The sequence below is a fragment of the Zonotrichia leucophrys genome, chromosome 14, assembly GCF_028769735.1.
Source record: "Zonotrichia leucophrys gambelii isolate GWCS_2022_RI chromosome 14, RI_Zleu_2.0, whole genome shotgun sequence".
NCBI lineage: Eukaryota > Metazoa > Chordata > Aves > Passeriformes > Passerellidae > Zonotrichia > Zonotrichia leucophrys.
Window position 1 is genome coordinate 13,353,391 of NC_088184.1, and position 66,389 is coordinate 13,419,779.

Genomic DNA, 66,389 nt, shown 5'->3' on the forward strand with positions numbered 1-66,389 from the left:
TTCCCAACCTCACAGGGAAAAATTTCTCTCAATATCCCATCTAACCGTGCCCTCTCTCAGAAAAGACATTCTCTTTTCATGTCCCTCCATCCCTTGTCCAAAGTCCCTTTCCAGCTCTCTTGGAGCTCTTTTAGATCCTGGAAAGACAGAAAATCCCTGGATTTTCTCTTCTCCAGGCTGAACATCCCCAGCTCTCCCAGCCTGGCTCCAGAGCAGCCCTGTCCCCTGCAGTGACATCTTTCCCTGTATCAGGTGTAGGGGATACAGTATGAAGGTGGTATAGAATGTAATCTTATCCCCCAAAGAGTTGCAGCTGAACCAATTACTAAAAATTAGGAGCAGACCCAATGTTAACAGGCCACACCTGTAGCCAACAAGAACAGTGGTATAAAAGAGTGGATTGGTAGGATTGGGAGTCAGTTGGCTACTGCAAGGACCAGGAAGAGTTAGTGTGTAGAGGAGCTGCCTTTGAGCACCATCGAGATGGCATGAAGCTCTGGTGTTATGGAATCCTTGCACTATAATGATAAGAGAGCTCTTGATACATAAGATGACAATCAGGGACACTGTGGCCAGCAGGCCAATGGCAGTGATCGTTCCCCTGTATGTGGCATTGGTGACACCACACCTTGGGTGCTGAGTTCAGTTTTGGTCTCTCATTTCAAAAAAGGCATTGAGGTGCTAGAGTGTGTCCAGAGGAGGGCAAAAGGCTCATGAAAGGTCTAGAAAACCTTATAAACCATGGCTGAGGAAATGGGTTTGGTTGGTCTCACTGAGACTCAATGTGGGTTTATTTGCTCTCATATTTGTGCCTTTTGTCTCCATTATACCAGAATAGATTCTCTGGGATGTATCCTGTAGGATGGGTTATGAGTGTTGCTGTTTGGGACTCAATCTCATGTATGTGTCCAGCACCTCTGTATTTTGGGAATCATCTACTGGGAACAATTAATAACCACACCTTTATTATTTTTCTCCTCAGAGAAACAACAGGGCAGGGGAAAATACCTTCTTTTCTCCCCCATTTCCTTTACTTGTAGTAGATCTGAAAGGAGCGTGTACTGAGGCGGGATCCAGCCTCTTCTACAGAGGCAGTGAGAGGACTGAAGGAAATGGCCTTAAGTTGAGTCACTGGAGAACGAGGTTAGACGTTATAATTTATTTTTTTCACTGTTTGGGTGGTCAGACATTGGAACACCTCCCCCAGCTAAGCGGCGGACTCACCACCCCTGGAGGCGTTTAAGAGTCGCTTGCCCGATGCGGTTTAGGGCACACAGTGGCGGGGGTGCATTGCCAGCCGGGCTTTATGACCTTAAATTTCTCTCCTTACCTTGTCAATTCCTCAGCTGCGGCCACCCCGCCCTGAGGGGCCGCGCAGGCGCCGCTCCGCCCTTTGTGTGGGGAGGGCTGGCGGCGCAGGCGCCCCGCGCGTTTCCTGCCGCCCGTGTCAGAGCCGGGCCCGCTCGGCCTCTCCCGCCGCCGGAGCGGAGTCGCGTTGACTGCCCAGAGTCCGCGAGTCCCGCTCCGCCCCCGCCGCCTCAGGTGAGTCCCGGCCGCGGCAGCGATGGGCGCCGGCCGGGGGGGGAGCCTGCGGACCCGCCGGCGTGAGGGGAGCGCGGGGGGGAGGCACCGCAGCATCGCTGCCCCGAGGGGCTGCGGGCGCCGTGCTGAGGGTGAGGCGGTGGGCACCGCTCGCCGCTTCGCCCTGAGGGGCCGGGGAGAGGCGAGGCCGAGGGGCTGTCCCCCCTTTCCCCCGCTGTGCCCCCCACATTCCCCGCTGTGCCCACACGGCCCCCGCCGTGCCCGGCGCTGGCAGGGCCCAGCTCACAATCCGTGCCCATCCCGGCGGCTTTATCTGCTTGATATCTGATTGCTAACGGTGGCTGGTGTCGGGAAGTGCCCGATATGAGCCGCCCACCCCCCTGGAGATCCGCGCTGAGTGCCTTGGGAGGCAGTGACAGTGCTGGGAGGCTGTCCTGCAGCGCAGGTGCTTGGCTTCCAGGTGTTTGCAAGTGGTGTGGGTGCCCCGAGATGGGGAAAGGATTAAAAAGATCCATTTCTCGCTGTCACACGCACACATTCTATCTCCACTTCTGGCTGGCTGCTTGTCCAGGAATGGCCAAGTACCATTCACCACATATTTCTCACCCCAGAAGAGGTGACAGCAGCTGAGTGCTGTACATCCCAGCCTCCATCCTTTCAGGCCTTGTACTGAAAGAATTGCTCTACAAAGGTGCAAGATTTCCCTTTTTTTTCCTCCATTTAAAAATATTTTATTGAAACTCAAAGTCAGTTGCTTTCCATTTGAAATAAAACTCAGAGAGAGCTGCATTAAGTACTTGGTAAGAAAGTCATACCATTATTTTCCCCATGTGAGATTTTGAGTTTGGATGACAGGAAGGCATTGAGGTTATTAATTTGTGGAGAATCATAAAGCCTGCAGCATTTTCCCAAGAGAAATATGAGCTGAATTTTGTCTGTCTATTAGTAAGGAATAAATATAACTGGAAAACTTTTTTAAAGATTTATCTTCCCAAAGAGCATAGCACTGTATCTATCAGGAGACAGAAATAGCACTGCTTTTTGAGGTTATCATCACTGTTGTGTTTTATGGGTTTGTAACCAAACCAAAACGGAAAAGTCTCTTGTAACCAGTTATGGAGCTCAAGTAATTCAATCAATGGGAAGGGATGGATCATACACCTTTGGGTAGGTTTTGGGAGCAGGTGAGTAAAAATACCTGAACTAGGAGTTAGGGTGGGACCATATTTTATATGTAATGCCAAACTGTGAATAAAATACTACAGTTGTGTTAGAAAGTGTTTCAAAATAGCTGCATTCCTTGGGGAGATGAGACTGGATATTTTTATATTTTATTTGGGAAAGAGTAGCAAAGGCTGAGCATTCCTTGTTGGTGGAACAGCTCTTGAACTTTTCCTGTATATGGAAATCTGCTGCTACTGAATGTTGGCAGGAGCTAAAGCAAGATCCTGGAAAAAGCACTTTGCAGTTGTGTTTTGCTTCCACACGTGAAATCTCAAATGATGGATGCCCAAGGGCAGAGGTAACCCAGATTATAGCAACATTTTCAGATTAACAAAAAATAATTAATTATTTTGCCTAGGACTGTGTGTATTTAATACCTCATTTGATTGGTGGGATGTGATTATTATAAGAACCATAAAAATCATGCTGGTTAAAATGATGAGCTGGACTAAAAGCTCAGATTGTTAAAGTTGTATTTCAAGTACATTTGAAATTCACCCATAATTTGCATATTTTTAGAATAACAGTGCTTGATTTCCTTAAATAAAATAAAAAGTTTCTCCAGTTACTTGCATTTGTGAAAAACTGTCTCACCTCTGCTCTGAGATCCAGCACTTTGAAAGTATTTGTTAAACTGATGGTGTGATAGTAACTCCTGAGCTCCCTAAGAGCACACTCATCCTTCTTTCAGTCCCAAGTTTCTGTTGGATTGCCATTCATTTCCTGTTTGCTTCCAAATTCCTACCTTGTCCTGAAGGCTCCACCCTCTGCCAACATGGCCATACTTGGGTATGTTGTAATTCCAGGCTGAAATGGGTGTGGATGTCTTGGAATGACATCACGGAGAGGGTTCTTTTAGGAGGGATATGTGGGGGTAAAAATGCACTGATCCATCAGGCAGTGATAAATGAGTGTGAAAATCACTGTAATATACCCAAGGAATTGACAATCCAAGTTGGATGTATTGAGCTGAGCACATTTTTATTATTACAGGTGACCTTGAGTTTTTATTCCATCCATTTGTGCTGCTCTGGTTAATACAGGACACAGAATACTATTTTTTAATACCTAAAATATTTTGGTGTCTAAAATATTTTCATTTTAAAAATATTCTATGTCCTGAATTAACCAAAGGCAGCATAAATGGATGGAAGATAATACAATAAAAACATTTTAAACAGCTTTGTGTCTGTGGATGGATGTGCCTCCAATTGCAGAACTTCAGCACTGTCTCTTGTAACAGCCATCACTTAAAAAAGTAGGTATTTAGCCATTTTTAAACCAAATACTCAAAAACTATAATGATTCAGCTTGTTTTAATGTTTGGAGTTTCATGGGGCAGAAGCCTGATTATTGAGCAGTTCACTGCTATAATTAACTTGAAGAAATTACTAATTAGTTAATTACTAATCTCAGTAATTTTTCCCTGGGAAACATATAAATGGTTTTATCAAATAATATATCAGCAGATCAGTTACACATCAGTTTGACTTCTTGAAAATAAAAAATTATTGTAGTGCTGCCTGTGAGCCTGGATACAAGTCAAGCTTTAGAATCAGTTCACTGACCTTTGTCCTAGATATTTATTTTTTGAATTGTTCTATTTCCATAGTAAAATTAATAGGTTTGTTAGATTTCTTGAGGACCTGCTCTCTTGTCTGTGAGGATACACAAAGCAGCAAATGTATCTGGCTTTTAGGGCAATTGCAATTAGCTAATGTAAGCAGGACAATGCAAATTCATCATCCTACTGAAAATATCTGGGATGTGACACAGGCAGCTCTTGAGCATTCTTATCCTATTTATTAGCTTGTGATCTGTAAATTAATTGTAGCACTGCACTGAAAGATGCTTGGTAAATATTGAAGGTAAACTTGGTGTTATTAATTCTCTCATTTTGAAGCGTTTTGTTTTCAATTTTACACCTTTCAGCCTTGTCACTTTTTACAACATAGGAACCTCTTTAACTCGGAATGTCTCTGCATCAGTTCCTGCTGGAGCCAATCACCTGCCATGCCTGGAACAGAGACCGTACTCGTAAGTAATGAGCTCATTTGCATTTTTAATTTCTCATTTTTCAATTGCTGTTTTCTTTCTACTGTCAGTTTTTGATCTGGTGATGTTCTGGGTCACGTTTATGGAAGGTGTGATCAGATACATAGTTCTACATGTTAAATGTTCTACTTCTGGTCCAAAAAGCACAAATCTTCCAAATCTGAATTTTTCTAAGCTTATTGCTGGAACTCTGGCATAGGAGGTAATTGAGTCTTCCTGGTGTTCCACAAAGCTTTGCCTCTTGGCCAAGTTTTCCAAATAATGTGGATTGTTGTGTTCCAAATGTGTTGTCTTCCTGTGCAGAGTACTCATAACCGTGATATGTGTAGCAATATCAAGCTACCAGAGGGCAGGGTTAGGTGGGATTTTGGGAAGAAATTCTTCCCACAAATTCCCAGGGAAGCTGTGCCTGGCAGTGCTCATCCCAGCTTGGATGGTGCTTGGAGCAACTTGGGACAGTGGAAGGTGTCCCTGTTTATGGCAGGGGTTGGAACTGGATGATCTTAAAGATGCCTTCCAACCCAAACCATTCCATGGTGCTTTGTCCATAATTATTGGAGATTTTCCAGGGATTTTGGCCCTTCATTAACAAAGCCCATTAATGCTCTCAAATTTGTAAATAGAGGTTTTAGATGGGGAAAATCTTTCCAAATATGGCATTTGCTAGTAAAAAGCCTTCTCTACAATTGGATTGTTTTATTTCCTCTTTCAAGAGATTGCCATTAGCCCTAATAACCATGAAGTGCACATCTACAAGAAGAGTGGGAACCAGTGGGTGAAGGCTCATGAGCTGAAGGAACACAATGGACACATTACAGGTGAGAATGTGCTGAGCCACACATGAAGTTTGCCAACCCCTCCTGCTTTCCCCAGTTGAGATTCTGAACAGAAAATCTGCAAGTGTTGAGTAAATAGATCTTTTTATAGGTTGGCATTCCCACTTAGAGCCTTGCAGCAGTTTTCTGAACTGCATGCAGTGAATGTTAGGAAGAAAAGCCCTATCTCATTTCCAGACATTTCAGTGGAGTTACTGAGCCAGTTTTTCTTATCTATGGCTTATTTTTCATCCCTAATGACATAATGAGAACACATTTTCAGTCTGCTGAAGTAATCTGCTTGTGTCACAGTGATGCATGCTGTTCCCTTCCGAGTGCTAGTACTAAAATTTCATCAAGTATACAACTGTAGAATTGCTTTGTGGCTTCCAACAACAATAAATACCCTTTTTTAAGAACTGTATGTACATATGAAGTGGTCAGTCCTGGACTTAGACCATCAGTGAGCACATTTATTGCAGGCTCTGTACATCCACAATGAGTCACAAGGTGTTATTTTTAAAAATGTGATTATTCTGTGGCAGTCTTTCATGTTACTGGGTTGGGGTTTTTTTTTCCATGGTGATATTTTTAAAAGGGCTTTGTGCTCTTAAGGAAGTGAAAGTAATTAATACAAGCACATGCCCAAAGCAGCAAATTCTCTTCTCAGCTTACTAATGGGCAGAAGTATCAGTCCAACAGCATTTTGCAGGAACTTTATTCAATTTTTCCAAGTCTTGTTGTCCAAGAGTGCAACTATCCTGCTTCTTTGTGAAGAGTCACTTGGGCTGCATTTGCAAATTGTGTTCCTCCAACACATTCTGCTTGTACCTGTTAGTGTTGGAAGCCAAATATTCATGACTTGGGAGAAGAGCTCTCCCTGCTTTCCTGCACAATGTGAGCCTTTGGAATCTGAAACACTCTGTTGGTTGTGAAGAGTGGAGTAAAGCTGTGGTTACACACAGGAGAGCCACTGAGCAAACTGCTTGTAACCCCTGGCAGGAGTGAGTCAGCTGCTGTCACTGCAGCTCCTGATCACAGGGGACAAGGTCCTTCTGTGGCTCAGGTTTGTGCTGAGCTGCCTCTGCTCACTCACAGGAAGAGCTTGTTCATTGCTGAGCTAAAAATCTGAGCTTGGCCTAAATCAGAACAGCGCCAGGGCTGGTGAGAGGAGGTGGTGGGCAGGAGAAGGAAGGAGAGACAGGATGGTCCCTCTCTCAAAGGCAGTGCTAGAACTCCTGTAACTGCAGTTTCAGACTACCAAGCTCTTCACTTCTCAAGCATAAACCTATTTTGAAGTAAACAATGTTTGAATTATGTGATAACATTAGTGCAAATTCTTTCCACAGCTTTTATCCCACTTTCAGTTTGTGAGCTTAAGAGATATTTTTAATACTGAATGTAGTAATGGAAAACCACTGATACATAATTTGTGGCAGGAGAGTTGAGGACTGCATCCCAAAGGATGCTAGAGAAAAGATGAAAAATAATGTTCCCATAAGACTTTCCAGCTGGGAGCATCCTTCATTGCCTAGGAGGGGAAAGAAGCAATGGCAGCTTTATCAAAGGTTCTGTTTTATTGTTTGAATTTATTTTTTTCTTGGTAAACCTTTCTTGTGGCACAGCTTAAATAGGCATGGAAAAAATGTAAGCATTGTGTCAGTGCGTAAAGATAGATAACAGCTAACCAAAAATCCCTGTTATCTAAACTTTAGATCATGGCTGCAGTCTGGCAGCAAGCACAGAATGTTGTTGGAGGTTGTGCAGTTTTAGAATTGCTGAGTTTCAGCTGTTGAGAGGGATCTTGCACAAGTCAGAGCTTTGGAGGGTGCTGGTGGACAGGCCTTGGCCGGCCTGCAGAGCTCCACCTGTTGGTCAGCCCTCGGAGCTTCCTCAGCCAGCACATCCCTGGGATCTGGGAATTTGGCATCTGCAGTTTTGATGAAAGCTAGAGGGAGAAACAAGTATCCCTAACAGCTTGGAATAGCTCCTGGAGAATAAGAGATGAAGGGGAATGACATAACAGTAATAACTGTGTCAGCGATCAGCTCATCAGGAACTGCAGTGACAGGGCAAGGAGAAATGGCTTCAGACTGAAAGAGGGGAGATTTAGGTTAGATATGGCAAAATTCTTCCCTGTGAGGGTGGTGAGGCCCTGGCTCAGATTGTCTGGAGAAGCTGAGGCTGCCCCTGAATCCCTGGGAGTGTCCAAGGCCAGGTTGGATGGGGCTTGGAGCAACCTGGGATGGTGAATGGGTGTGGGATCTCAGGATCTGAGTCCTGGGATGCCGGGCCTCCGAGACCACCCTTGGGGGGCCCGGGAGTCCTGGAATGTTGCCAGAAGTGTCTGGTGGCTGGACTTTGATCCTACACAGGAGACGACACCTTTATGAAGATAAGAGGACTTCACCGGGGTGAATGGCGAAAAGATTAGCTAATTAGAGGGTGAGACACAGGGTTTAGGATTTCTGTACAGGGGGGTTCAGAGGAGTAAGATGGAGGAATTGGGGTGTGTCCTGCCCTCCTTCTTCCTCTTCTCCTCCATCTTCTTTGGCCACGGTGGCACCTTTGGATTGGTTATTACTGAGAGTGCACCCAGCAATGAGAATAAATGGTATTGGGGAAAAATGATAAATATTGTACACGTAACAATGGGTATAAAGATACGTGGCGGTCCGGGGGACGGCACAGTGTGCTCATGGCTGACTGCTGAGCAGATCTCTGTTCGGCTGAAAGAACATCTTTTAGATAAACAATTAATAAACATAAAAACCGAAAGAAGAACTGAAGCCTCTTCTCGTCCTTCGATACGCGGGCTGCCCCAAGGCCACCTCGGGCCTTTTCAGGCCCCTCGAACAGCCGAGATAACCGGACAAATGGGCATTGGAACTGGACAACCTTTAAGGTCCTTTCCACCCCAAACCATTCTGGGATTCTGTGACAGAGAACTGTGAGGTGATCTCTGTTTTGCCTTAATATAAAGTGGAAAATGAATTCCTGTGCCCCCTTCACTGGCAGGCATTGACTGGGCTCCCAAGAGCGACCGCATCGTGACGTGCGGCGCCGACCGCAACGCGTACGTGTGGAGCCAGAAGGACGGCGTGTGGAAACCCACCCTGGTCATCCTCAGGATCAACCGCGCCGCCACCTTCGTCAAGTGGTCCCCCCTGGAGAACAAGTTTGCTGTGGGCAGCGGAGCTCGACTCATATCCGTGTGCTACTTTGAGTCTGAAAATGACTGGTGAGCTGGTTTTGTGTCTTTAGGGTCGGCATGGGAAAGCTGAAGTTGTTTAATGCTGTTAGGATTTTACTAATTCCTGAAATATTCAGGAAATGTTGAGGGATCAGTTCTTTTGTGGACTTCAATGTTTGGGGAATAAGGTTCTCTCTCTTCACTCTGCTGTAGCACCTAAAGGCCTTTGCCTATTTTCAGCCAGCACAAGTTGGCGTGGATGTGTTCTGCCTGACTGCCATAAACATATGTTGCTTTTCTGAAAGTGCAAGAATTTCTGCAGAGTAAAGATTTCATTACTACAACTCTATGGTTGAAAAAAGAGAAATATTTTCTTCTCCCTCTTCATGCCAGAATGAATGAAGAAACCTTCACTGGAGTCTTTCTTCTGTATCTGTTATTTTGGGCCATTTCTTGTCATTCTGTCACATCTCCAGGGTGATCTGTTAGATGTTTGAGCTTGTCATGACCTGTTCTGCATTTTGTCACGTACTTTTACCACAGTTTATAGATTTCACATAGGAATATCACAAAGATATTTCCACCATTAACATTTTTCTCATTTTAGCCTCTAAACTTAAAGCTTCTGGTCTTCTTGTGTTGGAGCTACATTTGTTGTATCATCTGTAGCTGAAATCAGTGTGTGGGGTATCTCTTCCTTTGGGCTGCATAAACAGGACAAAAACACAGGTGTCCTCTGTGCAATCTGCCATGTGGAGATGAAAAAACAATGGCACCATCTGCAAAATACATTTTAAAGATTTTTTTTGGACTTTTATGCTTTCCAGCATATTCACTTATCAATATTTTTTCTCTGCCTCACTTGTCTGCAAAAGAATCAAGACTCTGTAAGCTAAAGAAATATAATTTGTAAATTGTGAGCCTTAAAACTTGTCTGTCTGATGGAAGTAAAATCAAAGAAAAAGCACCATCATCTCAAAGGCCATCAAGTGAATAATAGATTTCATTACTGGTTTGTAAATAGTTCAGATAAACCAAATCTGCTGAGACATATTTAGGCCACTATTGATGAATTCAGCAGCAGGACCACTTTGCACTGCAGATAATTGAGATGAATGCACTGCTTGGGTCATTGGCAGTCCCCCCATTTTCTTGTTGTGTTTTATAGTTATTGTATTTTTAAACAGTAGAAAAGTCAATAGGCAAGAGATGTGACTATAAAATTTGTTGGTAGGACTGGAGAAGGACTTGTGCTTGGTGATCCATGAAAATAGTGCTGCTTAGCTCAGAGTCACAGTCCCAGCTGACCTTGTGTTCACTGGGGGAGGAGACCTGGCAATTCCTGGGCAAAATTCACACCCAGGAGTTCCATCTGATGCATCATAAAAATCAGCTTGAAGGGGAATAAGACTTAGCTGAGGAGATACATATTTAATGAGTTTGTTCATAATATTTGAAAGTTTAATTGAGCTAATCATAAAGTTCACAGATTGCACAAGAGAATGTCAAAGATTTGGACATTAAGTTTTATCCAAAACTGATGTGTTTAGTCATTGACAGGGAGGAATCTTTTTGAGGAGTGCTTCATGGATTTGTGGGAATCAGGTAAAACATGTTCATGTAAAATTTGTGTCTTATTTTGTTTTAGGTGGGTGAGCAAACACATTAAAAAGCCCATTCGTTCCACTGTCCTCAGCCTGGACTGGCACCCCAACAATGTCCTGCTGGCTGCAGGGTCCTGTGACTTCAAGTGCAGGTGAGAGAAACTAAAATATCTACCTACAGTTTGGGTTACTGGATAAATAAGTAGCTTGAGTATGTTCATCAGGTAATTGCACGTGCTGTTAAAATAAAAGGTGGCTCATTGTGTACTGCTGTTGGTACCAAAATAAAATTTCCAGCTTGGCTTTGGTGCTGCTGTGTCCTGACTTTGCCAGCATGGATCTGCTGAGGGACACACCTGAATTTGGGGGATTACACAGCATTTAGGCTGAGAGTTGGTCATTAGGCTGAAGTTGGATCAGCAGGTGTTGTCTTGTAGAACACCAGCACTGCTAATCAGAGGTTAAAAAACAATTCCCTAATGGTGCAGTTTTTCAAAATTCAGAGTAACTGGTCATTCCCAAAGGTGTTTTCCCATCTTTTTTTCTCTGATTTCCTTGTTTCCTCCCCTTTGCCTGTGGGGAGCAGAGTCAAGCAATTGATCCACCTGCAACTCAACACAATAGAAGAGATTTTTGAAGACCATTTAAAAAAAAAAAAAAAGCTGTTAAAGGCAGATCGGTGTGAGAGATGGATGGGGGAGACTTTGCAACTGATTGTGAAATTACAGTGTGAGGGATGGGCCCTGCAAACTGCTCTGTGCTGAGTGATTGGGGTCACTGCAGGGATCTCTGCATGGGGAGCCTGCAGGGCCTGGCTTGAATCCACATTGCCTTCATCACTTGTACCTTCAATGATAATGAAAGCTTCTTTTCTTAAATTCCTTATGTAATAGGGCAATTTCTAAGCTTCAAAGTGTGTACTAAAAATGACTAAGGAGGAGTGGGAGGGGGAGGTGGGACTGATTATTGCATTCCTTAATTCAGAATGAAACCCTCACATCTAAACCCCATCCTTTGATACCTTTTCATGTAAGGAGAGATGTTAAATGGAAGCTGGGAAAGAGAGGGGAGAGTTGTCTCAGCTTTCCTGCCTTATTTACAGTTTAAATTAGATAAACTGTATGTATTCACTTCCTGTCACAAAATAGGTGATGTGAAACAGAAACAGCTGCTTTTCACATGTGGAAGTTTTTAAATTTGGTTTCATAAAGGGCCTCAGGATTTTGACATAGGTGACCTGAAATGTGTGTTTGTGTCCAACCCAAACCATTCTGGATTCTAGGATTGTTTCTTCCCCAAAACCATGAAAAACTATTTTCTTTTGTAAATGAGGAGTACAGATCTCTAGAATTCCAGTTCTCCCTTCAGTTCCATATTTAAAAAAATAAAGCTACCTGAAGTGTGCACCTGTTCTGGTAGAAATTAGGAAATGGATCTGCCAGAGCCACTGCCACGTAATGAGCAGCTAAATGGGAAACATTTTGGGGAAGGAATGGAGGGCAGGAGGCTGCAAATTGCTGGATATTCAGCAGAGATTTTTGATGCTTGGCCAAGATAAATGAGCTCCCCTTATATTTATCTGAAATACATATGTATCTATAGCTACAAGCACACAATAGTATGATTTTATGTTCTTGCTGAGGGAATGAAAGTCATTTCCCAACATTTGAAGGCTGGGGCCTTCAAGCTGAGGTGATTTTGGTTTTAAAAGACAGGGAGACTTTAATAAGGGGGAAGACTTCTTATATTTTTAAGTAACAGTTAAATTCAAGGTCTTCCCTACTTAGGTATGATTTTCCTGCCTTGTGTCAAAGGCTGTTGCTTTAAACATCTTGTCCTACTTCCATACATTAAGAGACCATCCTTTTAGGTAGCTCTATAAAATTCAGATTTTTAAAGGATTATCATTAGATTATATTTAAACTAATAGAGCCAAATATATATCCATACTTAATTCCCTGAAAATCTGTACCTAATATAGCTGCAGTTAAACCCTTCTCATTCCATATGAGCAGCTTTATTGAAATAAGCTGAATATAGGTACCTTTGGAAGTGCTTACCCCACACACACAAAAGATACAAAAACAGGGAAGGGGAGGCTACATTTTCTTCAACTCACTATAAAATAATTCCTGTTTGTGTGTGACTGCAACCATGAATATTTGATTATAGTTTCTCATTTACACTGATTTTTTTTTCCCCTCTGGTAGTAGCATGGTGTAGCTGCCTTGCTCCTCCTGTTCAATGGACTCAAATCCTATGGTTGTGACGTCCCATTAAATTCCATGGTAACAGTCAAGAACACCATATTGTGGCATGTCTGAATCATGCAGAAGGAATTTGATGAAAGGGGGAGGCTTTCTATTTAAACATACCTTAAAAACTGTAGCGCTGGGAAAAAAAAATCTGTAAAAACATTGCAGTATTTCAGGTTTTCAAGGCATTTTTGCAATAATGAGCCGGAAGAAGGTGGCTCAGAGCTCTTTTGCTGGCATTAGAACATCGCATTTCTTTCTTTGAAATCCTGCTAAAACAGGAATGTTCTTAAAAAGTGGGTAATTTTGTAGGTGTTTGTATTAGCTTCTAATTATACAGTGCCATTCCTGGGTTTTCTCTAGCTGAAGGCTTGACTCTGGAGAGCTGTTGGCACTGCAAAAGGATGAAAGGGAAATCTTGGCACGGGGAAAAATGCACTGACAACGTGTATTTTTGTGCCATCTTCTGGAAAAAAGAGAGAGGGCTACAAGAACAGCATTCATGAGAAACCTGTGTGCTTTACACCCTTTGTGCTTCTGCTTCCAGGCTTGTTCAAAGACACCAAAATATTTCATTTTGGGAGAATCAGGACCCATCTCTCTCCTTCCAACATGAAACGCACCCCATGCTCCCTGAAGCTTTGTTCTCTCTCTGTTCACACCAGATTCCTTTTATTTGCAGGGTGTTCTCTGCTTACATTAAGGAAGTGGATGAAAAGCCAGCCAGCACCCCCTGGGGCTCCAAGATGCCTTTTGGGCAGCTGATGTCAGAGTTTGGGGGCGCGGGCAGCGGAGGGTGGGTGCACAGCGTCAGCTTCTCCGCCAGCGGCAACCGCCTGGCCTGGGTCAGCCATGACAGCACCGTGTCCGTGGCTGATGCCTCCAAAAACATGATGTGAGTATCCCCTTGCTGCTGCTGTCAGCCTGAGGGTCCTAAAGGTCTTTTCCAACCTTAATGATTCCGTGGTTTCGTGTGGAATATTGGGATTGCAAGCTCGCGCCTCTGTCGCCTCTTTACTGTAGGCTCCAGGTCTCTTTGAGGCTTATATAAATATTCTATAAATAAGGTTTGTTTCTGTGAATTTTAGAGTATATAATTTAAATTCCATGTAAGAATCCTTTGGTGAGAGTGTAGCTGATTTATACAATTTAATAGATTTACAGATATAAATTTATATAATTTAAATTCTTTGTAAGAGTTCTTTGGTGAAAGTATAGCCGATTTATTTTGGAGGGAAAAAAAGAGGCATTTAGGAGAAAAGGTATATTCCACTGAGTAACCAGGGAAACAATATTTCTTTTTTCAAAACAATATTTGCAATACAAAATATTGCATATTACAAATATACAAATACACAAATATACAAAATATTGCAAATCCAAGCAATATTCCAGACATTATTCCCAATTCAAAGAGAATCCATGCTCACTGCAGCACTAAGACCACATTCCTAACCAGAAGCTGGAAAGTAAGCTCATGAAATATTAATTTCAACATCTGTCCTTAAGATGCTGCTGATGCAAGGTTTCAACTTACACCTTCCAATCCAACAAAATATTTTACTAACAATTGCTCCTTCTGCTGCTCCTCTTGATCTGCATGACTTTGTAATGTCCTTGGCTCTCCAGCCAGGAAGGATGAGATCCTCCATAGGTTTTGGTAGCAGAAGTGTCTGGGATCATCCAGGCATTGCTGGGATTAATTTTGAATTGTGGTTCTGATCAATACAGTTGTTTAAGTACCTGGCAGGGAATATCATTCATTATAAAGTGTTTAATGGCAAAAGTTGACTTAAATGAACATCAAGGCTTTTTGCCTCTGCAAAGATGTCAAGCATCAAAGTTTCAAGTGTTTTTCATATTTAAATGAAATTAATATCTTTATTAATACAGACATTTTTGGGGTTATTCCTTTTAAACTCTTGCCCCTGTTTACACATAATTTTGGTAATGTTAGCCTTTCACCTGGAACACTTGGCTTTGTTATAGATCTTCCAGCACACTTTCATTAGGCTGAAACTTTTTATTGCAAATTACAACCTTCTGTTGTCACCACAGGACAGCCAAGCTACCTTGACTTTTCCAGGAATCCTTGTGTGGGAATGGTGCCTATTTTTTGTTAGAGCCGAAAATGAGAGGTTTCAGTGAATCCCTCTAACAAATGTCCTTGTGCTCAGGGTTTCGCAGCTGAAAACAGAGTTCCTCCCTCTCCTGAGCGTGTCCTTTGTCTCGGAGAACAGCGTGGTGGCAGCTGTAAGTGTTTGCTATTTCCTCCTTGCAGAGTTTTGTCGTGTTTTGGAGGGGGAGAAAACCCCATCCTTTGCACAGTTAATAATAACACTAAACCAGCTGTGCCCAGCTGTGTCAGTGTTTGCCTGTGGAAGGGCAGGCTGGGAATGCTGAGGTTTCCTGATGGGTTTTTGCTTGCAGGGCCACGACTGCTGCCCGATGCTCTTCAACTGTGACGAGCGTGGCTTGCTGAGCTTCGTGTCCAAACTGGACATTCCCAAGCAGAGCATCCAGCGCAACATCTCGGCCATGGAGCGCTTCCGCAACATGGACAAAAGAGCCACCACGGAGGATCGCAACACCACCCTGGAGACCCTGCACCAAAACAGCATCACGTGAGTGTCCTCTGCCAGCACCAGGGCAGGGAGAGCTCTCCAGGCAGCCTGTTCTGCCAGCACTTAGCAGCTGCACCCTTCTGGTACAGCCAAGCTATCTGTGGTGGTGTTCGCAGGGCTCCCAGGAAGAGGGAAGCGATGAGGATCTGACTCCGTGTTTATATTTGTTATTTTATGATATGTATTACATTAAAACTATACTAAAAGAATAGCAGAAGGTATTTCATCACAAGGCTAGCAAGAAAGGAATGAATAACAAAAGCTCCTGACTCTCAGTGAGTCCAAGCCAGCTGACTGTGATCAGCCATTAATTAGAAACAACCAACATGGACCAATCAAAGATCCATGTGTTGCATTCCACAGCAGCAGATAATTATTGTCTACATTTTGTTTCTCTCTGCTTCTCAGGAGAAAAATCCTAGCAAAGGGATTTTTCAGAAAATATCATGGCTACAGATATCCCTTGTGGTCTTTCCCTAGCAGCTCTCTGTTTCTGGGATTTGAGTGGGTGCTGGTTAATCATTGACTTACCTACAGCTGTTTGCTCGTGGTTCATGTGTTGTGTACCTTGGACACAGCTTATCTTATCAAATATATCAAATATGTGGGTAGTTCCCAAGAGGCTGGAGGCACTGTGCAAAATCCACCTGAAATGCACATCCCAGCTTCCTGTTTCAGATGTTACTGCCATTTGTATTTATTTATTATGTATCACTGTTTTCAAACCAAAAGAGGGGAAATTTAGGTTAAACATACAGTAAAATCCTTCCCTGTGAGAGTGAGGAGGCCCTGGCACAGGTTGCCCAGAGAAGCTGTGGCTGCTCCATCCCTGGAAGCTTTCAAGGCTGGGTTGGAGCATCCTGAGATAGTGGGAAGTCCCTGTCCATAGCAGGGAGTGGGGCTGGATGAGTTCTAATGTCCCTTCTGCTCCAAACCATTCCACAATTCTGTTAATCAAAATGATTCATTCCAGTTAATTGGGTAAAAAAATATCTTTGCATTAAAAGTTATGTGATCCCCAGGGATGTTGAGCAATTTCTCTTTATTCAAGGAAAACATTTAGTCTCACCAAGCCATTAAAGAGCTTTCAGCATCTTTTTCTTGGCTTATTTTTCTGAGGCATTCTACCAAGAATCTAGTGTAGGCTCTGGTATAGTCATGTCTCCATCCAAAGAGTAGGAGTAGAATTCAACCCAAATCTCCCAGTTTTCTGGCTCTCTGGAATGGGTGTTGGAGCTCTCACTCTGTGTTTGCAGCCAAGTGTCTATTTATGAGATAGACAAACGGGATTGTCGGAAATTCTGCACCACCGGCATCGATGGAGCAATGACCATCTGGGATTTCAAGGTAAAAATGTGCTTTTACTACCATGTTTATGTGAACTAGCTGGGTGATAGATATTTCTTTTTTTTTTTTTCATCTCTAGTATCAACTCCTGGGGCTCAGCCCCAAGCCAGGTTTTAGCAGCAGCAGGAAATGCAGACTGGAATATTCAAAACCATTAGTGAAGTCCATAAAAAAACTGATCCAAGAATCTGCATAAATGCAGATGCAGTTTGTTAAGCAGATGGTGATAATACAGATTTATTTTTTAATATAATTACTAATGTCCCTGTAGGAATCCCCTTAATTCTTTCATTCTCCAGCCTCAGCCACAGTTGGGCAGGAACAATTAGTACAACACAACCCCCTGCCTCTTCCTTCTGCCATCCCATGGGGCTCTGCTCATTGCCTGCTGCAGAACATGGCCCTGTCCTCTCAGAATTAACTTACCCAAGGAGCAAGAAGTTGTCTCTAACAGCTGGAAAATACAATATTGAAAATGCTAAAAGGCTGTATTGATGTCTGTGCTTGCTTTGCTCAGGCCTGGCCAACAGAGGTCCCTGTTGGGCTTCCCAAAACTGGGATGTGGGATCTGATATAGGGAAGGAGTAGATTGTCTGTGTTGTGTGGTGCCAGAGGGCTCTGGTGGGGACAGGAGTCAAACAAGAAGTTGAGGTGATCTCTGAGCTGCTTTAGTGCAGTTTTAGGTCTGTGTCATTGGCCTGTACATGGCTGAGTTTGAAAGGAATGACTGTTGTGGTCTCTGGCTCTTGCATTAGAAAGAAATCCTTTACTTAAAGAAGAAATTCCTCTCTGTGAGGGTGGGGAGGCCCTGGCACAGATTCCCAGAGCAGCTGTGGCTGCCCCTGGATCCCTGCAAGTGTCCAAGGCCAGGTTGGATGGGGCTTGGAGCAGCCTGGGACAGTGGGAGGTGTCCCTGCCATGGCAGGGGCTGGAATGAGATGATCTTCAAAGTCCCTTCCAACCCAAACCATTCTGGGATTCTAATTTCAAATATTCATGTTTTTCACTTGGTTTTGTTAGCATTTACACTGATTTCTTTAGCCCAAACTACTGCAGCAGATTGTAATTAAGATTTTTTTTTTTTCTCTCCTTCAAGACTTTAGAGTCCTCCATCCAAGGGCTACGAATCATGTAAAGATGGATTTCCATGATCTAGCAGGACAAACTGCTTGACAGAATGCAGCTCCCACATCTGCACAAACCTGAAAAGGGAGGAGGAAGGTGAAATATTTGGAAACACTGAGAAAATACAGCTTGGCAGATTTTCTTTTGAATCTAAATTTGGTGAATTGTGTTGGTTTCAAAATCAGCTGTGATTATTTTTTTTTTGGTTGGTTGTTTCATTCCATTCTTTACCAAAGCTGCTCCTTAAGTAGTTTATTGCAGGAAGTTATGAATCACTAACTTAAAAGGGGAATTTTATGTAAATTGTCTGCTAGAAATAATAATAATAATAAAAAAGAGAAAAACTGATTCTTTGTTTTGATGCTTGCTGATTAAAAAAGGGATGTTACGGAAATTGGGAGAGAGAGTGGGGAAAACCCTGCACTGATATTTTATGGCCTTAAAACAGGAGAAGTTAATGTTAACTGAAAGGTTCTGAAGTTGACAAACCTGGAGTTCTGATGGTCTGGATGTGAAGATTCAGATGAGCTGCTTCCAGAGGAATTCTTCCCTTGAGGTGACAATTTTGGAGGATGAATGATTTTATCCTACTTCTCTTCATTCTGTCTGCCTTGCATTTAATCCATAACAACAGCAAATTAACCTGAATGTCTTTTTTGTTGTCTGCTCTGTGGGTGACATTTTTCCAGAGGTGAGTGACCAGAATTATTTGTAGTTGTCTTTGGGGTTGGTCCCAAGCCTGCTCCCAGGTCAGTGCCTGGGAACAGGATGGAAAGCTCTGTGTGGAAGGTGAGACAGAAATCTGCTGAGCCTCATCTGGGGAAGACAAAAGCAAATCTTGTGGTAAATCTGTGGAACTTCATGGAATCACCATCCCTGGAGGCGTTCAAGGAACAACTGGATGTGACACTCAGTGCTCTGAGCTGGTTGGCCAGGTGGGGATTGGTCACAGGCTGGACTTGATGAACTTGGAGGGTTTTTCACCCTCAGTAGTTCTGGGATTCTGTGTCCTGTTAGAGCTGAGCTCTCAACCCCTAAAATCCTGTGTTTATAACAACTGGTGAGCAAAGGAAGCTGCAGTAGAGATGTCAGTGTGGTCTGGCTTTGTGCTGATCTCTGTGCCCAGGAACCTGTGTCAGTTCAGCTCTGAGCCTCAGGAGCTCATGGAAGCATTTGCACACAGCTTTATTCACAGGGTCTATTCCTGCTCCTGTTGTTGCTGCCTTGCTGTGCTCTGAGGGGATTAGCTGGCTCATGGCATTGCTTTACAAAGCTGAAAATTGTCATTTCTGCTGAAAATGCAGAAGTGTCTTAAAAAAACCCCAATGACTAAATTTACCACTTCCTCTGGAACCAGAGTTGCTTCACACCCTGCTCGTTTCTCAGCTCTGTTATTGTGGAAGTTCAGCTCTGAGTGGCAGCCACTGTTCTCCATCACAGAGCTGGATCCTCCTCTGGTTTCCTTGTGTCTCCCACTTTCTCCCCTGGCAGTCAGGCTTGCTTTTACAATTTCCTCTCCCTTCTAAACATAAAATAATCAGTGTTCCATTTCTTGCAGTCAGGGGCTATGGGGGGTAGCAGGGAAGGGGGTGAGTGAGTGCATCCCTTGCCCGGGAGGGAAGGCATGAGTGCATCCAGGCAGGAATGGGATAAAAAGGGGCTGCTCTGAAGCAGGAGGTGATAAACCCTGAGGGCTGGCTGTCTGCTGCGTGGGGACACGGGCATGGTGAGCGCAGCCAGCCTGGCACGGGGTCCCAGCGGGCTCTGTGGGATGCAGGAACCAGCAGAACCCGCAGCAGCTGCTGCCGAGGGCGGCCGGATCTGGCTCCGCGGGCTCCCGCGGCTCTCCCCGGCCGTGGGAGGCGATGCCGGCGGGCGGCTCGCTCGGGTGGGCTCCGGGCACGGCTGTTCCCTGGCGGGGATCAGCACCGGGGAGTCCCCATCCCTCTGAGAACTCATCAGGGCCGGGGTGAGCAACACCCAGATCCCGGCGGGGATCCTTCCCTTGTGTTCCGGCTCTGTCCTCCCTGGCGCACCCAGGGCGCGCTGCCCACGTCCAGCCAGGGCCGGGAGCGTCCCGGGCCCGGGGCCCCTCCACGTGCGGCGGTGCTGGAGCTCTGCGGCCGCAGGCACAGGGCAGGGCGGCCCAGAGGCGCTCCGCTCCCCCAACGCCCACGTAAGGAAGTGGTTGCATTTCTCGGAGAGGAAAAGGGAAGTCGGTCGGGGCAGGCACAGCTCCCGCCGCTCGCTCCGGGCTCCGTTCGTGTCGACTGCCCAGAGTCCATGAACGAGCCCCGCCGTGCAGGAACCGAGCCCAGCCAGCCCTGCCCAGCAAGGTAAGGAGGGCTCAGTGCCCGCCCGGAGCCGGGGCTGTCCCTGGGGCTGCGGCTGTCACCGCTCCTGTCCCCCACACCCCGCTCCAGGGCTCGGGGGGTCCCCCGGGCCGGGGTCAGGGGGGTGCAGGCAGCCCCTTGCCCCCTGCGAGCATCGCTGTCGCTGCGTTTTAGTTGTTCGGGTTTTTCCCCGGCTTTGTTAGCAAGTTTCAGGGTTTTTTGTCTTGCCGGCGGTCTGACAGCTCTGGGGGGGTGGAAAGAGTCCTCCCGTGGGGTCCCCTCGGGGTTGGTGCCGGCAGGGACAGAGCTGCCACAATCCGTCCTCCCCTCCTCGGGCATCACCTGCTTCCCTCTTCGCCCGGTGCGAGGAAGAGGAGGCTCAGAGCCGCCTTCCTCTGCCCTGGGGCGGGGGTGTCCCTCGGGGCCAGGCTGGCTCATGGGGTCCTGTTGCAGTGTGATGAAATTGGGGTACCCCCCAGCAGCACTGGGCTCTGGGCGTCCCCAGCCTGGCTGGCAGGAGCAGGGGGGTGACACCTTCAGCTGCCGCAGGGAGCAGGGGGGCTCTGGGGGTCGCTGTTGGGGTCCTGGCGGTGCAGGGGTCCCCCCACAGTGTCCGGGCAGAGTTTCAGGGGTCCCAGCTCCCAGCAGGATCCTCACTGGGTGCAAACCCTGCTCCCGCCACCCCGCCAGGCTGGTGAAACCCAAACTCCATCTCCTCTGGTGCGCGGCTTCCTCCGGGACTGGGAGGAGCCCCCGGCCCCGGGCTCTGCCAAGGTTTGGTTATCTCCTCCGAGGATGTTTCCGAGCTGCTTGGGCTGGCCGGGGAGATAACGGAGCTGTTCCAGCTCCCAATCCCGCCCTGTCTGGCCTTCGGAAAATTCCCATTTTCCTCCCTCAAGAGCCCCTGGTTGGGAGAGGGAGGGAGGGATGTAAGCACAGCTCCTGTGCTGCTGTTCCCAGCTGGGAAGGGGCTGCCGAGCCCCGGGGGTCACTCTGGGCAGGGCAGGACTCGGCCAGGGGGGCACCAGGAGCGGGGAATGGCTCTGAGGGGCGGAGGGGAAATAAAAGGGCTCTGAAGGGGCCGAGGGGAAATTAAAACTCCACCCGCTGCCGGGAGCGGCCCGGCCCTCGCAGCCCTCGCTCCTTCCCGCGTCTGGCAAAGGTTTCCGTCCCTGGCACGGCGGCTGAGCTCGTCCCTTTGGGGTGGCACTCAGCGAGGGAGCAGCAGGGACCCCAGCCAGGAGGGTTAGTGCCTCTGAGCTCCCAAACCACCCGGAAAAAGTAAAAGTATTGCTGCTTTCCTAGTGTCAAAGCCAAAATGCACCTCGGTGTGTCCTGCCTCCCATCCCTCCTCCCAGGAGCCCTTTCAGCCGGGTGCCCATTTCAGCCAAATCCCTTTTTCACACATTTTCCTCTCCTGATCTCTTTCAATGCCCCTCTCGCTGATGGTTTTGTCCATCCCTCGTGGTGCTGCTCCATCCTCAGGGCTCGAGGCAGAGGCCCGTGGTGGCAGCAGCAGCTTTGTTCCCCCTTGGGACACCCTGTGCTGCATCCCAGGGGATCAGTGGGGCTGGGTAGGGAACTGCCTCCTCATCCCTGCCCATGTCCTGTGTGACAGCAGGGCTGTCCTGCATCAGCCCTGGAATTTCTCCACATGCAGAAGGCAGCTGATGGAGCTCCTCAGATTTTCTTTTCCCCAGCCCAGGGATGGAGCTTTGCTAAGAGGGACTTTTTCCCTTCCCCTGTAACGTTTTTGCTGCCAAAGAAAACGGGACGTGCTCAGGGAGTTCCCAAAATAGCCGAGAGCAGGCTGTGAGTAATTCCTGTCCTCAGCCACACCCTGGCGAGGTGTTTCCCTCCATCCCTGGGCGGGATGGCCAAGGGGCTGTGATGCTGCTCGGAGGCTCCTGTAGCACCGGGAGGGGCCTTTGGGACAAACTGCCCATCCCATGGCAGCCGGGGAGCAGCAGGAATGGTGGGAGCTCAGCCAGGAGCAGGGATCAGTCCTGATGGGATGGAAATGCCTCCGTGGGGCTTTGGCTCTTCCGAAGTGAGAGGTGTGGAAGGAGGGAGTGGATCTGGCCCTGCTGGGGTGGAGAGAGGAGGTGCTGCCCGTGGTGGGACCCCAGGGTGCACATGGGGCTGCTGGCACCATTCCCTGTGTGCCCAGGCAGCTGGAGCAGGATGACAGCAGGGTTTGCAAGTTCCTGGAAATGGACAGTTTGAGCTTGGAGATCCTCAGGAGAGCCCTCTCCTTGGCTGAGAGACACGGTGGGCTGCAGCACAGGGCTGATCCCAGCGGGAAGGATCATTCTGTGGGGCGGGGGTCTCACCCCTGTGGCTGCAGCAGCCTGTCCTGACAGCCTGGCACTCTGTCCCTGTCCCCAGCCCGTGAGCCATGGCCTACCACAGCTTCCTGCTGGAGCCCATCAGCTGCCATGCCTGGAACAAGGACCGCACCCGTGAGTTCGCCTGGGGCTCCCCGAGATTCCCGAGGGATCCCGGGCACTGTCCGGGCTCAAATCCCCGCGGCAGGGCTGGGTTTGGGGGAGCAGATCCTGCCACGGGCGGGTGTGGGGCTGGCACAGCCCATCCCGGTGTCCCCGGTGCCCGTGCGGGTCAGAGCCGGGCACGGGGGTGCCAGGGCAGCGTCCGGCCCCAGGCAGCGGCCGGGGAGGGAGGGAGCGGAGCCGGTGATTCACGGGCGATGGCATTTCCCGAGCGCGGCCCGGGGGATGAGGGAGAACAAAAAGCGCTTTCTGTGCTGCGGCCGAGAGCCGGGCAGGCGGGGCGGGATGGACGGGGCTGCTTTTGGGAGCTGTGCACCCCCAGCAGTCCCCTTCCATCCCATCCTGCCCTGTCTCAGCCCGCCAGCCCCATGGGACCGCACTGACCCTGGGCTGTGGGGTGTGGGGTTCTCCCTTCCCATAGGGACAATGTGCAGCATCAGGGCAGTGCAGGAGTGGGGCTGGGGGCTCAGTGGGGACCTGGAGCCCAGGAAGGGGTGGGTGGGTGCTGGTAGGCCCTGAGGACCCTGTGACCCAGGGGAGGGCTTTGTCCTGGCCACTGTCACCCCCAGAGATCGCCCTGTGCCCCAACAACCACGAGGTTCACATCTACCGCAAGGACGGGGCCAAGTGGAGCAAAGTGCATGAGCTGAAGGAGCACAACGGGCAGGTGACAGGTGAGTCCTGGCTGGCAGAGGGGACAGGGACACGGATGGTGTCCCAGAGCTGCTCCAGCCCTGCTCGTGGCACTGGCACCCAGTGGATGGGAGTTGTGCAGGGGTGGAGGAGAATGGAAAAGGTTGTGTGGGTGGGATGGATGGGATGGGAGAGGTGGAGAGCGATGAGGTGGAGGGAAGGAGGGAGGGATGGGAAGGGATATGGATAGGAGAAATGGGGTGAGATGGATTGGGGTGATGTGGGATGGATGGGAAGGAATGGGATAGGGGGGATGGATGGATGGATGGATGGATGGATGGATGATGGGTATATAGGAGAGATGGGTCAGGATGGGATGGGATGGGATGAAATGGTGTGGGAGGCATGGGAAGGGATGGGGTGGAATGAGATTGAGTGGGATGGGTTGACATGGAATGCTTTGAGGTGGGAGGGATGGGAAGGGATGGTGTGGAGCAGAAACCACCCAGAACAACCACACCTTCGGACACCCCAGCCCTGAGTGCCACCATTGCCATTCCTGAGGCTCCCTGGGCCACCATGGGCCACCATCATCCCCCTCTCCCTTCCAGGCATTGACTGGGCCCCCGAGAGCAACCGGCTGGTGACGTGCGGGACCGACCGCAACGCCTACGTGTGGACCCTCAAGGGCAACGTCTGGAAGCCCACCCTGGTGATCCTGAGGATCAACCGTGCCGCCCGCTGCGTCAAGTGGTCCCCCAGGGAGAACAAATTCGCCGTGGGCAGCGGCTCCCGCCTCATCTCCATCTGCTACTTCGAGCAGGAGAACGACTGGTGAGGCTCTGAGGGGGTCTGTCCTGAGGGGGAAAGAGGGGGATGGATGGATCATAGATGGATGGATGGATGGATTGGGAAATAAGAGACTGGAAGAGCTGGAGGTGGACACAGATGGGGAAATGGAGGGATGGGCTCCCCATGCCCAAGCTGCTACTGCAGCTCCTGGCACATTTGGAGCCCTGAACAACACCAGGCAGTTCCCCAAAATCCCAGGGGGGCTCTGGGGATGGTGATGCTGCCCCTCTGCTGCCACCCCCTCTGCACACAGGTGGGTTTGCAAGCACATCAAGAAGCCCATCCGCTCCACGGTGCTCAGCCTGGACTGGCACCCCAACAACGTCCTCCTGGCCGCTGGCTCCTGTGACTTCAAGTGCAGGTGAGGAGCAGGGGCTGGGGGACTGGGGGGCCCACGCAGGGAGATCCCCAAGGATGGGTTGGGGGGCAGGCTTCACCCCAGGGGCAGTTTGGAGCAGGGAATGGAGCACTGGGGAGATGCAGGGAGGTCTGGGGACCATCCCAGGGGTACAGCACCCATGGGAGATAGGGGGGGGCACCTCACAGGCTCTGCCAGGGAAACTGAGTCACACAACTGAGCTAAGGGGCAGGGATGAGGGTGGCACAGATCCTGCATCCAGGCACACATGCAAGGCTCTCCCCATGCCAGGATCTTCTCAGCCTACATCAAGGAGGTGGAGGAGCGGCCCAGCCCCACGCCCTGGGGCTCCAAGATGCCCTTTGGGGAGCTGATGTTCGAGTCCAGCAGCAGCTGTGGGTGGGTGCACAGCGTGAGCTTCTCGGCCAGCGGCTCCCGCGTGGCCTGGGTCAGCCACGACAGCACCCTGTGCCTCGCTGATGCGGGCAGGAAGATGGCGTAAGCAGGGCTGGGGACACGAGGGGGGACTGGGGGAGGCTGTGCTGGGGGTGGCAGCAGGGCTTGACCCTCAAACCAACACGGGCATGGAGGTATCTGGGGTGGGTTGGGCCAAGAGCAATCCTAGAGTGTTCCTGCATGTGGGTGGGGGAGATGGAAGGGTTCAGCCTCCGGAGCTGGGCTAGCCCTAGAACGTCCTGGGCATCTGTGAGTATTCCCTGAGCATCTCTACTGGGGTGGGGGAGGTAGAGGGGAGCCTCAGGAGCTGGAAATAGCCCTGGAGCAGCCCAGGGTATCCCTGAGTATCTGTGATCATCCCTGGACATCTCTGACCATCCCTGAGCATCCCTGGAGTACCTCTGACCATCCCTGGGTATCTCCTGAGCATCCCTGTACATGGGTGTAGGACATGGGGGGCTCAGCCCTAGGACCTGGGATGTCCCCAGATCCCCAGGGGTGGAGGCGGTGGGGTCTCCCCTGGTGGGTCCCGCCCGTGTGATGAGCTGTGCCAGTCTCAGCACTGCGGCTGGAGCTCAGCTGGTGTTTCACGCCTCGCAGCGTTGCCTCGCTGTGCACCGAGACGCTGCCCCTGCTGGCTGTCACCTTCATCACCGAGCACAGCCTGGTGGCCGCGGTGAGTGCGGGCAGGGAGTCAGGGAACGGGCTGGGAGCCGCGGCCGGAGCCGCCCGGGGATGCTGAGCAGGGCGGGTTTGGGGTTTGCTCCCCAGGGCCACGACTGCTGCCCGATGCTGTTCACCTACGAGGAGAGCCAGGGCGCCCTGAGCTTCGGGGGGAAGCTGGACGTGCCCAAGCAGAGCTCCCAGCGCGGCCTCACCGCCCGCGAGCGCTTCCAGAACCTGGACAAGAAAGCGAGCTCAGATACAGCCAATGCCACCCTGGACACCCTGCACAAGAACAGCATCAGGTGGGGCTGGCCAGGCTTGGGGCACCTTGAGGTCAATGGTCCCTGGGCATCCCTGGGTGTGCTCAGGAGCTGGGACAGCCCTGGAGCATCCTTGGATATCCCCAGAATGTCCCTGGGCATCCCAGCAAGTGTCAGGGAGGGACTGAGGCTCCTGCACCAGGAGCTGAGACAGCCCTGGGTATCCCTGAGTTTCCCAGAGTATCCCCAAAGAATCCTTGGATGTGGGAAGGGGAGGTACAGAGGTCTAGTCCCAAAAGCTGGGATGGCCTGGAGCATCCTTGGAGCATCCCTGGGTATCCCCAAGTGTCCCTGTCTGTCCCCAGTGCCTTCCTGCACTGTGGGGGAGATGAGGGGGTCCAGCCCCATTCCCACCCCTAAGGGCTCAGCCCTGGCACTGATTCTGCTCCCTCCTTGCACCCACAGCCAGATCTCAGTGCTGACTGGGGGGAAGGACAAGTGCTCCCAGTTCTGCACCACGGGGATGGACGGGGGCATGAGCATCTGGGATGTCAAGGTAAGGAATCCCCGTGGACCCCTCAGGCTGGGAGTACCAGCACTGAACCATCCCAGTTCCCCCCTTTCCTGCTCCCCAGCCACCTCCAGTGTCTCTGGGAGGCCATGAGCTGCTGAAAACCCTCCTGTTTCATTTCAGAGCCTGGAGTCAGCACTGAAGGATCTCAAGATCAAATGAAGGAGCCACCAGGGAAGGGCATCCCAGCTTCCAGCTGCCCCTGCTGTGCCCCTGCTCTGCCTGCTGCCCTGTGCCACCCCCACGCCATGCCACACTGCCACCAGTGCCTGTCCCCGCTGCCAGCCAGCCCTGGTGGCTGTTTCCAGACATAAAACCTCCATTTTTCTTACTATTTTTGTTACCATCCTTCCCAATGCTGGTCATACATTGCTTGGAGAAATAGCAAATAAAGGATTTTCCTGAATAAATCAAAATGGGGGATTTTTTTGCAATTTTTTAGAACAAGTTCAGTGCAAACACAGGTGTGATGAGGGCAGAGCACAGTGCTGTGCCACAGGTGGTCACATCCTTTCTGCCACCAGTGCTGAGTGGGAATTGGGAGTGTGTGGATAAAGGGAATGTCACTTTTCTGTTCCCTGCTTCAGCACCATTTCAAACCAGGGTTGGTGTTAGGGAAAATGGAGGGCCAGGGAGCACAGGTTTGTCATTCTCTCAGTTCCCTGATAAAGTCCTGTCAGGTGGGCAATTCCCAAACCTGGAGCCAGCTCAAAGACCTTGGGCTGCCCAGTTACACCTTCCCCTGGCCTGGGAAGGGAGCAGTGGCTGCAGAGGGACAATGACATTCCAGTTCTGCTCCAGCCCTCAGTCAGTGGGAGCTGTTACTTGGAGAAGATTTTTCCACCCCTTTCCATGTGTTCACAATCCTCAACCCTCTCCCCTGTGGCTCCTGCCCTGCTCCATCCCAAAACCTCCCCCTGTCCTGCCCCATCCACCTCCCTGTGCTCCAAGGGTCACCCAGTGTCCCATGTCAGGCTGTCCCCACCTGACCAGCTCGTCCCTCCTGGAGCTGAGAGCACAGGCACCTCTCCTGCAGCACCTGCTCACCTTCCACAGCTCCCTGGGAGCATTTCCTACCCCAAATCTTGGCTTGCTTTGAGCCAGCAGCTCACAGTGCCAGCCCCTGGGGCACAGTCCTGTGTCACACCCTTGTGCCCAAATCCCTTCAGCCAGGCACGAGAACAAATCCTTGGTTTGTCACCCTTCATTTCCACAGCTGCAACGCCTCTCCCAGTGACTTCCAGTGCTCCAAGCCCTGGGGCTGGATGGATGTCCAGCCTTTGGGGAGTCTGGGAAGCACTGGTGTCCCTGCACAGGCTGGCAGCAGGGCTCCCAAACCCCTGGGGCACAGCAGGCTGGAGCTGCTCCCCCCCAGAGCCATCTGAGAGGAGGTGACAGTGCAGTGACATCTGAGAGGAGGTGACAGTGCAGTGACTCCCCTTCTGAGGGGGCACCAGGCCAGACACGGCCTGAGGGTAATTGTTTCCTCCACCGTGGTAAACAGATTGTGCAAGACATCCATCAGAATCAGCAGGAAAAGCTTTTTCCCTCAGGCTGTGTGTGCTCAGGAGCTCCTGACCCAGAGCCAACAAACCCCACAGCACAACCAGCAGCCCCCAAGTGCAGCTGAGCTCCCCCAGGACCCCCCAGCTGTGCCCTGCACACACACACGAGGCCACAGCAGCTCTGATAACTTACAGTTTAATCAGCCAAATATACAAGTTCTCTCGGTGGTTTTTAAACTTGATCAAGTTTTTTTTGCTTTTTGTTTTGTTTTGTTTTTTTCCATCTGGATCTGACACAATAAATGTTGTTTTTTCTCCTTTAAACAAAGGATGATGTGGTTAAAAACTGGCACTATCCCTAATAAGGAGGAGAAAAAGAAAATGAAGAGGAGGGAAAAGGGGAGACTGGCTGCAAGAAAGGAGGGATGAATCCAGGAAGGAACGGCACTCCAGATGTCCATGAAGTCAGGCTCCCAGCTTATACTGCAACGCCCTGCAGCAAAATTTGATGGGCTCTTTGCCAACTGGATTCCTCAGATACATTATCCTTTGGGATTTCATACCAAGTCAGTTCCCCACCCCATGCCCCACCCCCAAACGACCCCACAATCTATTTTTCTTGCAATCTAGTATTTGAAGCACCTCCCCTCCCACACAGCTCCCTCCCACCCTGCCCCCCTCCCACCGTCTACGACTTCTTGATCCTAAAAACAGCAAAAACATTCATGTTTCCAAACTGTTACAGGGAATTGCTGTCCAGCACAGCTCTGCACTGCAGAGAGCAGCTGCCCCTAACCCCAAATGGAAATCTGTGCCAGGATGAGGACAAACACATCGTCAGTGTCTCTTGGAGGTGGAGGTGAGGTCAATGCTGCAGGGTGCCCTGCGTGGCAGCGATGGAAGGCAGAGCTCCTGGCAGGACCAGGCACAGTTCCCTGGTGTTTCCTCCTCTTGCATGGCCTGTGCTTACTTGTTAAGGGATAGTGACTGCAGTCTTTTACCTGCCATGGCCGCCTCGTCTTTTGCTGGGGAGGAGAACAACAAACAGAGTTTCATCATTTCATGGTGCACATCAGGCACTGGGGGAGCCCTGGCAGCCCCAGGGATTTGAATCCTGCCAGCTGGGTAATGAAAAAATCCCACCCTTCCCATCAATTTCTCAGAGGTAAGAGGCACAGCCCCTCTTGTTGTTCCCTTCCATCCCTGGCCTCTCTCCAGGTGTCCCCAAATCACCCTGATGCCCAAATTTCTCTGGAAGGCACCAAGGAGCCGTGCTCAGACTGCTGGCTCACACCTCCCAGGGAAGGAGTGCTGGGAACTCCCTGGGCAGTTCAGATCCCCACGTGCAAACCACACAAATCACCCAGCACAAGGAGCCTGCCAAACCCCCAAACTGGAGCCAGCACTGCCTGGGAGGCAGGGGACAAGGTGGATACCCAGGGCAATTCCCTTCTCGTGTCCAATTCTTGTTTATAAAGCAAGAACTTGATGAGAGGGAAACAGCTGAGCCTGGCTTTGCTGAGGGGAGTTGATGACACTCAGCAACACCACACAGGCTCAGAGGAGGGATGTGTGCCTCTTGGAAAGGTAGGAGAAAATGATTAATTATTCTCTAACCTTTTCTTTCTTCTTCTTTCTTTCTGGCAGCTTCTTCCCTTTGCTTCCGAATGATGGCTAATCGGGCCAGGTCTGCCTTGGCTTGCTCTGTTTTCCCAGCTAGGTGCATTTTCATGTATCTTTCTTTTGCCTTTTGCTTCTCTATTTCCTCTCTGCCCAAAGGAAACACACCAATCACCAGAGTATCCAGGCAAGCCCACAGGAACAGGCAGAGTGGGGCTTTCCAACCAGGAAAAACCCCAAAACTGGGGGTTCTTCACCACTTTTCAAGCACAGGTTCTGTTTATTTGCAGGGTTTGACCAGGGGTGAGGTGAGAGATTATTTCTACCTTCCTTCAGCTAAGTAAGGACACAGACTCAAAAGGAGGTGAAATGATTTAGCCCCACATCACAAGAACTGTGACATGTTTTTCCCTGCCTTACCCTCAAAGGTGTCCTTCTGCTGAAGCAATCTATCCCAAATAAAAAAGATTAAACCTTCCCTTCCAAACTTCACCACTGCTAGATGAAACTAGAAGATTAAACTTTGGGTTTCAGGTAATTAATCTGGCCAGATGAAAATTTCACCACAATATCAGGAATCTGGGAAACTGCTACCTGTCACTAGAGCACCTTCTGCAGCAAGATCAAAGTGGATCCAAAGTGAGCTCTGGTTCATGAATTTCTGTTCTGACTTTTGGCATAAAACTTCAGGAAAGGAATGGCCTAAATCCCTTTCACAGCAGTGTGATTTCAGGGTTTCTGTTAGATCTGATTTTTGGCATAAAACCTCAGGAAAGGAATGGCCTAAATCCCTTTCTCTCAGAGCACCAGGGCAGGCTGCCTGGCTCCAGGATAGCCCAGAGGACAGACAACTCCTGTGAAGTTTCTAAGGAACCACATTTTGAAGCACAGTGAGCTCAGTCTGCTGCTGCTCAGTGCCTGCTTTAGGCAGCCACACACTTTTAAGGATGTCTCTGAAACACTGCCACAGAGCAGGGGAATCACCTCCCTGCACCAAACTGCAGGGTGAGCAGGGAACACTCACCTCTCTCGTCGTGAGAGCTCCTTGGGTCCATCCAGGTCCAGCTGAGTGACTTTTTTGGTTGTCTGAATGACACGGTTGGGGTTCTCTATGTCTATCAACCCCTCCACTCCTTTGCGCTTTTGCTGCGGGTCAAGAACAGGAGGGAGCTTGAGGAGCTCTGCCACCCCAAACACACTGCAAAGCACCCCAAAAGCACAAGGCAACATTTTACTAAAAACCATTTATGAATCAAGGCACCTTCAGCCTTTTTAAAAATCCTGTTGCCTCTGTATTTCATTTGTAAATGTTCACAAGTTCTCATTCTGAGGGCAAAATGCTGTCAAGTGAGTGGTTTTTGGTTTCTAGAAGTAGTTCTATAAAAATGCACTCCAGGTGGCTCTGCTCAGAATCCAGAGTGTGCATCTCCCCCCCAGCCCAAGTGTTAGTGCATTAAGTGCCCTGAGAATGCAGTACCTGATAATCCTCATCATCTTCATCACTCTCATCTGAATCTAAAGATTTCTTCTCCTTTTTAGGGTCCCCTGTTGCTCCTTCTCCTCCTTCTTCTTGCTCCTCCTCTTCCTACAGAATCAGAGGAAATGTATGTCACTAAAAACCCCAAACCCAGCTCTTAAATGAGATTTTGGGGGGATGAGCCAGCTCTGAGCACTGGTGCTCCTGAGGTGTCCTTGTGCCACCAAGGGGGTCTGGCTGTCACAGAATGAGGGCTCTTCCTCAGCACCACCTCCAAACAGCTCTGCTGTTCTCTCTAACAGGAAAACGACTCTGAAAGACACCATTGGCACTTCACTTTCCCCAAATCAAAGCTCTCCAGAAGAATTTTAGCCTGGGTTTCCAGTGCACACTACCTCAGAGACTGGAAACTACATGGATGCAGCTTAGAGCGTATCCTGTGGATAAATAAAAACACCTAGAGGAGAAAACTGACAACCATCAAGCTGAATATTATTATCCAAGGAATTACAGCCTTTTTAAAACAGCTTCCACCATTCAGAACCTGGGAATTAATTTCTGAATCATAAGAAGAACAAGCATGGGTGTGAACAGCTTGTTTACATACCAACATCTCTCATCAAGCAAGCAGCAAAGTGGATGAGCAAGGAACAGTAAGAGGAGTAATTTTGTTAATTGTAGGGGGTTTTTCAAGCTTTCCTTAATGTATCAATGTTAGATGTAACCATCACTATGTCATATGGATCATCACAAAAAATAAATCCTTCTCAAAGAGCAGCTCTCTGGTTTGCTGTGAAACAAGACACACATTTCAAGTGGGTCCTGCTCTTGTGTTCCACTTCCAGTATTTTTATTAACAACATGGAAGCAGAGAACACTCACACAGTTTGTGAATGAGATCACACTGGTAGGAGTTGGAATTATTTTGGAAAACAGGATGAGACTCATCAGTGGTTTCAGAATTTGGAAATATGGCATGAAACCAAGAAGGTGGGATCAGAAACTAACCAAGAGGAGTTACAGTTTGGAAGAAGAAATCCAACATGAAGCTGGAATATGTGGCTAAGCAGCAAACCAAACAATCATCTCGAGTTGCAGCTGGGCAAAACATTAAAAAGGACTCAACACTATGGCTCAGAACTGCTCGAGAGTCATCTCAGAGGTATTCAGCAGGATTTCCTACATGGGGTGTAATTATCCTCCTGTGGTCAGTGCTGTGAGGCCTCAGCTGGAATTCTGTATTTGGGCTGAGGCAGCACTTCCAGAAAGTCACAGAAAACATCAGAGTGTCCCCAGAGCTGTGATAAGTTGGGAATAAAGAGAGCAAGAGCCCCAAAAGTAGCCAAGGGTTTTATGACAGCAGTCAGGTTGTGGTGGGAGTGGGGGGAGCTGTTACAGTTCCATGCTGGGGCACAGAAACACACCCACACAGAAAACTCTTATCTCTCCTACAAAGCAGAGGCAAATATGAAAATCATGTGTCCAGGAAGAAGTCAAAGGAGTTTGGTCCATAAATCTATGACAGAAAGAGGCAAATATAATGTCAATATACAGTAACATGTCAAGATGTGGCTCTTGTTCTCCAAAGCCAAACTGCAGAACATGGATAAAAAATGAGCTGACACTGGAGACTGAAATGATAAAATATGGAGAGGAAAGACCTCCAGAGCTGCTGTGTAATCAGATCCCTGTCCTTCAACCTTCCAGTGCTGCCCTGGGTGCTCTCCCAGGCCTCAGAACCAGACTGGGTGACATCCTGGAGCCTCCCCAGCTGGAGATGTTTGGGATCCATGCTGTGATCACTGCTGGAATGATCTGCAGCACTTGGCTAAGCTGCCATTGCTCCTGAGCAGTGAAAACCAGGCTGGAAAAGGCAGGAATTGGGACAGAAAACACACAAAGGAGCAAACACATACCCTTGCCTTTTGCTTTTCTGCTTGGAGCTGGGCATCAATCTCCTCAGGACTCGTGTACTGCCTTGCCCGGCCTTTGTGGCCTCCTTTTCTACCTGCACAAAACAATAAAAATAACAAATGGTTCAGGGCTAACTTCCAGAAAGGTCTGCTCCTCCTGCAGCACTCCCTGGATTTTAGGTGTGGACAGGACAAACCAAAATAACTCCTCTGACAGACCCTAAACAAAACCCCTCAGTGAACTTGGTGAAATGCTCCAAGATTTTTAGGTGAGATGCACAGAGAATTGGGATTATTGACGTCACCCTTCCCTGCCTGAGCCTCTCCAGTTCCCTTCCCAGGCTGGGAGGGGATGCTCAGTCCCACAGCAGATCCCAGTTTCCTGCACAGGAGGAATCACAGTGTGTTCCTGTGGTTACAACCAACATTCCAACAAGCTTGGCTCCTTAACCACTCCCACTGTGCCAGGAAAAACTAGGCAGCTAATTGGACAAAAGCTTTGGGAATTACAATGGGAGCTGAAGAAGTGCTAAAAGGAGCCTCCAGTTTCATTGCTTTATTAGGAAAAATAAAAACAAGCTCTAGGAACCCAGAAGGGGAGTCCCTGTGGCTGGCACTGCCCCAAGTTCCAGATTCTGCTATTAATGAACTGCTGAAGCCATTAATGCTCCCCTCAAGCCACTGCTCTGCTTATTCCAGCCCAAAGAATTGGGAAGCAAGTTGGACAGAGCCAACCCACAGCCCTGAGTGAGGGAGAGAGACTGGCACAACTCACACAGCTCTGGCAGGGCAGCTCTGCCACTGCAGCAGGCCTGGAGTGCCATGGGAGGAGCAGGGAACTCTGGATCTGCCTCATCCTCCCCATTTCACCTGCCAAGGGCAATGGGAACCTGACAGGGACGGGAAGGGATGAGGGATCATCCATCCCTCCCTCCCTGGCACTGTGTGGGATCCATGGGAGAGCTGCTCTCTGTTGCACTGGGAGCCTCAGAGATCCAACCTTTCCTGACCAATTCTCCTGGCTCAGCACAGACAAACTCTCACAATGCCTTAGTTCTGTCCCCAAATCTCACTGTGAAGCTTTACAGAAACTCCTGAGATATTTTTCCAAAAGACAGGCAAGTGCAGAGACCAAATTCTTGTCCCTGGGGAAGCTCATGGGCTCTCCCACCCTAAGCACAACCAAAGCTTTGGTGCAGACAGACAGGAGTTTGTCTGTTTGTCTGCTCCCAGCCATCCCACTGGGAACAATGACACCCTCTGGAAGGGGATCAGCCCTGGGGATGCTCCTGGGGAGACAGGAGCTCCCTGCCCAGCTCCTGACATCACCCCAAGGGAACAGCAGTGACATTTGGGACACACCAACCCCAAACAGCCAAACTGTGCTCCCAGCCTGGCCAGGGCTCCTCACCCAGCTCTGCCAGAACTCCACACTGGGCTCAGCACCAAGGAACACAAACTGCTCATAACTGCAAATAAACACTGCTGATAAGGGGGGAGAAGCAACTAAAGAGAAATTATTTTATGTTAAAAGCCTAAAAAGAAGCAGATGGAAGAATGAAGCCCATGGGAGCTCAGCATCAAACCTCACATCAGACACAGGGAGCTGGTCCAACACCACTGAGCAGCTCTGTGCCTCAGTTTCCCCATCTGAAAGCAGGGATAATGCTTCTTTTCCACCTCTGTGAAGGACTTTTCAAGCAGAATCACCTGCACATTTCACCTGCAGCAAAGCCCAGTGGTGCCCAGGCAGGCCCACATTCAAACACATTTGTCTTCAGCTTTAAACAGACTAATTAAGGAATTTAGATGGAAGGCAGTGGAATGATACTGATGGAATCTCTTAATTCTTAAAATCAAAGTTTTAAGGGGGGGGAAATGGGAAATTAACTTTAAAAAATTCTGTAAAAATTTATTAGTAGCTTCTTTATACCCCTCCCTTTTATATTAAACAGTGAGTGCCAAAATCCACTCTTCTGCCACCAATCCAACAACTCCCACTGACTTGGGGGAAAATGACAAAGTCCCTCTTCTTCCAAAAATAAAAAGGTTTGAATCAAACACTGAAATCTGTGCAATGAACTGAAGAGCAGGAAATCCTGAGTTACAGGCATTTAAATAAGAAAAATGGGGTTATAACTCGCCATGGTTCTTTGCCTTCACAAAAACCACGTGAAAGCTTCAGCCCCGTCTCCTATCATTGTGCAAATGGACCCAAAACGAAGTGGGGTTCAATAAATGCTAAGCACGAATCAGTTTGGTGCTAAAGGCTGGGAGCTGCTGATGAAACAAAGCAGAGCAAGCTGCAGGAGGAGGAGGAGGAACGATGCGGGCTGGCTGTAACGCGTGTGCCCGGCTTCGCGAGAGCCAGTTCTGCGGATGGTGCATGGAGAGAAGGTTCTGGGTGGATCCAGCCCGGCCGTGCCCCATCCCCGCTCCTGAATCACACCGGGAGCAGCAGCAGCAGCAAGTCCGTGCCCGCTCCGCACGCCCAACCCGCGGCAGCATCAAAGAGCCGCCTTTGGCGCCCCGAGCCCCGGCCGGGATGGCCGCCAGCCCCCGGTACCCCCGGTGGGGCTGCTCGCCCTCCCCGCGGCTCCGTGAGCCCCACGCCCCGAGCCGGGGGAGTTCCCGTCCCAGCACATGGAGCGGGCCCGGAGCCGCGGGCACCCCCCGGCGCTGCCGCCGCGGCGCTTTGGGGGGCTCGGACCGGGCCCGGCGCCGTGAGGGGCGGGGAGAACGCGGCGAGGAACCCCCGGAGCCCCCGAGAACGGGGAAAAGGAAGCCGAGACCCTCCCCAGAGCGCAAACAGAGCCGCGTTTGGGGCCCGGTGAGGGGGAAAGGGACCCCCGCAGGCTCCGCCAAGGCCGGGAGAGCGGGAGAGCGGAGCCGCCGCGGCATCTCCACAGCCGGGGGCGAGCACGAGCCGTGCCCGCGCCGGGGCCGGGGCGGCGCACACAGCCCTCAGCCCCCTCCTCTCCCGTGTCCCGTGTTCCCCCGCCGCCGCTCCCCGCGGGGCACGCCCGGCCCGGCCCGGCCCCCACCACCTTTCGGCATCGCGGCGATGGCGGCGCGGCCCCCCCGGCCCGAGCGGCGCCGGAACCGGAACCGGAACCGCCCCCAGCGCAGGCCCCCGCGCTGGGCTGCCCGAGCGCTGCCGCTGCGCTGCCCTCAGCGCCGCCCTCCCGGTGCTCCCGCCGGGGCAGCGCAGCGGGGCCGGTTCCCCCAGCGGCTCTCGGCTCTCTCGGGGCGGCGGCGCGGGCGGCGGGGAGCGCTTTGCTCAGGCAGCGCGCGGGGCAGCCCAGGGGGGCGCGGCCACGGGCGGGCGGCTGCGAGAGGACCCCGGGTGACGGCGGCGGCGGCGCGACGGGAGCGGCGGTGAGCGGGACCGGGATAGGGACAGGGACCGGGATCAGGGTCCGGGGAGAGAGACGGGGACCGGGATCAGGGACAGGGATTGAGGTCCTCACAGAAATCGGAACCAGGACCTGCGGCCTCCCCTCAGCCCGCCGGCCCCGGGTTCCGTTGTGGGGCTCTCGGGCCGGGCCGGCGGCCTCTGCATCACCGGGAACTGACCGGATTTGTCAGCTCGGAGAAGGAGCGGCTGCCGCGCTTTGCTGAGGAGAAAAACTGACTTATCGTGCGGCAGTCACAGAGCTTTTCACGTAAAAGCTCACTTTTATTTTTGTAATGAAAAACGGAAAGGGGCAGAGAAACCTGAGCAGAAATATATCTGACAATTGATTTCCTTCCGTTTTCCCCAGTGACTCTGAGGGAGTGCTGGCAGTTCCCCTCGCCCTTTGGCCCTCTCGCTGCCGACGCAATGCCCAAAGTGAAGAGGAGCAGGAAGCCTCCCCCGGATGGCTGGGAGCTGATCGAGCCCACGCTGGACGAGCTGGACCAGAAGATGAGAGAAGGTGAGTGGGTGTTCTCAGGGATGGTACCCCAAAACAAGCTCACAAGAACTGCTTCATGAATACAGGGGAACCTTTTTTGTGTCTGTGCCTCCAGTGGTGCTGCAGGTTGATCCTGGGCCATGCTGGTCCCTAATTTTGGGGTTATGCAGCATAGAGGTTTGGTTACAGCTGGTTAGGGGATGAAGCTCATGGGAGTGTGGTAGCTCCTGTAAGGTGAAGTCATTTCTGATCCCAGTGTGGGTCATGTCATCCCATTACCACTGGTTTTATATCCTAAAGGAGCTCTTCCAGGTCAGGTCTCTCTCATTTGAGTCTCCTCCCATTAATCTCAGTTTTATTCCTGCCATGTAATAAAGTTATGAACGTTCTTGGAACAGTTCACTGCACAGTGGGTGAGGGAAGCACTTGGTCACCTGGTGGTTGTGTTCCCTCCCAGCTGAGACAGAGCCACACGAAGGGAAGAGGAAAGTGGAGTCTCTCTGGCCCATCTTCAGGATCCACCACCAGAAAACACGTTACATCTTTGATCTCTTCTACAAGAGGAAAGCAATCAGCAGAGGTGAGGAGGGCAGGGCCAAACTGGAGTGAGGGGGGTGTTCACCTGTGAACTGAGCTGGGAGCTGGTGGGAGCAGGTTTCTGGGGAAGGAGGATGGAGGGAAGGCTTGGCAGCTGCCCAGCTCTGCCTGCTGGTTACTACAGCTGGTATCTCCTGATAACTTGTGACTGTCTGCTCCCCCCAGAGCTCTATGAGTACTGCATCAAGGAGGGCTATGCTGACAAAAACCTGATAGCCAAGTGGAAGAAGCAGGGCTATGAGAACCTCTGCTGCCTGCGCTGCATCCAGACTCGGGACACCAACTTTGGCACCAACTGCATCTGCAGGGTCCCCAAAAGCAAGCTGGAAGTGGTGAGTGTACAGCTTGTTCCTCTGCCCTGCAGGAGTTCTGATTTCTCCCAGCCCAGGGACAGCAGAGGGGATAGTGCTGCTCTTCCTGGTCATTTCCTGTGCCTTTGCTGGTAGAACTGGAGTCCAGCTGGTGCTGAAGTTACTGTCAGCTTTGGCATTCATGTAAGGTTGTTAAAAGTATAGGAAATAACACCAGACTGTGGAAACCCTTCCCACCCAGAGCCATTCCCTGCCTGGAGGTCTGAGCCTGCTGCTCTGGCTGTGCTTGGCTCTAACACCCTCCTCATGTTTGTTTTTCAGGGCAGAATCATTGAGTGCACTCACTGTGGATGCAGAGGCTGCTCTGGGTGAAGCCTTTTGCCATCAAACTTGTTTTTTGAACTCTGAGGGACACCCTCCTCCTTCTCCTCAATGGACTATGAGTGCAATTACAGCCATTTTGTGATGGGCTATTTCTGTATTAAATTAAAGCATCAGCATGATCACCTGGATCGTGCATAAATGGGGGGTGCTTTGGAGTAGGGTTTTGTGTAGCCATTTATTTTGAAATAAAGCTTGCCTTCCTGAGAGAGTGCTGTGTTCTTCTGGTGAAACATTCCTGTGCCCCTCTTCTCCTGTTGGATGTGTTCTGGGTGCTTGAAGGTTGCTCTGCACATTCTGAGCTGCTCTGGGTTTTTTCTCAGCTAAGTCCACTTAAAAGGCTGTGTGGAAAAGAATTACAGTTCCCAAATGTCCAGTCTGGGTTCTTCCCTGACCATGTGCAGATGGGAGCTGCATTTCACTGGAATTCTCTGCTGAGGTCTGTAGCCTGGAATTAATGCACAGATCCCTTCAGGAATGCCAGCAGTCTAGAGACTTAGAGGTCACATGTGAAGTGACAGACACAGACAAAACCAGCAATGAACTAAAGCCCTGTTAACTCTGATTTTGCTTCTTCCTTGTTTTGTAAAGGGTTTGCTAAACTACAGCCCATCTAATCCTCAGCAGTTGAAGGAAATTCACTGAAAATGTATTTGCTCCTCCTTAAAACAAAAGGAAATATTTTATTATGTAACTATTGCAAGAACTGGGGGTTGGGGATACACAAAGCAGCTTTACTACAAGCCAGTTTAAAGAAGCAAGTCATGCATCTTCCTTGTGCTGGAAGAACTTGAAACTTCAGCATCCTGCTCCCTTTTCCTGCACAGCCTCTGCCTCGCTGTCCTGCCCCCCAGGCTTTGCTGTCCTGTACTTGGCCCAGGGGTGGGGGGTCTCCTCTCCAGCCATCACCTTTAACCAGCGGTAGTAGTAGCCACGGAAACCATCAATCTTCTCCAGGTATGGGTTTCTGTGCTTGTACTGCAAAGAGAAACCCACCAGAACAAGTTTCTGTTAGATGAGAGCTCACTTCAGCACCAGCCTGCAGGAGCTACAAGATGCTACAAAGAAACAGTGCTCAAGGAATCATCAACCAGACCAGGCAAACCCAGAGGACACTCAGGCAGATATTAAACCATCATATTTATGCCTTCACAGCCTGCCAGTCGTGGCTCCTTACCCTGTCAAATTTGGGAGGGTACCGTGCTGCAAACTCCAGCTGCCGGATGATGACTTCATTGGGAGGCACCTGTGTGTTCCTCATGTCCCGCAGGATCTCCGTGAGGTAACTGTAATCCAGCTGCCTCACAGCTGCAGCTATCAGGCTGCTGTAGATGTGCTTGTTAGGGGTTATTCCAGACCTCTGCAAACAGCAAATGCTATGGGTAAACAAGTTATCTTCTAAATAGTGCAGGAAGGAAAAGGCAGAGAGGCACTTTTTACTTTTTACAGCTCTCATCACAGGACCTGTGAAGCAGCTCATGCAGTGCCAGCACAAACTAAGACAGACCACCTAAGCTCCAGCTACTCTGGAGCTGCTCTTTTGGGCAGAGAACAAAACCACTCATCACAAAAACCTCAGCAGGTCTTTAAAAAGCATTAACACTTCACTTTGCCTCTTCCTGCAGCTCAGAGCCCAAGCAGCAGAGGAGTTTTCTTTGATTACCTTCAAATCTGAGAGCAGCTGCAGTCCATCCTGCTGGTTGTGGCAGGCAATTGCCAAGTTACAAAATGTGTGGAGGTTAGGTGACAGTCCCCTCTTCACCAGAGCTGGCAGCATGCTCTGCAAGATACAAGTGTTGGTATCACTTCCCAAAAATTCTTACTATAGCTTTCCAGACAGGGAGCTGGACATGCTAGAACAGAATCCATAAATACTCAGAAATTAACCCAAGCACCACCTTGTGGGAAATGGTGTGAGATCCCAGTTTCTACTGTGGACAGAGAAATGGGTCTCAGCAAAAGAGAGGCCTGAGAGATCAGGTGGTGATGAGGCTGGTTCTGAGGTTTTTCTCTCACCTTTGCTCCCTCCAGGTCTCCCAGTTTACTTCTCTTCCTCATCAAAGTGTTAAAGAAGGTCACATCTACTTTTACTTTATGATCATCCAGCAATGCCAGCAGAGAGGACTCTGAGGGACTTTGGGGTTCCACCAGCTCAGCCAGTAATGTGAATGTTTTAATGTTGGGCTCTGCATTGTCCTCTTTCATTTTGTTTAAGAATCCCTCCACATCCCCCATCAGAGCCAGTCTGTGGGACGGTGTGGCCACTGTCCCCAGGGAAACCACAGCTGTGTCAGCCACCCTGGAATCCAGCAAGTTGGGCAGGTTGCACAAAGGCAGCTTCTGGCTTGGGTGTGGCTGTTCCTGCTCCATCTCACTCTGGGCTCTCCTCATCAAGGCTCCAGCCCTGCTGTGAGTGACACTGGAGCTGTCAGGAGCAGCTGGTTCTGCTTCAGCCCCAGCCACATCTTCATTTTGTGGCTGGATCCGTTCCTCGGGCTGCACCGAACTCTCCTGAAATAACTGCTTTTCCATAGCTTCCACATCCAGCTGGACAGGAGCACTCTCTGATCCCTTCTTCCTCCGATTTTTCACCTTTTCCTTCCTGCCAGGCAGCAGCTTTAGCTGAGGTGAGCTCTCCGGGGGGCTGAGCAGGAGCCTGGAGGCCACAGCGGGATTGCCGATGCCGCAGTCTCTGGCCGCGCGCAGCATCAGGTTGTAGGTGTGGCTGTCAGCCTTGATTCCCAGCTTGTTCATCTGCTGCCAAACCTGAACAGGGGAAGATGGATATTAAATAACAGGAGCATCTCTAGCAGCCTGTAAGCACATCTGTTAATGGGATCTGTGTGAGAAGGAGTGAATGTACAGCATGACAAGGACAGTGACCTTGAGCTGGAGAGCCCTGTGAGATGATCCAGGGTTATTTACCAGTGTATGACATGTCCTGAGCAAAGTCTGGCTTGCAGAACTCGTGCTAGGAGGAGCTGAACTCCTCCCATTTCACCACCCCACTGCTATTTCCAGGTGTTCAGGTGATGAGTTAAACACAGCAGCACTTTCCCTCCCCTCAGAACGCAAGGACAAACCTGCAAGGCAAATCTGAAGCCGTTTTCGGTGTCTTTTATGCAGCTCATGAGAAGGAAGCTGAAGGTCTCAGCTGTGAGGACATGGCCCTTCTGCACAATTTCCTGAAAAGAGCAGAGAGAGCATTAAGCTTCCCAGTCACCCTGTGTGGTGAAGTTAAAAACCACCTTCTTCTTCTGGGGATAGATGTAACAAGTTTTATATACACCCAGCCAGTTTTAAAGTCAAAACTGCCTCCTCTTAGGTAATTAAGTTTAGACTTTGGTACCAATACCAATTGTATTTGGTACATACAATTTCACTGTATGACAATAAGGATCAATTAAACAGAAACACATGATCTGTAATTATCTCTGCTGGAAATGAAATCAAAACCTGATGCAACGTGCCAACTTCCAGGAGCTTTAACCACAGCACAGAATAGGTTTAACAGGGGAAAAGCAGCCAATTTACCTTGAGTACATCCAAGCACATCCTGAGGTCTGAGCAGAGGGCACAGACCTTCAGCAGGGCGTGGTAGGTGATGAGGTTCAGCTCCTGGTTTTTGCTCTGCAGCTGCTGCCGCAGTTTCAGGGCGCTCTGCAGCCCCGAGTCCTTCCAGGGGGACTCAGCACAGGCGTTGAACAGGGCTGTGTAAGTGGCCTCTGTGGGGATCAGCCCTCGCTTTTTCATCTGAAGGAAGAGAAGAAGGACTTGAACTGGCTTTTTTACAAAAGGACAGCTTGAATTTTTTAACTTTTTTAAGAGTTTCAGGCTATGAAGATGCCAACACTAATGCAAAGGCATTTTGGAGACAAATGAACATAACTGAATGCTTGAAATGCTTCTAGCTTAGAAAATACTTTGAGGGAGAAGTTAAACCTACATCATTGTAGAGCCTGAATGCCTTCTTCACGTAGCCAACCCTGCCACAGCCACCAATGAGAACAGTGTAATTGCCTTCTTCTGGCTGGACACGCTCCTCCTTCAGCATCTGCACCTCAAACAGCTCCAGAGCCTCTGCCAGCTACAAGGATGAGAAAAATCCATCATGAGACAGCAAGAGAATCAACTACAATGGATATTAATAAATGCAGCTGTGGGCAGATTGTAGTGCAAGTGCTACAAAGTGTGGGGCTCCTCACAATAAGGCTGGAGAGGATCTTTGGAGCAGGGCATGTGGTAACAGGACAGGGGATGGTTTTAAGCTGACAGAGGAGAGATTTAGGTTAGATATTGGGAAGAAATCCTTTACTGTGAGAGAAGTGAGGCATTGGCACAGGGTGCCCAGAGAGGCTGTGGCTGCCCCTGGATCCCTGCAAGTGTCCAAGGCCAAGCTGGACATGGTTTGGAGCAACCTGGGATAGTGGAAGGTATCCCTGCCCACGGCAAGGGGTGGAACTGGATGTCTTTAAGGTCTCTTCCAACCCAAACTGTTTTATTATGATTCTACAGGAAATTCTTATCTTAATTCTTTCTGTAAAGATACCAAGTGATACACAGCAAGTCAGAGCTGCATCTTTCATCAGTGCTATTAAAAACAAGAGAAGAGCTGGGCTCAAACCTTGTCCTCTTTGATGAGAGCCTTGCACCGTAGGAAGTACCAGTATGGAGTGTTCTTAGGGCCACGTCGAGGTTTTCTTTCTGGTTCTTCTTCTCCTTCTTCTCGAAGCTTTAAATCCCGAAAGCGCGCTGTGGTTTTGTGGTAATATTTCCTAGAGGAAAATTTATCAGAGAGCGTCCCAAACTCCACACCTTCATCATCATCATCATCGTCATCCTTCTGCTCCTCGGCAGCTCCAGCGGAGCTGCCAGCACTGATGTCTTTCGGGTCGCTGCCGGACAGTTTGGAGGAGGCCTGGGAGGAGCTGCACGTTCTCCAGCCCGGCAGCGGGCCCTGGCCTGGGGGCCGGGACAGGAGCGGCGCCTGCCCGGCTCCAACCCCGGGGGCTGCGCACCGTACCCGGAGAACAGCGGGAGAGGCGTAGCGGCACCAGCGGGGAACGAGGAGCCGCAGGGAGCCCATGATGTGCCCGCGGTCCCGGAAGCGAGCGGGTGTGGAGCGGAAACAGAGCCAGGACCGGCACCGGGAGCGGGATCAAACCCGGAGCCGGCCCTGCCCTCACACGGTCCCTCCTCACCCCGCCCCTGACCCACGGCGCCTGCGCGCACGGAAGGGGCGTGTCCCCGCTGGTCTCTGATTGGCCGGAGCGCGCGCGCTGCCCGCCGGGCTAGGGCGTCCCGAGCGCTGATTGGCCGGAGCGCGCGCGCTGCCCGCCGGGCGGCCGTGCCCGCCGTGGGTCCCGTCATTCCGCGGGCGGGCGGCGCGGGGCGGCCACGGGGCTGCCGCCGCCGCCTCCCCTCACTGCAGGCGCTGCCGGCGCGGAGTGGAGCGGGCCGGGCCGGGCCCGCCCGGGCCCGCCCGCCCGCCGCCTCCAACACCGCCACCATTCCGCCCCTACCTTCCCGTTGCCGGCGGCCCCCAGCTGCCACCATGCAAGAGCTCATCGCCAGCGTGGATCACATCACGTTCGACCTGGAGCTGGCCGTGGAGCAGCAGCTGGGGGCACAGCCGCTCCCCTTCCCTGGCATGGACAGTGCGTGTGGGCTCTCTGCTCCGCGGGGGGCTCGGGCAGGGCTGGGCTGGGGTGCCTGGGAGGTTTGCAGGGATCTGAGCGTCTTCCTCGGGTCTTACCCGTAGATCTACTCAACTTCTGCTTTCCCCGTGAAGTTTCTGTCATAACCCAGATGTTTGTCTTTTCTACTTAGTGAAATTCGTAGTTACTGCTAGCCAGGCTGGAAAAGTAAAGTTGAGATGTTACTGTAAATAAACATCACTCTCCCGCACAGTACTTTATATTTCCTTTTTCATTCCCTTTTGGTAGATGAAGTATTTCGATGGGGAGAGTCATCTGCTTTAGATTTATCCATGGCTGACTCTCTTTCCTTCAGTCTCACACAGACTCAGGAGACTCACAGTTTGCTGGGTTTTTCTGGCAGGGCTACTAAACTTGTGTTTAACTCCCTTGAATGTCCCTCTTTGTCAGAATCTGCAAGGGATAACATGCTAATGTTGTTTCAGGCACTTCTGGTAAAGAAATATAAAACTTTTAATGCCATGATTACAAATACAGAGTTCAGGAGTTGGACTTTGATGATCCCTGTGGGTCCCATCCAACTCAGGATATTCTGTGATAGGACTGACTTAACAGCAGAGGAAAACCCAGCTGAGAACTTAAACAGCTGAAAAGCAAAACAAGCACCTCCAAATCTGCAAACTCCCCTTGCTGTCCCTCAAGAAGAAAACAGATATTTTTGAGTGCCAGGCTATAACAAGGAACCCCTACAGGAAAGCAAATTTCCCAAACCAAAATGCTGCTTTTCTCTTGATGTTGGACATCAGATTTTCTTTCTAGGGCAGGAAATGTTTTAAAGGTTGCCATGAAGCTTTGATAAAATAAATGATGTTTCCTTATTCTCTCCACAGAATCGGGCGCAGCTGTCTGTGAGTTTTTTTTAAAGGCGGCATGTGGAAAAGGCAAGTGGTGTGGAATATTGGAAAAGGCAATTATTCTCACAGGATGGGGGGTGAAAACAGATTTTCCAGCACTGGTTATAGTGCCCTTGTTTTGTAAAGCTGAGGGGGTAACTTAGATAGAGGAGGAAACTGAAGGATGTTGGAATATCTGCAGCAATTGGGAAATAATGGTATTTTTTAAGGGAGCTGGGAAGTAAAGAAACAAAGCTACTGTTAAAGGAAGGTTTGAACTCGCCATAAGCTGACTTTGCAGTGGATCTGTGTCTTAGTTGCTGTGGATTGTAGTTTCCAGGATTAAGAGCTGGAGACTTTGTTGTGAAGCTCCTTAGAGGGTATCACAGGGATGTTTTGGAACTCCCTGTTTGCTGTTATCACTTAAGGCTAAAATCATAGGTGATGTCTTCTGAAACCCCTCTTGCAGAGAGATTGCTGTTGCCCTGTGTGACACACTTTAATTGTTCTTTTTTCCCTTCTCCCACCCTTCCACAGGAGGCATGTGCCCATTCAGACACATCAGTGGGGAAAAGACAGTTGTTTGTAAACACTGGCTACGAGGACTGTGCAAAAAGGGAGACCAGTGCGAGTTCCTGCACGAGTATGACATGACCAAGATGCCTGAGTGTTACTTCTACTCCAAATTTGGTAAGCAGCTCCTGCAGGTGTGGGAGTCTGAAGAAGATCCTCCTCCTCATGGCATTACATTCTTCTGTGGTTGATGTTAGGCTGACATTTTCCCAGATCTGCTTCACCTTATTATCCACGTAAATTTGTGATGTATTGTAGGTGTCTTTACTTGACTGCTTGTCCCTTGCAGGAAGAGGGAGGAAACTGCTGTTTTTACTGCTTTTTTTGCCTTTAGTTCACTTTTTTGGGGTATGAGATGAGTAGGCTGAGCAGCTGGTCTTGGCATGACTGTGATTTTGGGGAGTTGATGAGCAAGCAGAGGGCATAGGTGTGCAAAACTTTTGTGCACTTGCTTTCCAGCTCTGGAGATCTGGACATAATGGGGCAACTTGGTGCCAGAAACTTACAGTCTTGTAGGTTTCCTTGGATTGAGGTTAGTGTGCAATTTGTAGTTTCTCCACACTTCTGGTGCACTAAGTGTTTGGGGTTTTGTTACCATGACTGCTCTTTCAGATTTAGTTCCCCCATTGTTTTTAAAAACATAAATCATCCAGTCTGGTAGAACTTGGCTCACCAGGGGTGAGTCCTTGGAGCTCTTCATGGAGGTTAAGGCAGGCAGTGAGACTGTTGTGCCTGAAGTTACAAATGTTGCTAACAGCTCTGTGGGAGCTACACGATCCAGGTAATGTTTTGAGAATCATTTTGATCTCAGACCTGCACAAGTGACTGAGAAGTGTGTTTGCCTTTGGTCCAGGGGAATGCAGTAACAAGGAATGTCCATTCTTGCACATTGACCCGGAGTCGAAGATCAAAGACTGTCCCTGGTATGACAGAGGCTTCTGCAAACACGGTATGTGCCTCCCACAGTTCCTGTGCCTGCAGATCAAGGGGGAGTGTTGCTGTTCCATCTTGGCATGTTCTGCTGGGATGTGGATGTATGGAGTGGGAACTGCTGAGCTTTGTGCTGTTGCAGGTCCCCTGTGCAGACATCGGCACACTCGGAGAGTCATTTGTGTGAATTACCTGGTGGGATTCTGTCCAGAGGGCCCTGCCTGTAAATTCATGCAGTGAGTATGCTCCAGGCCTGCCCTGCAGCCTTGTGTTTCCCCTGTGGTCTGGTTCATGTCAAATGAGGGTGCTCCCGTGCTTCCCAATGGTTTGGAGATTTGCCAGTGTTTAGTTGGGCCAAATTTTTACTGATTTGAGGATTGAAAAAGTATTTACAAAAGCATGTAGTGACAGAACAAGGAGGAATGGTTTCAAACTGAAAGGGAGTAGGTTTAGATTAGGAATTAGAAAAAAATTCTTCCCTGTGAGGGTGGTGAGGCCCTGGCACAGGTTGCTCAGAGAAGCTGTGGCTGCCCCATCCCTGAAATGTCCAAGGTCAGGTTAAATGGAGCTGGGGCAACCTGGGGTAGTTCAAAGTGTTCCTGCCTGTGGCAGGGGGGTTGGAACTGTATGAGCTGTGAATCTCTTCCAACCCAAACCCGTCTATGGTATGGGGCAGGGCCTCTCCAGGGAGTTCCCAGTGAGACTGGCATGGTGATTAGGTGCCATCAGTGCAGTGGAATCACATGGATTTATATTCCAGAAGGCAGAGGGATATGCAACACATATGTAAAGAGAATTGGGGAGGGGGAGGTCTGTTTCCTGTGAGCCAGATTTAACTGGCTGAATGTTTTGTTGTTTGGAGTTGCTTGACTGAGCTGATGATAAAATGTTGGCATATGATTTGAGAATCAATGTTCTTGTTTCCATCTAAACCAGCCCTCGGTTTGAACTGCCAATGGGAACCACAGAGCAACCACCACTGCCTCAGCCAACACAAACACAGCAAAAGGTACCCAGATTCCCTGCCTCCCCACACAGCCACCCTCAAAGCTCTCCCACGGTGCTTTAAAATAGATTAGGTTGTCAAGTGGTCAAAATTGGGCACCCAGGCTCTGGGGTTTGGAAGGGAGAATTAAACAGTGAGCAACCCTGAGTGCCATTGTAGTGATGAAACCCCACAATTGTTCCAACTTCACATGGAGATCATGTCACAGAACACTCCCACGCCACACAGAAACACATCAGATGTAGTTGTGCAGCAGTCTGCCAGGTTTTGTAATCAGGGTGACATCCCTCCGTGATGGCAATGATATTTTAGCAGCCTGAACCTACTCTCCAAATCTGCTTTCCAGAGAAAAACAGGATCACTGGGCTTTGTAAGGCTCAGTGCTTGATTTCTTCTTTCTGCTGCTCCAGCTGGCTGAGCACCCACACACAGATTTGGAGGAAAATTGATCATTTGACATATGGGGTGCTCTTTTCCCTTCTTAACAAAATAAAAACCACAAAGATCTTTATCCCTGATGCACTTAACGAGTCAGAACTCTTCTCCTACCCAACAGAGGACACCCCAAGTCATTGGAGTCATGCAATCTCAAAATAACAACAGTGGGAACAGAGGACCCCGGCCATTGGAGCAGGTCACCTGCTACAAGGTAATGCAGAGGGGAGGGCTCAGGTGGGAAGGCAAAAAGGCTTTTTCACAGTTTAAAAAGAATTCTGAGCTTTGCTCAGTAGACACTGTGTGGTGCCTGGATACAGCTGTGGGAATTGGCCTTGAGTTCTGAGGTCGCTGCCTTGCTGTGACAATGACAAATTCTGTAGGACTTTGCTGTCTGCTAATAAACAGGAAAACCCTGCCCCAAAGACTGGAAGGAGACTGCCAAGCTGCACATCTCAAAATAAGAGTTAATAGAAATTTTTGTCTCATAAGCTGATTTGCTTACACTGGTGGGTGTAGATTCTCTTCTCCTGGAAGGTCATTGAAAGTAGCAAATTAAGTTTGCAAAGCCTGCTCAGTGTTTGAGCTGTAAATGTGGTGTCAAAGCAAGGAATGAGTTGTTCACCTTGGTTGCTCATTGAGGAGCACCGGAAAAATTTGGACACAAGTTTCCATCTCCTTATTTTTCCACAAAAGCCACAGTCACTAGAAAAGGACAAAGAATCTTCCTGTCCCTTTTGCCCTGACAGTGACAACATTTTACATGTCACCTCTGAGCCTTAGGTGCATATTTGGGTGAAAGTCACTGTGATTGGAGAGGGATATTAAATAGCTGAATCCATTTCACTGAAAACCTTTAATAGCTGCCTCTTTAATCTGCAAGTGAATTACAGATCTGGAGAAGGCTGTTGCACCAGGCACTGGCATTTCTGTGTGTTTGAGTAGCTTCAAGATGCAAAGTCACGAATCTGTGACTTTCTCAAGTTCAGAGGTGCTTTTCTTTGTTTATTCATGAAGATCAGAAGAGTCCCCATGGATATGGTGCATATCACATGGAGTAGTCTTAGAAGAACATGGCATCAGGTTACTCCCAGCATAGAAGCAGTTTTTGCTCCTGGTAGCAGCCCATAAATCCTGTCCCTCCTGACACCCTGTTTCACTGCACCTGCTAAATGCTGCATCTTCCACGTGTGGAAAAGCTTCCAAATGGGAGCACTTGCTGGGTGCCTTAACAAAGGCAGCTAGGAGGAAAGAGCTGTATCCCTGCAATAATTCCTGTCTCTTTCTCTTCCAGTGTGGTGAAAAAGGTCATTATGCCAACAGATGCACCAAAGGACACCTGGCCTTTCTCAGTGGACAGTGAAGGAGCAGCAGGAAGGTGCAAGGGAGCTGTTACCACTGAGGAAAGGTTTCTGCCTAGCACAATGTCTGGAGCTATTAATCAGGTTGTTTTTTTAATGCCATTACTGAAAGAACTGGTCAGAGGCTGGCTGCTGCTAAGCAACATTTTTGTAATTGTTCCCAACTTTTTTTAAGTTTTAACCTTTTTAAAATCAATTTTGGCCTCCGCCTGTGTTCATTGAGCCCTTATGAAAGGTAGATCTAAACGCCAGTAGATAAACCAAGCCCTTACTGGTGCAGCACTCCACATAAACACATCTTAGGCCAGTGTTTCTTTAAAGTATTTTCCTTCTGCCACTTCTCTTTGGAGAATCTGCAGCGTTTCAGCCCTCCCTGTGGGAAGCAGGAAGACTGACTGGGAAAACTTAACACTTGCAATGCCTTCTCCTCAGTGAGGAAGCAGGGATTCTGCTGTCCTGTAGCTCTTCAAAAGCCAAGTCCTGTTTCCAGGTCAGCCTGGTGAGCTTGTCCTGGTGGCTGACAAACCCCTCACGTACATCAGGCAGTAAAACCTGTGTCCACTCACTTTGTTTCTGTGCTTCTTGCTGTGCTGAAGGTTAGAAATCAATCTTCTGGGAGAGAACTGATCAGGGGGACAATAAATTGGCATCTCTCTGGTTAGCCAGACAATAAGGAACAATGATGATAGGAAAGCTGCAGCTGTGCTCAGTTCCCACTTGCAGAAAGGAGGGACAAGAGCACAGCTTGGAGTAGAAATAGAAGAGCCTTGTCTCAGCCCCCATCACCCAGCTCACTCTGAGCAGGTATTCCCACACTAGAGAGCATCTAGTGTGGGGAGTGGAGCTGTTTATTCTTATGGAACACAGCTTTTAAAGTGTTGGTAGAGATCCCTTCTGAAAGCATATTTTTTTTCTACACAAACCCCATTTATTTTGAGATGACTATTTCAAAAGGGCCAATGACAAAATGTGAATTAAAAGAAAAAAAATACCCACAATGTGAGCCTTATTGATTCTACCCCATCTCTTCATTTGCTGCCTGCCTTTATACTTTGTTTTTATTGAAATGTACTGATGGCAAAAGCTGGCTGTGAATTTATTTTTCTTGAAGAACAAGGTAAATGTGGCTGGATTAAGAGAAGTGACCAGAGCCTGTGTTGGTGTCCATGACTGCAGTTATTTCACTGTGGAAGTTTCAAGTGTGGAGTCACAGACCATCAGACACTTTGATAACACTCTGTGCCCCCCTCAGACTGAGCTGTGATCTGTTTGTAACTGGGTATGTGGAAAAGGAGCTAAAACAAAACACTCCAATGCCTGATCACCTTCCCCACCCAGTTCAGGAGCTTTTGGGCTTCAGTACCAGTTTTCCAACACTGAAAGCCTTCCTGTAACCACTGAAGCTCTTGGGAGATTCCTCATGTTGCTCAAGAAGTGGTTTTCACCCTCCCTGCTGTTCAGACAGGTGTGGTTCAGGTGGGCAGCAGTGCCCAGCCCCAGGTGCTGGTGTGATTTTGGGGCATGAGGAAGCTCAGAGCTGGGGCCAAACCCACAGATGCTCCTTTTGAGCTGCATTTAAGAAGGAAAGTTTTCCTTTATTTTGACAGATTAAAAGTCTGAAGCTTATTCCCACTCAGAATGACCTCCCCAGTTTTGGCAGTGAAAGGAGTTCTGATGGAAATTTTGGGTTACCTGAGGCAGTGAAAGAGAGCTGCAGCCCTGTCTCATGTCAGACAGTGCTGTGCAATGATGGAAAACTGCCCAAAACACCTCCAGCCCCTGGTGACAGCCTGACTGAGAACCAGAAACAGCCACAGGGCACACAAAGCTCAGATAGTCTTTCAAATCAAAACACATCCTCTCAGCCCCTTGTCCAGCCTGTCCCTAATGGCCAGGAAGAAGCAATCCCATGCTATCACTTTTATCAAACAGAAATCAGTTACCAACAGTTCATGATACAGCCCAAGGAGCAGCTGCTTTCCCTCTGAACTTACCCTGAGGGGTGAAACTCTCAGAAGACAAATTTATTTGCACAGCACAATTAACAACTCAATTAGGAGAATGTCAGCTCAGGAAATGTAAAGTGTATGCACTTTATTATTGGTCACAAGAGTACAGGTTTAATATCCAATAGTTCTGATGTCTTCTGTCAGGGCAGCTGTGCCAGGAGCTGCAGCTTCACCTTCTGTGGGGGTCTCAGTGGTATTTCCTCCTGCGGTCGTGCTCTGCAGCAAAGCACAGCAAGTTAATTCTGCTGAACTCACAAGAAAAAAACTCCACCACACCTGAAATTGCAGGCAAGAAAGCATTCTGAAAAACCCCCGAGCATTTATTTTCTAGGTGCTGTCAGGTCAGACAGACACGAAGATCTAAACTTTCTTCATTGCCAAGAAAATACTCAGCATTCAAGTTTTCTAAAGCTAAAAGAAGTTTGTTTGCCAACAGTCTTTCTTTTATTTCTAAAAGCAGCAGCAGGTGATTGTTTTTATCCCCCAGGCAACCTTCCAAGCTGCCCTGCACACACTGAGCCATGGTTTTTACTTACTGATGTGACTGTAGCTCCACATGTAGCTGAGGACAATATACCCAGCCAACAACATGGAGAGACCCCCGAGGCCCCCCTTCCTCACATTGATGTATTTGTTGTAGTATCTCTGGTGACCTGTGGAGGAGGAAAAGGTTTCAGAGCAGCCAGATGAGTTGTGTGTTACCCTATGAGAAAAAGAAGCAGCCTGGATTCACAAAAAAGAAATTGGTGCTAATGAAACATTTGAAGGTCTCAGAAGCAAGTCTGAGAGGAGGCAACCTGTGTGTTGGTTGAGCAAGGTGATCCAAGTTAACAGACTTAAGCCTTAAAAAATAAACAAACAAAAGGGAAAAAAAAAAACATTTTCCCATTTTTTTCCTAAATATTATTATGACTTTCATGAGCTCAAGCTCCTTTTGAATTATCTTCCATACAATATACACATGCACACATGAATTATCAAAGGCAGACACATGTGACATTTTGTGTTTAAATCTACCCGAATCACATGTATATCTACAACAAATGACATTGGTCCCAAGTGATCCATAAGGGCTCGGTCTCCTGTTTCACTGTCTCTAGGGATCAACTGCATTTTAATCCTTTTTTGTTTACTTGATGCTGTGAAACCCCAAGATTTCCAGCCAAAGGGTTCAGGACTAAAGGCATCCCATTTCCCCTTTATTCAAGAAGGAACACTGAGAACAAACATCTAGCGCATAAAACCCACACGAGAAATAAACTTACAGATGGAAAAACGATGTTACAGGAGAAGCTGCTCTGGGAAGGCAAAACTGGCCATGGAGCAGCCCCTGCGCTGCCAGACACCCTCCCCTCAGGCATCATCCTCTCTGACAGGCAGGGATTACTGTGCGCTATTATCCCTGGCTCCCTCAGGAGAAGGAATGAGGGTCCCGCACCCTCCGGGCCTCCCCGCATCCCCCTCACCTCTCCGGATGGCCCCCAAGATGCCGCCGGGGGTGAAGTCCCTCATAGCCAGCCAGCTGCCCAGCTGGCCCAGCTTCACGTCCATCAGCTTGGTGTCCTTGAGGAGAACTGCGGCAGGGAGAGGGAGAGAGCCCGGTCAGCGCGGGGCCGAGGGAGGGAAGGAGGGGAACGCCGCGGTCACCTTGATCCCCCCGCACTCACCCGGCTTCGCCATCTTGGTGTGCCCGGAAGGGACGCGCGCGGGGGCTCATGGGAGGAGGGAAGGGCGGGAACGCGGCCGGCGGGCGGGACGGGGCCGCCGCCATCTTGGGTGTGCCACGCCGCCATGTTGGGTGTGTCACTGTCCCCTAAGGAGGGACCGTGGCGGTCCCGGTGCCGCCTTGAGCCCGTGCAGCCTGTCCTAGGGACAGGACAAGGAGTAATTGGTACTAATTGGAAGTGGCGGAAATTTTGATTAAATATGCAGAAAAAATTTCTCCCTGTGAGGGTGGTGAGGCTGTGGCACAGGTTGCTCAGAAAAGCTGTGGCTGCCCCATCCCCGCAAGCGTCCAAGGCCAGATTGGACGGGGAATGTAGCAACGTGGTCTAGTGAAAAGTATCCCCGCCCATGGCAGAGGGTTGGAACTGGATGATCTTTAAGGTTCTCCCAATCCCTTAACATTCCATGATTCTGTGCTCTCCTCTCTGGGAGCCAATTTCCCAGTGGGGGCTGCACGCTCTGGCCCAGGTGCCACAGGCACTGTCAGCCTGGCAGAGGGCTGGGGCACCTGAGGGATTTTCCCTTCATTTGCAGTCCAGCAGGTCCCTTCATCAGCTCTGCTCTTCCTCAGGGGATGGTAAACAACTCCTGATCATGTCCCTCAATCCCCCAGGGCAGCGCCTCGCACCGTCCCACGTTACGGGGTGTCAGGTGCCCTCCTTGCAGCGCTTCAGATTGTGAGGAAATATAGAAAAATTCACAAGTTGTCATCAGCATCTTCACACGTCTCCATCAGCAATCTTGTCGATGTCCCACAAATGAACCTTCTCCAGTGTGTTCTTAAGTTACAGCTCTAGCACAGTAAATATGTGCTCACAGACAACATATACTGCAAAATACATTGAAATTGACACTTATTGTACTGTAAGAAGTTCATTTTCATTGCCCACTGAAGACTTTTCCCTGTGGGAACATGCTGTGTTCTGCTCCAGCTCCTCTGGAAGGGTGTCAAAGGCAAAAGGAGAGGCTGGGTTGGGGTATACAGTGTAAATAAACCCGTATAACCAGAGTGGTTGAGCAGTTAATGTGCAGATAAATATAAATTTTATTTTCCTGAAACAGGAATATCCAGAGTTGGAAGGGACCCACAAGGATCAGAGTCGAACAGAGTTGTGCTGGCCCTGCACAGAGCAGCCTGTGCAGCCCTGAGAGTGGCTGCGACCATTTCTTGGGGAGCCTGGTCAGTGCCCCACTCCCCTCTGGGAGAAGAACCTTTTCCTGGTATTCCCCCTGACATTCCAGCCATTCCCAGGGAGCAGAGATTGGAGCTGGCCCTGCTCTGCCCCTCAGGAGGAGCTGTAACCCTGATGAATCTCCCCTCAGTCTCCTCCAGCAGAACAACCCAAGTCACCTCAACCACTCCTTGTTTTGCTTCTCCCCTCGACCTTTCCCCATCTCTGTAGCCCTCCTTTAAATTGCTTTACATCTTGTATTGTGATGCCCAAAACTGCATGCAGAACTTGAGGTGAGACTGCATCAGCTCAGGGTAAAATGGGAAAGAGCCACCCAGATTTATTTTGTTTTTCCCCAGAGCCTTGCTGGGGGGTTTGGGCACACCTGCAGCCCTGGGTGGTGGCACCAGGTGTGACTCCAGCAGGTGTCACTCGCAGGCAGCGGCTGCGGCTGATGGTCCCCGTGTAGTGACCTCTAGAGGCTTCAAATCCTCCCGTGCAGGTTCATGGCAGTGTCAGGGTTTGTTGTTGTTTATTGTGCTGAAGCTGAAAAGCAAAATGCTGCAGTGTTAAACAGGGAGCAGCCGCTCCCCCGCTGCCCCTGACAGGTCAAACAGCACCCCGGGATTCCGGGATATGAAATCTCCATCCCACAGAGGACTGGTAGAGCGGATCAGAGATGAAAACTAAATTAAGGACGCTGAAAGGAGCCCACAGGGCTCCCACATAAACACTAATCTCTGCAGCTTTTACTTCTCAGCTCACAGAGTCTTATTCCATACTCCTCCCTCCTGCCACTGCAGGATTCTTGGAGTCTGCAGGGTTTTGCTACCTGGTATTAAATGAGCTGAGGGACTTGTGCTGTCTGAAGATACATGGAACTGTGTCACACATCAGAAGCTGGTATCTGTGTCTAGCTTCACCTTTTATTTTACCAAAATTAATTTATTTACATTGAGTACTTCTACAGCATAGCATAAATAACATAACATCACATAATTTTTTTAAAAAGGCAGAAGTAATACATTGCTTGCTGCTTGATTTTCAATTTTTTTTTCCTTATTAACAGAAAGTAAGATTAGGAATGTATAGTGTGTCTGATCACCTGAAGAAAGGGTTCCAGATTTAGACCCTGCTAAATGAGTTTAAAATCCTCTTATGAAATTATCCTTTATTTTATTATTGGACTTTACCGGTAACTGTCGTTTTATGGCTGAAGTGTCCCCTGATGAACTACTATGTGCCCTTTTTACAGTACTTGCAGAAAATCATGCTCCAAACTTGCTTCCCTCATTCTTGCAAGGCAACCTATTGTTTTAAATAGGATTACTCATGCAAGGCAGATTAATTCACCTACAGGAAGAAAGCCAGTGGCGGGGGCCTCGTTTTAAGGAGTTCCCTGCAGAGCAGAGGAGCACATAAAGCTGCTCAAACTGCTTATAGCAAGATCTGGGGAAATTTGGATTGTTAGGGTAAGAATGGACATCCTTAATGAGGATCCATCTCCAATTCAATTAGAGGCAGCAGTGACTCAAGCCTTGGCCTGAGCTGCCCATGCTGGCAGGGTGAGAGGAGCAGGGCTGTTCTCTTTATGCCACCTTAACCTGACCCAGCAGGAAGAGTGGAATGGTACAGATGTGCACGAGGTTTTGCTGCACATTTCCTGCTTTTGACCTGTGCTGCTGGCCAAAACTCAGGGTCTTGTTGGTGGATCCAGATGGGAGGATCTGTGACAAAGATGTTTCTGATGTGTTTCTGTTTGCTTACAAGAATTCTCGTGGCCCTTTTTTCCTGACCACAGAAGAATTCACACACTGAGAACCAGTTGCCATGCTTAGAGCTCCACACCTGCTCCAGGCAGCAATGTGACCCCAAATCCTTGTATTCGGTCCAGGTCTTATATCAATGATTGTTCAGGCTCTTTGAAGTTTCCGTTCTCTGATTGTTTCCGTACTCTGTCTTTCTGTCTCTTCCTCCACCTGAACCGTAGCATCCACACATAACCTTCTTTCCTTTTAATATCCTACTCCAAATTGTCCTGCCAGAGCCTTCAGGTTCTTGAGCAATCTTGTATTGTGGGTGGCAATAGACTTAATGTCTCTTTCAGCTACCTTAAATAAAGGAATGCAGTTAAACCTACCAATTTCAAGAAGGTTTAACCCAACCTCTAAAAATAAAAGCCTAATGGAGTGTTGCCCTGAGGTTTTCATCTTAGTGAAGACCTCTCTAGAAAATGCTGTGAAGTTTGTACATAATGGCATAGAAATAATAGAAGTAGAAATAAAAATAGAAATAAATTCAAAAAACACAGAGCATTTTGCAAAAGACGTCAATGGATACAAAAGAGATTTCCTTTCTCTACTAACAAGGGTAACACATAATATTGCAGCTTTTAGTCCAAAGATTCAGATGTGGCCCAAAAAGTTAAGTCACACTTCATCTGAGTTGCTGAAAAGGAGAAGTAAAAAGCAGAACAGCCTCCCTCAGAGGTTGGGATCATGTTTCCTGTTCCATGTGCCACCCTTTGAAGACTCAGGGTCTCACCTGGGTGGGTGGTCAGTGGTCCTGCAGGAATACACAGACACAGCGTCTGCAGGTGTGTGAGAGAGCACAGAGTGGCCTTCAAGAAGGTCAAGAAACGAGGATTTACCTAAATGATCCCGTGCCCACTGAAACTGATGACAAAGCACCCAGTGCTTTTAATAAAGGATCAAACCTTCAGTGGTTTGTGGACCAGATACGGTTCTGAAACATGTGGTTTGGCACAGGAAGCCTCTTGGCTCCAAAGCACTCATTTCAATCTGATGAATTCCCACCAGCACAGGTTAAGGAGCTGCAGCCATCAAGGAGAAAGAGAAATCACAGGCTACCAGCTCTTGCAGAAGCTCAACAGAGAGATGCACATTCTATCAGCCAGTAATTTGGAGAAAAGTTATGGCCCCAGGTTGCTTCATCCAGTCAGTTATTTTTTAATTGCATGAACAGTCTGGTGTGGTGAGAGCAGAGCAGCTGCTGGGGTTTCAGCATCGTTCATCTAAAATTGTGCTGGCAGTGGAAACCAGACTCCAGCGTTGAATAGGATAAGAAAAGGGTGTGGAGTTTGAAATCTCTTCCATGGCCAGACCTCCTCAGGAAATGGTGAATTGCCTTGCAGAGATAATAATACCTAGGGATTGACATGGCAAAAGCAGTTGAGAGAATGAACCTGTGATTGCAAGCAGATTGCTTGCTCTGTGTTATTATAGAGCCATTTTCCTTCATCAACCTCAAAACACTTTGCAGAGGAGATCACTTACCAATGATTAATAGTTTAGCATGTACATAGTTCTTTTCTCCTTCACAGCACTTGAGTGTTGATGCATCTTCATGCTCCTGTGATAAAATGTGTACATTAATGTTGTGATCATATTTTTAAGTGGTGAAATTTGAGCCCTGGGTTTAGGAGTGGGGAGGGGGAATTCCTCCCTCCTCCTTTGGTCCTGCCTTGCTGGCCTTTGCTTGTATCTGGTGTCAGTTGCAAAAGTACCTTATTTTATAAGTCTTTGATCAGCCTGGTGGTTAGCTAAATATATACCTGTGGGGAGATAATTACATGCTATCAGTAGTAAAGTGTACTAAAATAATGTACGTTAATTAAAACACTTGCAAAACCAAAGCAGGAATTTTCACAGAGATAAATCTGCTGCAGCAACAGCTGTATCTGAGGCTGCTTCCCAGAGACAAACATGAAAATAGAACCAGGGACCAGTAAAACCCAGTTTCTTCATGCTAAAAAGAGGAAAGACATGTACCCACTGGGAATGGCATAGTGATATCAGTCCAGAAGGGCAGGGCGATCTGCCTTCATTAGTGGGAGAAGATTGGTGTGATAAATTCCATTTTATCCATGTGTCTGTTTGGCTAAGTGTGAGCGGGCCAGCAGGGAGGATGTACAAATGGGCCTCATATTATCAGGGGAGGGTTTGGAGACTAATTAAATGATGTGACAGAGGTTTAAAATAAATCACCTTGTTATCATCTTTGAATCCATTGTCAGTTCCTCCAGCACAATCCTTGTACTTCTCTCTTCCCACATTTATGTCTGATGAAAATAAATGTGGAATTTGTCTCTCTGACCTTCCCAGCTGAAGCAGCCAATGGCTGTTCTCTCTCCCCTACCTTGTTTCTTGGAAGAAGCTCACTTGCTGACACTGAGCCTCACTCAGACCAAAGGCACTGGTGGCTTTGGGAATTATTGCCTCCAAAGCCCTGTAGCACCTGTTGATGTTGTTTCCTGCAGGTCCCAGACCACAGCCAGTCTCAACCCAGCACATCTTCCCACTGAGAGCTGGAAGGGTTTGTATCCCAGGGTTAGGCAAAGGCTCTTTCTCTAATCCATACATGCAGTTGCCATTGGTTTCACAGCTCTGTTGATCACTGGTGAATGAATTGGTGCTGTTCCATCCATCCCCCTCCATGTGTTTGTTTGCATCATTCTCTCCTGGCACATATCCCTGAGGTTTTGTTGCCATACTTTCTCACTAAAACGATCCTTTGCATTCCCTCCCCAGCCTGCACCAGATCAAATTCTACCTTTTTCCTAGGTAGTGAAAGTGGCATAACAGATCTGCCTAATCAGGCTTGCCCCATGGCCGTGTTATCCTATCTGCTCCTAAAGGCAGGGTGAGAGGGAGATTCCTCTCCAAAGATCACCAAGAGTGGGGTGGGATTTCAGCCATGAGACACTGACATTCAAGCAGGGCACGTGGGCACCCCCCTTCCCTCTGCTCTGCAGTGTGCACTGGGAGGGATCACAGGAGACCAGGACAGGGGAGCCAAGCAGCAGCAGGAAGCATTTAAATGTATTTCATTTCAGGGTGACCTTTAACAGGTGTGGATTTACGGATGGGGAGGGGAGAGGGAAGTAAGCGAGGGATTAAAGGGACTTTACTCTCCCTCCACTTTAAGCACCAGCTTGCACAACATTCCAGGACTGTGAGATGCAATCTGTAGCTGTGTGGCTTTATATCTTCTGCCTCCTGGGTTCCAGCAGGGTCGTGGGTGCCCCTGGGCTTTAGCACTGCTTGGGATTCCGTGGAAGACATTGTGCTGCCGGGTGCCTCAGATACAAACCTGGGGAGAGGGGTGGCGGTGAAAAATCCCCCTCTTCTCTGCAAGAATTGGCATTTAACCTTTCGTGGAAGTGCACAGTTCATGCAAACACAAGGTGTGGGATATATTCCCTGAGTGACTTTGCCTGGAGATGTTCTCTTCTTGATCCAGTGCTGCTGTGTGCTGCTGAAAAGCTGCTTTCCTCTAACCCAGCACCTGCTGCAGTTCAGTGATGGATTAAAGCAGCTCTCCATTTTCCTTATCCCTCTCTGGGGGGAGTTGTAAAGTTTAATTAATTACATTTTGTAAAACATGATGAGATTCTTGGATGATAAATGCTACACAAATGTAGAGTATTTTTTAATGAGCACTGTATGACGGCTGCAACAAAATGCTTGTTTAATCAAACTGATCTGAGCTGCAGAAAAAAATCCTCATCCTGCTGCTATCCAACAGGAATCAAGTACTCTGTCTTTCATGGGCTATTGGTTTTGAGGATCCCAAGACATTTTTCAAAACTTTAGCAAAACAACAAAGCAAGGAGCATATTTGTGTCTGTATATTTTACAGATCTTTCCCTTTATGTGTGCAGTTATATAACAAACCCCTTGGCAACAGGGAAGGGAAGGATCAGAATGGTGTGGCTGGATGTCATGGCTGTGTGACAGGGTGTGTGTACCTGCTCCAGTATTACTGGGCCTCATCAGGCACCACACTTCTGGCATTGTATATGTTGTGTTTTAGATGTTTTGCAGTTGTAATTATGTGAAATCATCCAGGCTGCAGCATCTCTGGTTCCCTCTCCTAAGGTAACGAGGATCAAATGAAGCCTGGGAATGTTGGTCTTTGCACATGCAATGTAAACCTTCCCAGGGAACCAGTAGTTTCCATGCTGGAAACTGCAGCCTGGGGCAAGGACAAGAAGGGTGCCATTTATTTTTTTTATTTGTTTTAATTCTGTTAGGAAAAGAAAGAGTAATTTCTCAAGGTACAGGACCAGCCTTGGGCCACTCAAAGGGTAGAACTTCAGCTTCTTGTGGAAAGCACCTTCTCCTGTTACTGGAATGCTGAAGTGTCAGATCACCAGTGAGCAGTGATATGACTTGAAGCAGCACTTAGAGCAGAGCCTGGAAGGAGCAATCTGAGATTTCCATCCTGTGATGACCCAGCCCAGTCCCACAGCCTTTGGGATCCAGGGGTGCTCCCAGCAGAGGCTACTTTGGCTTCTGGCACTGGTGTTGCAGGACTGAAGTGATGGCAGCAGCCAGGCCCTCTGTGTTTCATCCCCACTGCAGTTTCCTTAAAGCTGCTGCTTTCCAAAATTTGCCTTTTCTGGACTTTTCATAATCTCTGCTGCTTTTGGCTAGATGGATTTTTCCTTAAGGGGAGAAGAACAGGAGGAGAATGGCCTCGATATAGATATTGTCTGGCTGTGCTGGGAAGGAAAACGAAGACAGAAGAAATGAGCTGTTGAACCCATGGTGTTATGAGAGGGATGAGTGAGACATTTTAAGGAATAACCAACCAATCAGCCAATCTCACAAGCAATTTGTCTTTCCTCATTAAAAGGCAACACCATAGTGGGAGAAATGTAGAGCCATTCTTCAGAAGATTTATTGCCCTGTAGCATCTGCGCAAGAAAACTCTTAAGTGCTGAGTAGAGCAGGAAATTGGGAGTAGATTGCACAACCTGCAATTCAACAAAGTTCTTGGATCTTCTGTGGAAAGAAAGTGCTGGGATTTCAGAGCTGCTCAGTCCTGGGAGAGGTGCACATTCAGTTAAAGCTGATGGAGGTTTTCTTATTTACTGGTCTAGCTAGTAAGAGCATCCTAGAGTGCTGCCTTAACCAGAACAGAGGGAAATACTTCCCAGTGCTGAGATGGATCTAACTGTGCCTACGATTAGTGAACCAAATACACTGATATGAGCTACTGCAGTTCACTGGACCTCTGACAAGAGAGGGGTGCCTGTGTTCCCTGCTGTGAACATATCTCTTTACAGCCCTCTGTATGTACAGCATTTTCTCAGAAACCAGCCTCAGGGACAATTATACATTAATAGCTACTTCTTTCAGAGGCAGCCAGCCCTGCTCCTGAGAAACAGCTATTTTCAGGCAGTCTTGTTCCTGTGGAACTGCTATTTTTAGTGAGTTCTATTTCTGAGGCCAAAAAAAAAGAAGAAGAAGCCATTTCTGTATCCCTCCACCATGGCCCAGACCCACTGGCTGTGGTTGACTTGCATTTTGCAATAAACATTTCCTCTCTACATCTCAGTAGCCTGAAGAAAGTGGCTCTCCAGCCATTACAGAGAGCAGCAATCTGAGCTGGGGATAATTATGCAGGGAGGGCTTGTGGGAGGCAAAGCCATGCTCACATACTATAGATTCCATTAGAAGGAGTAGGGAGATGTAATGGGGCTCTCCTGGGAGATGCAGGACTTTTAGATACCTAATTTGGAAGTCCGTTCTGGTATCCATTTTCAACATCCCAAGAGTAATGATTAATCCTGTACTCCAGGTTTCTCTGAATCAGTTTGTAGCTGTAGTAAATATGGGCTGAGCACGATAACGTCACTGGTGCTCTGGGTAAATGACTTGAGGCACGAGGAGCTCAGGGTCCCTGGCCAGTAACTCACTGTGCACCCTCCTCTGGCAGCAACTGCGGCTCAGGAATCCGCCACGGAGATAAAAGAGGCTCTGTCAGAGCTGAGGAATGTGGTGTTTTGCAATATAAGTATCTCAAATGCTGAAGGCCCCATAAATGCACCCCAGCAGTGCCGTGTTCTCATTCCCGCAGCATCCCAACAGCTGGGACCTGGAGATCTTCTGTGTGTTCTTGTGGCTGTGGCCTTTCAAAGGGCATTTGGTAGATGAAACCACATGAAAATTCCTGTAATACCTTTTTGTTATTTGCGGGTTTAATGCAAATGCTGTGTCCTGACACAAGGGTGAAATGAGTCTCACAATGCTAAATCTGTCCTGAATTTCAGCAGTGCCTGTGCAAAGTTCATCTCAGGTGTGTTGTGATCTCTTCCTGACAGCTGCTTCTGCCTCTGATCAGTGTGCGGCTGCAGGTAGAAGGTTTAGATTAATTTTGTTGCCCACAGAACTGGCTACCTCATGTTTGGAAGTGTCCAAGGCCAGGTTGGATGGGGCTTGGAGCAACCTGGGATAGTGGAAGGTGTCCCCAACCATGGCAGGGGCTGGAACGAGGTGAGCTGAAGGTCCCTCCTAACCCAACCCAAACCAACCCAACCCATTCTACAATTCTGTGGACAGTGACATCAGCAGAGAACACAGACTGGAACCACGGCTTGCAGGAGTGTGTACGCTGGTAGATTTTCTCTTGGCAGGGTGCTGCTTTCTGGATTCAGCAGAATCAGCAGCTTTAGTCTTTGCACAGGGTCACAGCAGTGCTGAAAAGCCGCGCCCGTCCTTGCTCCAGCACCGTTGTCTCAGGGGCTGCTCTCGGAAGACACTGGGGGTGTGTGTGTGGTCTGAAGGTCACTCTTTCTCGGGAAGAGGCTCTTCTTTCCTGTCTGAATGAGAAGGGGAGGCTGTTGGCAGTTCAGCCTTGTAAGCAGTTTCCCTTCTCTTTTGTGCAGGCAATACTGATGAACTTGGTCTCTAAAGTGAAGATCATTTATCTTGTTTTTAACCCTCAGCAGGAGAGGAACTCAGTTGTGTTTGTCCTGTAAAACCAGACACTCCTCCCGCCCTTCTTTTTATAAAATATTCCTCCTATCCTCCCATCTACAGGAAAAGTCATTATCTCTGGACAGTTTCTTGAAACCCAATTGCCTTTATATTCTGGTCATAAGCAGAGCATTGTTCAAAGCGTGAGTGTGTCGTGGCTGCTTTTATCACAACGAGAGCCCATTACTGGCACTTTTCCCTTTTTACTGCTTCACTAGAGAAAGGCAGGCAAAAAATGGGACAGAAATCTAGGAAATGAAGGGTAATTTACAGTTCACAAAGGAGCAGTAAAAATTAATTAGCTGTCTGAGGATCCGTTCTGACCTGGGCTGTGGAGTTTGTGCCAGCTCTTTGTGTTGCATAAACTGGCTGTGCCGTGCTAGGCTGCTGAGATCAGGCTTGTGCTGTGAAATTAAGGCTGTTGCTGAGGTAGAAGTCCTTCAGGGCATGCAAAATGTGTATGCACACCTAATTTGGTGTGCCAAAGAGACATGATGGTGCATATAACTCAGGTCATTACATGCTCAACTGGCTACTTAAGTTGTTCACTATTAGTTGTCACAGTAACTGCTCATGTAAATTACTGATGCAGTTATTCACATAATTTAGCACTAAACTCCTTTGGAAATCCAGGCCTAATTCCTCCTCTTTTTCCAAGATGGTGTCTGCATGAATGAAACACACTTTACACACCACATCCATATGATCCAATTCCAAAAAGGGACAGAGCCCCAGAGGGATCAGAGAAGTGACGAGACACTGTCCCAGCTGGGCTCTGGGCCAGTTTGGTCCTGCTGTGGGATGCAGGAACTGAGCAATTCCAGCATCTTGCCAATCATGTTGCCAGCCCTCCAGTCAAGCCTGAGATCCCCACCTGGAGAAAGAACTTCACAAATCAGAAATGTCCTAATTTGGATCCTTTTTTGGTACATAATTTTCAAAACTGTAATTTCCATTTGAGAACTATTTGTCCTGATCCTGAGCGTCAGCTGAACTCTTTTTTTTTTTTTTTCCCTGTAGTTTAATTTAGGCAGCAGATGCCATCAGAATGTTAATGCCTTCTTAATTCTCACCTACATGCTTTTATTCTTATTAATTTGTTATCTGGGGCTTTAATATTCTATTTTTTTCCTGATTTGATCAGTTGAAATAATTTGATGGCAGCATTTCAACAGGGCTTGCACTGGGGAATGTGTAATGGTGCATCACCAATGTGTGTTGCTGTGTATCCTGCAGCGTGCTCAGCTGTTGTACTGCCAGAGCAGGAATCATGTGATGGTTTTAGGTGATTATAGATGAGGCCTTACTTATCCCTGCTGTGAACAACTAGAGAGGGAACAAGCTTTAAGGGCAGTTTTCCTGCTTTAGGATTTTGTTTTCTGCAGTCAAGGGTTGGAGATCCAGGAGTGTGGTCCAGGAGTGTGATCCCTGTGGAAGCACAACTGAGCTTGGATCCAGCGTGCTTGGATGGCTGCCCAGCCACAGCGGATGCTTTCAGTCAGCACCCTTAAACCACTGCTATGGGGAGGCCACAGAGGTGTCCCCACAGCATTCCCTGTCCCCTCAGCTCAGGGACTCAGGGATGGCACCTCCTGACTGAGAGCCATGGCGAGTGAGGCAGGGATCATTGCCAGCTGCAGGATGGCACTCCCAGACCCAGGGGGCAGAGAAATGGAGGTGGGTGGGCTCTTTGGTGCTCCCCAGGCAATGCCAGACCCAACTGCAGGGGAGCGTCTCTGTCACTTGGGTGCAGGGAGGCAGCAGGTTTGGCTTCTGAGACACATTTAGTTAACGTTACCTAGGAAAGGGTGTTCCGAGCTGTCTAGAAGTAACAAAAATAAAGTTAAGGAGTGATGGAGAGAATGAATGGTTTTGCTAGTTTAATCAAAACATTTCTGAAAGGAAAAGGAAGGGAAGTGCCCAAGTCCCAGACAGTTTCTCAGTCAGTGTGGTTCCCTCCCTCCTGGCAGCAGAGAGAGGGGAGGCCTCAAAAAACTTTAATGCTACTTTGGTACAGCCTCAATGGCCAAAGGAGCCCTTGTGCCCATTAGAGGTTGGGAATGACCCAAATTTACCTACCATGGGGTAAACGAGTAAAGGGAGAGGGGAACTATTTGACCCTTTACCTTGTGACAAAACTCTGCTCTTAAAGCACTTGGACATGGGTATGGGGCGGGCAGCAGGAAGGTTCTTTCATCACAAATGAAAGATACAGTGAGGTTTTTCTAGAGAGACTGTTCCCATCATGAGAGAAAAGACAAGAGAAGGAAAGGGGTGAGGATGACAACATTTAACTGTGTGGCTTCTCAAGCCCAGTTTCCACTGCATCTTCCCACATGTGCATACTTAGTGCTCCCAGTTGGCGTTTTTACCCTTTTAACTCTTCAGTGTGTCCTAGCAAATCTAATTCTGTGGGTTTGCCAATGCACCTTTTGCTAATGCCCTTGCCTTAGTTTTGGGAGACAGGAACAAGGATGTGACTTTGTGTTCTTGTTATTTCTTGTTGTTTGGGGAATAAATACAGAATGATAGAAGCATGGAATGGTGTGGACTGGAAGGTACCTTAAAGCTCATCTTGTTCCAATCCCTGCCTTGGACACCTTCCACTCTCCCAGGCTTCTCCAAGTCCTCAACCTGATCTTGAACACTTCCAGGGATGGAGCAGCCACAGCTTCTCTGGGCAGCCTGTGCCAGGGCCTCACTTATGGTTTTCTGGGAAAAACCTGGGACCAGGTTCCATTTTATCCCTTCAATATTTGCAGATACCAGGGGGTCAGAGCAAACATGTCTTTTCACTGAGTATTACCTGCAGCACGAGGAGTGTGTGAAGTTGCCAAAATCACATGGTTGGCTTTTAAAAGGATTTTAAGGAAGATTTTAAAGGTGATGTTTTTGTTCAAGCAAGCAGTGGCTGCTTTTGCACTCCCGGATATGTGTGAGTTGAGTCCCACTCCAGATGTGCCTTGTATAGACTGCTATGAGTAACTGGCTGCTCTGTGTGGAGTTTTACACGGGACCTGTGCTCCAAGCCAGGCTGATTCCAGCCAGTGCTGTGTGCTGGGAAGTGCTGATGGAGTTTATTGGAGCACAGAGCTCGCTCATGTCCAGGCAGCCTGAAGGGAGACTGAAATGGTAACAACCTTCTGGAGGAAAACCTCTGCATTCAGAGCAAGGGCTGCTCAAGGCAGGGGCCTGGGTAACAGCTGCATCCAGCAGTTTGGTGGGAAAATCTGAGCAGGGTGAAACTGTAGCTTTCATTTGGGCAGATGGAGTCCATCTGTTGATGGGATCAGGGATGGGACAGCATCCTCTGGAAAGCTGGGATTAAGATACACAAGCGTTGCATGCAAATTAGGCATCAGATTATGCACATGAGAAGCACAACGATCTTCTGGTATTTTGGTTGGCTTCCAGGTTTGGATTTGGAGTCCTTTATTTGTGGTGCATGAAGGCAGCAGCTGATGTGCTGAGCCTCAAGAGATTCCTCTGCCCGCAATGTCCGGATTCCAGCAGGACCCGATGGAATGGCAGCACACACCCTGCTCAAGCTGTTCCCAACTCTGTACCCCTTCCATGGCACAGTGGATCCTTCTGCAAACCATTCTGAGCTTGGATAGAGGTGCCAGAGGACCTTGTGCAGGTCCTGCTGGCAAGGCAGGCCCATTAGGAGGTGACAGCTTTCTGGCTGCCGTGAGGTGCTGCATGACACATTGGGTATT

At 48.9% G+C, this 66,389-nt stretch overlaps 7 protein-coding genes across 11 annotated transcripts; 4 read left to right on the forward strand and 3 right to left on the reverse strand.

Annotated features, from left to right (window-relative positions):
* Positions 1–1,048: 1,048 nt before the first annotated feature.
* ARPC1A (actin related protein 2/3 complex subunit 1A) lies at positions 1,049–18,132 on the forward strand. Of its 3 annotated transcripts, none has more exons than XM_064726158.1 (10): positions 1,049–1,143; positions 4,699–4,803; positions 5,535–5,639; positions 8,655–8,877; positions 10,478–10,585; positions 13,371–13,583; positions 14,866–14,941; positions 15,119–15,312; positions 16,569–16,659; positions 17,756–18,132. In XM_064726158.1, exons 2-10 carry the CDS (start codon positions 4,740–4,742, stop codon positions 17,792–17,794), a joined length of 1,113 nt encoding a protein of 370 aa, XP_064582228.1. In that variant the 5' UTR covers positions 1,049–1,143; positions 4,699–4,739; the 3' UTR covers positions 17,795–18,132. The 3 variants fall into 3 exon arrangements, with proteins under 3 accessions (XP_064582228.1, XP_064582226.1, XP_064582225.1); XM_064726156.1 differs by lacking the exon at positions 1,049–1,143 and adding an exon at positions 1,386–1,542 and having other exon boundaries at positions 4,722–4,803; XM_064726155.1 differs by lacking the exon at positions 1,049–1,143 and adding an exon at positions 1,391–1,542.
* Positions 18,133–19,976: 1,844 nt separating this feature from the next.
* ARPC1B (actin related protein 2/3 complex subunit 1B) lies at positions 19,977–26,839 on the forward strand. The gene is made up of 10 exons (XM_064725753.1): positions 19,977–20,120; positions 22,506–22,579; positions 23,197–23,301; positions 23,872–24,094; positions 24,366–24,473; positions 24,762–24,968; positions 25,527–25,602; positions 25,698–25,894; positions 26,318–26,408; positions 26,547–26,839. Exons 2-10 carry the CDS (start codon positions 22,516–22,518, stop codon positions 26,583–26,585), a joined length of 1,110 nt encoding a protein of 369 aa, XP_064581823.1. The 5' UTR covers positions 19,977–20,120; positions 22,506–22,515; the 3' UTR covers positions 26,586–26,839.
* Positions 26,840–28,761: 1,922 nt separating this feature from the next.
* On the reverse strand, positions 28,762–36,103 carry PDAP1 (PDGFA associated protein 1). Its single transcript, XM_064726383.1, has 6 exons — positions 35,986–36,103; positions 32,942–33,033; positions 31,026–31,133; positions 30,573–30,694; positions 29,546–29,697; positions 28,762–28,953 (listed from the first exon to the last, which is right to left on the reverse strand). The coding sequence occupies exons 1-6, from the start codon at positions 35,993–35,995 to the stop codon at positions 28,895–28,897; spliced, it is 543 nt and encodes a 180-aa protein (XP_064582453.1). The 5' UTR covers positions 35,996–36,103; the 3' UTR covers positions 28,762–28,894.
* A 91-nt stretch (positions 36,104–36,194) lies between these two features.
* BUD31 (BUD31 homolog) lies at positions 36,195–38,334 on the forward strand. 2 transcript variants are annotated; one of them, XM_064726384.1, is made up of 5 exons: positions 36,195–36,316; positions 36,703–36,855; positions 37,292–37,414; positions 37,597–37,763; positions 38,064–38,334. In XM_064726384.1, the coding sequence occupies exons 2-5, from the start codon at positions 36,762–36,764 to the stop codon at positions 38,112–38,114; spliced, it is 435 nt and encodes a 144-aa protein (XP_064582454.1). In that variant the 5' UTR covers positions 36,195–36,316; positions 36,703–36,761; the 3' UTR covers positions 38,115–38,334. The 2 variants fall into 2 exon arrangements, with proteins under 2 accessions (XP_064582454.1, XP_064582455.1); XM_064726385.1 differs by having other exon boundaries at positions 36,305–36,603.
* A 412-nt stretch (positions 38,335–38,746) lies between these two features.
* PTCD1 (pentatricopeptide repeat domain 1) lies at positions 38,747–43,340 on the reverse strand. Its single transcript, XM_064726379.1, has 8 exons — positions 42,748–43,340; positions 42,070–42,210; positions 41,658–41,876; positions 41,207–41,308; positions 40,140–40,889; positions 39,787–39,903; positions 39,301–39,483; positions 38,747–39,101 (listed from the first exon to the last, which is right to left on the reverse strand). Exons 1-8 carry the CDS (start codon positions 43,207–43,209, stop codon positions 38,922–38,924), a joined length of 2,154 nt encoding a protein of 717 aa, XP_064582449.1. The 5' UTR covers positions 43,210–43,340; the 3' UTR covers positions 38,747–38,921.
* Positions 43,341–43,490: 150 nt separating this feature from the next.
* On the forward strand, positions 43,491–50,133 carry CPSF4 (cleavage and polyadenylation specific factor 4). 2 transcript variants are annotated; one of them, XM_064726380.1, is made up of 8 exons: positions 43,562–43,780; positions 44,671–44,721; positions 45,211–45,363; positions 46,100–46,195; positions 46,319–46,412; positions 47,113–47,185; positions 47,739–47,831; positions 48,912–50,133. In XM_064726380.1, the coding sequence occupies exons 1-8, from the start codon at positions 43,678–43,680 to the stop codon at positions 48,978–48,980; spliced, it is 732 nt and encodes a 243-aa protein (XP_064582450.1). In that variant the 5' UTR covers positions 43,562–43,677; the 3' UTR covers positions 48,981–50,133. The 2 variants fall into 2 exon arrangements, with proteins under 2 accessions (XP_064582451.1, XP_064582450.1); XM_064726381.1 differs by lacking the exon at positions 47,113–47,185 and having other exon boundaries at positions 43,491–43,780.
* A 924-nt stretch (positions 50,134–51,057) lies between these two features.
* Positions 51,058–52,753, reverse strand: ATP5MF (ATP synthase membrane subunit f). Its single transcript, XM_064726386.1, has 4 exons — positions 52,655–52,753; positions 52,454–52,561; positions 51,524–51,640; positions 51,058–51,203 (listed from the first exon to the last, which is right to left on the reverse strand). Exons 1-4 carry the CDS (start codon positions 52,665–52,667, stop codon positions 51,175–51,177), a joined length of 267 nt encoding a protein of 88 aa, XP_064582456.1. The 5' UTR covers positions 52,668–52,753; the 3' UTR covers positions 51,058–51,174.
* Between the last annotated feature and the right edge of the window lie 13,636 nt (positions 52,754–66,389).

Excerpts from the sequence above, each read along its gene's own strand:
- ARPC1A (XM_064726158.1), top strand. The coding sequence starts at position 4,740 with ATGTCTCTGCATCAGTTCCTGCTGGAGCCAATCACCTGCCATGCCTGG. Across the intron at positions 5,640-8,654 it reads ACACAATGGACACATTACAG|GCATTGACTGGGCTCCCAAG; the intron begins GTGAGAATGTGC and ends CTTCACTGGCAG. Across the intron at positions 10,586-13,370 it reads TCCTGTGACTTCAAGTGCAG|GGTGTTCTCTGCTTACATTA; the intron begins GTGAGAGAAACT and ends TTTTATTTGCAG.
- ARPC1B (XM_064725753.1), top strand. The coding sequence starts at position 22,516 with ATGGCCTACCACAGCTTCCTGCTGGAGCCCATCAGCTGCCATGCCTGG. Across the intron at positions 25,603-25,697 it reads AGCACAGCCTGGTGGCCGCG|GGCCACGACTGCTGCCCGAT; the intron begins GTGAGTGCGGGC and ends TTTGCTCCCCAG. Across the intron at positions 26,409-26,546 it reads TGAGCATCTGGGATGTCAAG|AGCCTGGAGTCAGCACTGAA; the intron begins GTAAGGAATCCC and ends GTTTCATTTCAG.
- PDAP1 (XM_064726383.1), bottom strand. Across the intron at positions 29,698-30,572 it reads GAGCTCTCACGACGAGAGAG|AGAGGAAATAGAGAAGCAAA; the intron begins GTGAGTGTTCCC and ends TCCTTTGGGCAG. Across the intron at positions 28,954-29,545 it reads GAAAGAAGAAGAAAGAAAAG|CAAAAGACGAGGCGGCCATG; the intron begins GTTAGAGAATAA and ends TCTCCTCCCCAG.
- BUD31 (XM_064726384.1), top strand. The coding sequence starts at position 36,762 with ATGCCCAAAGTGAAGAGGAGCAGGAAGCCTCCCCCGGATGGCTGGGAG. Across the intron at positions 36,856-37,291 it reads GGACCAGAAGATGAGAGAAG|CTGAGACAGAGCCACACGAA; the intron begins GTGAGTGGGTGT and ends GTTCCCTCCCAG. Across the intron at positions 37,415-37,596 it reads GAGGAAAGCAATCAGCAGAG|AGCTCTATGAGTACTGCATC; the intron begins GTGAGGAGGGCA and ends TGCTCCCCCCAG.
- PTCD1 (XM_064726379.1), bottom strand. The coding sequence starts at position 43,209 with ATGGGCTCCCTGCGGCTCCTCGTTCCCCGCTGGTGCCGCTACGCCTCT. Across the intron at positions 41,877-42,069 it reads CATTCAGGCTCTACAATGAT|ATGAAAAAGCGAGGGCTGAT; the intron begins GTAGGTTTAACT and ends CTCTTCCTTCAG. Across the intron at positions 40,890-41,206 it reads GCTTCAGATTTGCCTTGCAG|GTTTGGCAGCAGATGAACAA; the intron begins GTTTGTCCTTGC and ends TCCCCTGTTCAG.
- CPSF4 (XM_064726381.1), top strand. The coding sequence starts at position 43,678 with ATGCAAGAGCTCATCGCCAGCGTGGATCACATCACGTTCGACCTGGAG. Across the intron at positions 43,781-44,670 it reads CCCCTTCCCTGGCATGGACA|AATCGGGCGCAGCTGTCTGT; the intron begins GTGCGTGTGGGC and ends TTCTCTCCACAG. Across the intron at positions 45,364-46,099 it reads TTACTTCTACTCCAAATTTG|GGGAATGCAGTAACAAGGAA; the intron begins GTAAGCAGCTCC and ends CCTTTGGTCCAG.
- ATP5MF (XM_064726386.1), bottom strand. Across the intron at positions 51,641-52,453 it reads CTTGGGGGCCATCCGGAGAG|GTCACCAGAGATACTACAAC; the intron begins GTGAGGGGGATG and ends CCTCCTCCACAG. Across the intron at positions 51,204-51,523 it reads GTGGAGCTACAGTCACATCA|AGCACGACCGCAGGAGGAAA; the intron begins GTAAGTAAAAAC and ends GCTTTGCTGCAG.